Raw genomic sequence first — 72,089 nt, 5'->3', positions numbered from 1 at the left:
AGACTCCGATTAGTTTCCCATATTCATGTATTAGAAGGAACGAAGAATGCATGTGTAGGAATTGGAGATTTAGGATGGAATCATAGGATGATATTGTTGTGCGATTTGTATGCTCGGGCTTGTGGCCTGTAGATTCTTTAGGATTCTTGATTTGGTATTCTTGAGTATCGGTGGATTTTATGCGACTTAGAAGTAGTGGGTGGTACCTATTTTTCTATGTCTCACGATGAGAATTTTTTTAATATATGATTAATTGTGCTATACTATTAATAGTGAATCTAGTTGACAATTGGAAGGATAAAATGTACCAATGGTTGTCATTGAGTTCTAGATTGAGTAGTAACGAATGTCTTGTGAGTAGAAGGTGAATTTACTTGTACTAAGCGAATAGACTAATAAAGGGAGAGTGGTAATAATATATTATGACTTGATTGTTTATTGTGTTGGCTTCATGCCACGTGCTGTTAGTAGTTATCGAAAATCGATTATTCCGTCTTGATTGTGATATTGTTGACGTACCCCTTTGTTGGTACTTGTGATATTGAACATGATTATTGATATTGATACATGCATTGCACGCACTCTCATTTGTCATGATATATTGTTGAGACACTATTGGTACTTGATGAAACACTGTGATGAGCTGGGCTCGATTTTAAAATGAGAGTGACGTGAGAGTCCGATATCCTATGTTAGTTCCGAAATCGTGAATTGAGTGAGTGCATGGACTCCGCGGGCCCCCCATGGTGGTGCCAGCGGGAACCCCGTGGGCAAACATTCGGGGTCTCGTCTGTCTGTTGGGCAAAGATCCGGGACGAGTGGCACTTAGACTTCGCGAGTCACCTTGGGTTGTGCTACCGAGATATCGATATTTCTGTCCGGAGTACATGTGTATACAACATTTGCATGGAATTGCATTGCATTCATACATCATTGCATTGCATTGCATCATGTCTTATATTGAGATGACTTGGTGCTCTACTTGTGATGTCGGTTCCGGATTGGACCTATGGAGACTTGGTACAATTGGATTTAGATGCTCTACTTAGGCAATGACATGTGCTTGGTTCCGAATATGGTTGCATTATACTTGTTGATTTATCTCGTAGGTCCTTCATAGGATCAGTTATATGTTTGGCCTCTAAGGGATGTTGAATAAAAGATATCATAATGATAAGTCTACTTCTAGACTAAAAACGAATGGCATAATGATATATGATCTTTGGATATTATTGTGAAATTGACTTGTGGCTATTAGAGGAAAGTTTAATGATTTAAGGGTTTTGCTGTTATAATGAGCTGTAGATAGATGTATGACTTGATTTAGTTACTTATCATGTTTATCTGTGAATTCTTTTACTGATATGTGTTTCTAACCATTGTCGGCCTATGATACTTACTCAGTACGCGTGGATTGTGCTGATACTCCTCTTGCTACACCCTTTTTGGGGTGTAGAGTGTTTCAGGTTCTTGATTGCTACATGTTCGGAAAAGTGCAGTGCCTATATTGAAGACCTCCTCCTATTTCATTATGGGAAGGAGGTTGAGTCTCAGAGTGTTGTTGTAATCTAGATTTAGTCGCTTTTGTACTAGTCTAGACCAGGTCGTGGGAAGTCAAAATGAGTCTGTGATTATTTAACTATTGTAACTGTTCTCAGTCTTGAGTTTATTAAATGAATTGTATCCGCTGTTAATTATTACATATTTATTGGATTAAACAAATTGTCTATTTTAATTGAGGGGTTATTTAATTTGAGGGTTCGCCTACCGAGGAGGAAAATGTAGGTACCCGAGCGATCCTAAATTAGGTCGTGACACAACTTCTCTACTACACGATTAATTTGGACCCTACCAATACTGGTAACGCTCATAGTTGCATTGAAGATTTGGTGCCCGACATTGGTGGATTCCACGAGCTAATAGCTTGCAATATGGACAAAGCCTCAAATTAGTAGTCGCATAAATAGATGGAAGATGTTCTGATGGCTCCGACTCTTTTCCTATTGCAGCCGCTATAATACTTCGCATATATTGAATTATGTATCGCGATCCGTACAATTCCCTCAGCACCAAACTCTATCATCTTCTCCCTATGTTCGAAATACCCAACATATTTGGAACAGATAGGATCTGATGGATTCGCAAATAAGTTACGAATCCATCCACATAATTGAGTAAATGTATCATCGTTATCATAAGGTGTACTACTCATCATGTCGACAATAAAAGCAAGTATCGCATTTACACTATGAGCACCGCAGATTCCGTGCTTCAACGTGTCTTTCTTGATTATCTCTATTGGAAGAGATGCAAATGGTGGGTTAAAAAAATATGTTTCGAGGCGGATCCCCCTTTTAACCATAGCCCTACCAATATTTAACGCAATTGAGAACCCAATGAATGGTCTGCTAGCCGGATGTCTGTGACCCCGTGATTAATTTCAACAATATTTTGTACAACTTGAAAATCGATACGAAAACAGGAGGTCTAGTTAAGACGGTTCAAAATGACTCGGAGGTCCAAAATCACATCCCTGATAATGCTTTGTCGTTTCACTATTGTACCTCGAAAGGCAATCCCATACTTTGGTGGATTCTGATTGTGAAACGTCGACGTAGTTGAGTAGTTGGGGAATTCGTATTCGTAAATGGCACCGAAGATGGATCCGTTTGTATCATCCGCCAATTTGTGGATTAAATAAAAATGAAAGGATTCCCACCAGGGTGGAGCGAGGGCATCAGGACCTTGGCGATTTTAGTGGCGGTCATATTCAAGAATGTTCGCGCCTTTTATTAAGCTGGCTATAATAGACGTCCTGTGATATGCATTTCTCCTGTGAATTGAAACATGCAAATTAAACTACATGACTCAAATTTGTAAAGAAGTCAATTATCTAAGTACTTTACTAAAGAAATCAAATTAGAACTAATAGATCTTTCTAAATAAAAGGACTTACAATTTCTTCTTTTCCCGCTATCAGTATTTGTCATGGAAATTTTAGAAGTGAACGATAACATTAACACACACACATAATATATATATATATATATATATATATATATATATATATATATATATATATATATATATATATATATATATTACATGGATCAAAAAAGGATAAAGGAGATCAACTTAGAAATTAAATGGGCTTACCAATCGAAAATAGTTGTGAGGTATAGTGGTCGAATAGGTAGAATTCCTCCTTTTCGAAGACCATTTTTCGCCAAAACATAGCTGAAAGCAAAGTAGATCTCCTATCAAAACAAAGCTTCAAGTATGAATGAGCTATATATTGCAATGGGGTTCGTTGATGATCCAAGTCGTGCAGAAACTACAAATTATATATAGAAGTTAACTGAGGAGAAAATAGAGTGAACACGGCCACGCAAAAGTCGAGGTTTGCATGCAATACGCTAACCCATATCTTCCAAAAGACTAAATTTTAAATAAATATTAAACCCTCAACATTATTGATGCAGGAAGTGAGTCAACTGAACCTTTCCCTTGTTTCCCCCAAAATTCATCATCTGTACTTGCTCTTCTTTCTGTACTCTATAGGGCTAATTAACAAAACATAATCCATTTTCGCAATGCTGGTCATCTTAACCTCCCAATATGACTTATTCTTCAACTAATTCAAGGATTTAAAATATTACTTATCACATAAAATGATGCATATGGAGTATTTTTTTCTTTTATAGAACTCCAAACCTTCTTCTATTTTTTTTTCTAATAGAGCGTCATTGAGGGTGTCAAAGCAAATACACACTAGTATTTCTTGTTATTTGAGATTAAATAATAAATATTGATCTCTTTTTTCTTTTTTTAACAGTGTCAGAAGTAATGTCACACAAACTTACATTGTTCTTAATATTATGCTTGACTCATAATTAATGGAACAATTAATCTTCTAGTAATATTTTTATTCTTTCTGCATGCTGTTGGAGTGTCAAATACACATTCAGATATTGTGGATAATACATGAACATATCATTGTTTCCTTGATGTATTTATTTTGTATTCATTCATATATGTATTTGATGTAGCCAAATTTGTAATGGACAGAACATGTATAAGTTGTATTAGTTTAGGCCGAATCTTTGATTTCCGGTTAAGGCTCAATTATATATAAGGAAGGCTAGCCCATGTAGATAAACAATTATACATTTTACTCAGATTCATGAAATGAGAATGCTCTCTTCTCTCATTTTATCTCTCTAAACCTCGATTATCCTTATTCGATTTTGAGTTATTTTTACAATTTTAACATGTATCGGAGCGGAGATTCTGGTTCTTCGTATAATTCTTCGTCTATCAATCTTAGCCTCATCGATTTTAGTGGGAATTTTTTTTTAGGTCAGATTAGTGTTTTCCAGCGAGATTTTCACCAGAATCTTCTGTTCTTTGGTGAATCCTTCATATTGCTTGCCAGAATCAGCACTTCTGTCCATTGTTGGTGTTCATTGCATCATTGTTCGTATTGAGTCTCTTTTCAAGAGGTAGCAAAGATCTTTACTTGTTATCAGCGTTATGTATCAATTGTTGGCATTGAATCTCAATTTTCAAAGCAGTTGCGAAGGCAGCTGGTAATTTCATTCCTTATATCTCATTAGGGTTTCATCAACCATTAGGGTTTTCATCGTCTGTGCAAGTAGCTGATAATTTTTGTTGTTTATAACTAATTAGGGTTTCTATCATCTGTGCAAGTATTTATTTTTTTGCAATTTTGTTGTTGGTGTTACTATTTGTTCTCCTTCCAATTGCACATCTATGTTTGATTGTGAGCCCTAGTCAAACAACTAGCACTAGTACGAATGATGCATGTGGTTCAACTTCGACTACGATTGACTACTCCAACCCTATCTACTTGTCTTCATCTGACGTTCTTGGTATATCTTTGGTTACTGTTCCTTTCTCGGGGAATGGGTTTGGAGGTTGGAAGCGTAATATGATTGTATCCCTGTCTGCTAGGAACAAGATAGGCCTTGTTGATGGCTTTAGCTTAGGCAATGGGACAAATGCAACAATTTGGTTATATCTTAATTAACTAGTTCTCTAACTCCTGATAGAGTAGAAAGTGTTCGATACTCTGACACTACTGAGATCATATGGAATCAACTATGCAATAGGTATGGTACTGCTAGTGGGACTAAAATTTTTTAACTTAAAAAGGAACTTGCATCCACTAGTCAGGGTTCCCTAGCTATTCCTACCCATTTCAACAAACTCAAAAAGCTCTGGGATGGGCTTAGATTCCTCTGTACCAACCATATTAATACATGTACTTGTGCTGTTAAGACTGGACTCCAAAATGAGGATGAAGAGAATAAGGTGTACTAGTTTCTCATGGGTTTGAATGATACGTACATTAGGGTTTAAAGCAATTTTCTCATGTTACAACCACTTCCTTCCTTTGACTCTGCTTGCAACATCATTCTTCAGGATGAGAGGAAGAGACAAGTTAGTTTTCATGCTCAATTTTCAAATGACCTGCTTCTTTTCTTGTCAACCTGAACAAGAGACCAAACCCTTATCCTTGTCACGCCCCGAACCATAGCCTGGGTGTAACACGACACTCGGTGCTTGACTGCATGTGACCGAGCGAATCACATGGCTTGCTGAATCAACGTGAGGCATACATGAGCGGAAATGTAACATGAGTGCATGATGAGCTTTTGTAAAACATAGTGAGTCACAATATAGTACATGGGAATACTTGTTTAAATCGTGCATGCAGATAATGTCATAAAAGAGCCAAACCGGCTAACCAAACCCTGGAAGCCTAACATGACACTTGTCTAGTCTATGAAACCTCTAACATGAGTCTGGACATGAAAAACATAATTGCTGGGACAAGGCCCCCAGCATACCTTTAGATGCAAACTAAATAGAGAAAGACAATGTCTAAATCCTGAAAGAGGTGGGGCTCACCAATTAAAGCTGGTACGAGCAGATCCTAATGAGCAGAGGCGTCGTTTTATAAATCCGTACCTGCATCGTGAAATGCAGGCCCTCAGGCAATAAAAGGGGACGTCAGCACATTGAATATACTGGTATGTAAAGCAACTGAAGAAATAACATGGGACATGGGATAACATGATAAAAACTGAAACTAAAAACCTGGACATGAACATGAGCATGAGCATGGATACATGTATATATAACACGAGTAAAACATGGTAAGTAGGGAGAGCATTTCATAAACCGACAACATGATATCACCACGTGGGTACGTGGAGTCTGGTACCTCACCGGACCAGCAGAACCCCCATACCTTGCCAGGGTATAAGGTGGTAACGTGCCTGATGGATCCATTCAGTGTAAAATTAAGTAATCGTCCTAGCTGGGCGGAGCGATCCTTGTCCTACGGTGGCTATGTAGTTTCAGGCTATCTGAGCCTTCTCGGTAATTCGTGCAGCTCCCAAAAACATGAACATAATATAATTGGCTAAGAAGCCCATGATTTTCGTGAATTAACTTGTACTTGACTTATAATCATGATTTCACGAAATAACTTGTAAGCATGGTTTCATGAAATAGCTTGTATTTAGCATGTATGTATCTTGTATCATGGCATGAAAGTAATTATATAATATAGTTGCAAGAAAACTTGTAGATATATAGGATATTCATGAAATAATCATTTTTAGTTAAAAAAAAAATGCATGCAAGAACCCATGGAATACAAGATATGGGTTTTCATGGATTATGGACTGATTCTCAATAATCATATGGAGTTATTAAGAACACAATGATAGAATAATAGCAATTTATACATAATATAATCATGGACATTGACCTAGGGTCGTCATAAGCATGGTATAGAAAAAAACCTAGTTTTCGTAAGGATTCATACTCTATGGATTAAGAAGCGTGGGAAAGAACAATGATGTTCCCACACGTAGATAGCAACCCTACATACCTGGTAATGCTCCAAACTTGTATTAAAAATCTGAACTTGGAAGAAGAATTCCAAAGTCTAAGTCTTGAGTCCTTTAAATGGGTTTTCTTGAAAATCCTATGTTAAGAACAACGACTTCATTGTTAGATTATGAGAACACATGCTAGAATTCACTTGGAATGGTTGGAATAGACTTACCTTGGTGTTCTTGGTGATGAAGCAGAGAAATAGGTCGCTCTAGGGTTTAGAGACTCGTAAAAATAAGAACTAGAACTGAAATCAGGTATTTATAGTTTCTAGCGCGACGGGTTAAATATGGACCAAAATACGGTCCGTATTATGATTTACGGTCCGTAAACCTAGACCGTATTTAAGCATATTCCAAAACAGAAACATTGTAGTACCTCCTACCCAAATACGATCACCATATACGGGCCGTATTTCAAAATACGGTTCGTATTTAATAATATAATTCTCCAAGCCTCATTCTAGAATGCACAGTGAACTTGATGACAATTTACATGCAAAAATACGGGTCGTATACTGAAATACGGTCCGTGTTCTGGGGCGTAAACCCCCCATCTGACAACTGAAGAGAAAATTCCAATTCCCACATTCTTTATCTGGTTTTCTAAGTCTAGAATCACGATCAAAGCTTAGGTTAAAGGTATGGGGTGTTACAATCCTTTTCCCAACAAACCTTTTAATCAGAACTCAAAAAATCCCTACCCTAACAACAAGACTTTCAATCAGAATTCTAACAAACCTTTCAATCAACCTTCTCCAAATTCTTATCCCAACAAACCTTTCAATCAGAGGTTTGGCTTTGATTAGGACAAATCATTACTTTACTGCAACTATTGTTAGAGAACTGGACATTTGATGGAAAAGTGTTACAAACTCCATAGGTATCCACCTGATTTTAAATTCACTAATCCTAAGGGAAAGAAAGTAGCTGCCAATGCTGAGGTTTCAACTCCTTATACACCACGTACTAAATACTCATCACCTGGTTCTGTTAGTCTTACTAGTTCTGAGGATATTTCTTCTATGCTTACTGGTTTGAGCAAGGAACAATGCCCTCAAGTCATGCTCATGCTTCAGAACTCTTATATCTCAGATTCTTCTTCTAGCCACATGGCATCTGCTAATTTTGCTGGTAAACTCTCACCTCTCAGTTGTGTAGGATATCTGTCTTATGGTGCATGCATGATTACTCAAGTAGATAAGTGCATTTGGATCATAGACTCTGGGGCTACTGACCATATGACTGCCAATGTTGACTTACTTTTTGACATAAAACCTCTAGTTATTCTTTATCTAGTTAGTCTTCTTAATGGTTACAATGTGAAGGTGACCTGCACTGGTTCACTTCTTTTTCTCTTTTTCACTCTTCATCATGTTCTTTACATACCCATCTTTCAATATAACCTCATATCAGTGTCTCAACTGATTTCTCAGTTAGATTGCATTATTCGCTTTACCAAAATTTCATGCATAATGCAGGCCCCTTCAATGAAGAAGCCAGTGGAGATTGGTAAACTGAAGAATGGACTCTACAAGCTCTTGCAAACTTCTCCTGCTGCTGCTACAACTCTTCCTCACTCTAGTCCTTCTAATGTTGTTTTTCCTTGTCAATCAAATTCTGTTGTTCCTTGTGTTTCTAATGCATCCTGTTCTACATGTAAGTCAACCCCTACTGTTTCTAGTTTTTCTGATGCTTCAGGTACTGGTTCCACTTGGCAAACCCTAAATATAGAGAGGCGTGATCGGCACTCGATGCCATACTAAGCCCGAGAGAGGAGTAGTCCTCAACTTAGGCCGATAGGGCCTACCTGCACACACAATATATATATATATATATATATATATATCGTCTAAACTGGGCACACACACCCAAAACATATATACATAACTGAGCAAGCCGACGAACCTACTATGATCGTACAAATCCAACAGTACCCAAACAGACATATACAAGCCGGCAAGGCTATCACGTAGACACACTATATACATGACTCGTCTACAAGCCTTTAAGGAAAGTATAACTATACCATGGTCGGGAATGGGCCCCGGCCTACCCATACAATCTGTAGAATAAAAAAAAGATTCCAAAAGACCTAGAAACTCCAAACAAAAGGGAGCTTACCGTCAGTTGATATTAGATCCTGCCTACTGGAGAGGTCTATCAATCAGACTATTTGTACCTGTAGGCATGAATGCAGCGCCCCCGATGAAAGGGATATCAATACGAAAGATGTACCGAGTATGTAAGGCAATAGATAACTGAAAATGAACTGAAAACAATACAATCTAGAGGCTAAAGTATGCCCTGAGTATCTCTCTGATCTGTCTAATATGAAATGCAATACAATAATATCATATATCTCACTGACCAAGTGGCCAGACAACTGTAAAATCTCACTGACCCGTCGACGAGGCAAATCTGTCTCACTGACCTGTCGGCCAGGCAAAATAAAATGTCTCACCAACCAAGTGGCCAGGCTAAATAAAATGTCTCACTGACCCAGTGGCCAGGATAAAGAAATATATGTATATATATAGCCTGATGTATATCATGTGTAGATTGAAATATATAAAGATGTCAACATGTCTTTCTCTAACTCTTCTACCAACAATGAACTAAGGAGTGGATAGGAATCCCTCGAAAGATAAAATCCCACACCTAGAAATGTTACACCTCTATGACAGCTCTATACAATAGTTCTCTTTCTTTAAGATTCGACAAGCACCTACTGTCTAGGGATCATGCCAAGAAAAAGAAAGGATAACAATTACACACCTTGTTGTTACTTAATCACTCAACGTTTATCCTTCCGAGCTTGAAAATCTACATTCAAGACGATTCATACTAAGGTTAAGTTGTTGAAACGCTTATAAGGTCAAACTAAACTATTAAGTGAGCTAACGAAATTTGGGCAGCATTTTCTCCATATTACATGTAACACCTCGTAGCTTCGGGCGAAGGTTTGACTCATAAGATGATAATATAGTGGAACCAATATGAGGGTTATAGGGAGTGTTTTGAAAACTAATCAAGTCATAAGAATAGTCTTTGGACAAAGCAAAGTCAGAAGCCTTTCTACGGGAGATGTTTTCAAGTGAGTTTGTAGAAGGTCTTACTTCCAACGACCATAACCCCTTTATTATTTGGGAATTTGGGAAAACTTCCTTGATGAAAGTTGTATCCCTTTGAAATAGGTTTCCAACGGTATATTATGAGTCTTGAACAGAGCTATGTACAAGAAGTTATGCCTATTTTATCGAACACTGTGCAGAACCGACGCATGTCGCTTGTGGGGGCGCGTGCGATGGCCCCGCGCCGCGGGCCGATCGCACAAAAACCCCCTCTCTGACTATAGACCTGCAGGGGGTCGTGCGATGCACGTGCATCGCGGACCCAACGCATAAAAGGGTCGGGTTTCGGGTTAAAAGTAGGATTTACGCGTTTTAAGTTATATTTAAGATTTGGGGTTTATTTCCCCAACACCCCATTCACGAAAAATCACCCTAAATTCATAGAGAACAAGTCCCAAACCTCAAGAACCTTCCAAGGTAAATTTTATCATGATTCTAGGTTGAATTCAAGTCTCTAATCCCTCTCTAACTTGAGTAAACCTTTCCAACTCAATTCTAACATATACTCTAATAATCTAAGCAAGAAATCATTGTTCCTAATCTAGGGTTATCAAGAAAACCCATCTCAAGGTTCAAGAATCAAGATTTAGGAAATCTTCTCCAAAATTCAAGTCTTTAATTCAAGTTTTGGAGCAATTAAGGTATGTAGAACTTCCATCCACATGTGGGAATCTCTACGTTCTTCCCCATGCTCCGTTTCTTGATATTCATGAAGTTCAAATCCTAAGGCATTAAACCCAACATATTGGTAGCCCGTATTTATGTATTTATGTACATGAATTTTGTATCTATATTCGTTGTTGAATTCCTAATCTTCCATTACGGTTATTAGGAACCCTAGCTTAATCCATGAATCATGAATTCTTCCTCATGTGTTCTCATTATGTTTATATGAAACTTTATGATTTTATATAGCAAGTTACAAGCATGTTTTCAAGTCAATTATATACATAATTATGAACTATTGTTATTACACATGAATCAAGAACATGTTTGCAAGACTTTGACAACTTATTTCATGAAACCATGTTTACAAGTTATTTCATAAAACCATGTTTACAAGCTATTTCATGGAACCATGTTACAAGTTATTTCGTGAAATCATGATTACAAGTTATTTCACGAAAATCATGGGCTTCTTAGCCAACTATATCATGTTCATGTTTTTGGGAATTGCTTAGTTAACCGAGAAGGCTCAGATAGCCTGAAACTACGTTGCCACCGTAGGATAAGGGTTGTCAGCAAGGAGGCAACACCTTCATTATGCAGTTTGGATCCTTACATGCTTATTATCACGTAAATCGCATATCCCTGGCAAGGTGTGAGTGTTCTGCTGGTAGGACGCAAGTACCAGATCATGTTGTCGGTTATACTATAGCGTTCCCTACGTTACAAGCAGTTTTTACATACATGTATTTTCATTGATTTACTGTTTTCAGACTTTATTCACGTTTCATGCTCATGTTCAAGTTACATTCAGTTTCAGTTCATGCCCTATACCTATGTTGTGCCATGTTCTTCATTTCAGCAGGTTTTACATACTAGTACTATTCACGATGTACTAACGTCCCTTTTGCCCGGGGCCTGCACTTCACGGTGCAGATACCGGTTTTCAGGAGCATACACCTGCGCAGTAGGATCACTTCAGTTATCGGCTTATTGGTGAGCCCCACTTCTCTCGGGGTTCAACATGGAGTCTGCATTAGTATTCAGTTTGTGGTAGTCCAGGGCCATGTCCTGGTAGTTAGTATTCAGACATGTTTTAGAGGTTTCATAGACAGATGTTAGTTCACAGAGTCAATTGTGCATTCATGTTTGCAGACTATTATGTTTTCATAATATTTCATGCTATGAGATAATTTCAAGACTTTATTCCGCAAATTACATTTTCATGACTCGTTTAAATTGCATCATATATATAGTATATTGTTTTGATGCCCATGTTGACAAGCAAGCCATGTGGTTTGCTCGGTCACATGCAATATGGCACCGAGTGCCATGTTTCGCCCAGGCCATGGTTCGGGGCGTGACATTACTTACTTCCACCAATCTTCAAACAACACCCAAACATCACTAACAATATCATAGACAAGAGATTATATGCAAACTAGACTCAACTCCATCCCAATCTTCCTTTCAAATTCCATCCATAGCCATCAACTACAACCCAATACCTTATAACCTTCCTTCCTTAACTATTTCACATTTAAGACTTGCTCAGCCTTCATACCAACCCAAAATAAGAAATAAAGTGAGAATCATACCTTATGACTTGAAGAACTTCACTTCAGACAATTTACTCCAAAGCTTATCCACCACAATTCAACTAGAAGCAAGAACACACCTCTTCCATGAACTAGCTTAGGGTTTCAAGGTTTGAACTTCTCTTGATATGCTCTGGGATGTTTATGGATGATTAGGGATGGTTAAGAGAGTTTTGAGAGGTGTTAGGGATCTGATTTTGGTGAATAATGAGCTCCAAGTCGTGGCCCCTTTTATTTATATCAAAAAGGCCTCAATTCCACGGTCACTTTCACGGACCGTGAAATCAGTCCAGTGGCTCCTCCTCACTGTCACCTTTTCACAATAGAAAATTTTTCATTTTCACGCTCTATGAAAATGTCCCACTTTCTCATATTTGCGTTCTGTCAGTTGCATTGGAAAGAAGACACTTTGAATTTGAATTTATATAGGTTATGCATTCCATAACTCCTCATATTCAAGGAGATATACCTGTTTCAAGTTGGACAAAAAACACTGTCCAAAATTCTGCCAAGTTTTTCCAAAGTTTCAGCAAACTTAATTTCTTTGATTTGCTTGTTCTCCAATCCTTCCATAACTTATTAAACATGAACTTAAACCCTTATAACCATAATATAGGCATGTATAATCTCAGATAACCTTGAAGATACCTCCGGTGTCCACGATTAGGATAGCTAACATCCAACGAATCTCAACGTACAAAACTATGAGGTGTAACACCTCTGATATGAATAAAATGGAAATCCTTTGGCATAATAAATTGGGGCATATTCCCTTTGTAATAATGAAAGATATTCCACATATCCCATGTCAATTTTCTTCCAAGCAACATTTCCTTTGTTCCATTTGTCCCATGGCTAGGCAAACTAGTCTTGTTTTTCCTGATAGATCTATCAAATCCAAACATCTTTTTCAACTCATCCATGTGGACACCTGGGGACCATACAATGGTTTCAAATATTTCTTAACCATAGTTGATGATTATTTTAGGGAAACCTGGACCCACCCTACGGGTTCCAAAAGCAATGCCTTTCCTCTAATTCAAGTTTTTATTGCCATGGTCAAAACTCAGTTTGGTGCTTCCATTCAAGTTGTCAGAAGTGACAATGCCCTTGAATTAGGGTCTGGCACCTCTTCCAGTCAATTTTTCTTAGATCATGGTATAGTACACCAAGCTTCATGTCCTTACACACCACAACAAAATGGTGTTGTTGAGAGGAAACATGGACATTTGTTGGAGACTTCTATGGCCCTGCTCTTTCAATTTAAGTTACCCCTTAAATTCTGGGGAGATTGTGTCCTTACAGCCACATATCTCATAAATAGGTTTGCCTCTAAAATACTTCAGAATAAGACCCCATTTGAATTGCTCCATGGCCATGTTCCATCTTATTCCTATTTCAGAACCTTTGGTTGTCTCTGTTTCTTTACTGTCCCTAAGTGTCATAGGGATAAATTCCAATCTAGGGTTGATCCATGTGTTTTCATAGGATACCCTCACCAAGAAGGGGTACAAACTTTACAATTTGACTATTAAACTCACCTTCATCTCTAGGGATGTAATTTTTCATTAATACACTTTTGCTTTTGCTTCTTCATCCCTTACCCAACCTACTCCACATGTTGTCATTCCTCCTGCTTCACCTGATTGCCTCTTTGACCTCCCACATGGTCCCACCACTATTGCATCTCCTCCTCCTTCTTCCTCTGTACCTTCTAACTCACCACTTCCTCCTCCTATGAAATCTAGTAGATCTCTTTCACTTCCTTCCCATCTTCAATAGTTTGTTTGTGATCTTCCCCCATCTTTGAGTGGCTCCAGTTCTACTTTCATCTGTTTTACTTCTCTTGTTGATAATGTTGCACTAGAACCACATTCTTACCATCAGGCAACATCTATTCCTGCTCGGCAAGTGGCTATAAGAGTTGAGTTTGAAGCCTTACATGCAAACAATACTTGGTCTGTTGTGCCCTTGCCTGCTGGACATTCTTAACCTAGTGTCACCATTAAACATTGAAAGATATAAAGCTAGGTTGGTGTTTAAGACAAATTAGATGTTTTACAATGTTTAATGGTGACACTAGGGTTAAGAATGTCCAGCCGTGTATGTTCATTTCGAGTAAATTTTCATTCTTTAATGGTTGTCAAAATTCAGAAATTAAACATTTTATGCACCCTTTAATATATTTTATGTGGAATAATTGTTTTACTGTTTTCTATGAATGCAGGCGTACAATAGGCAGTAGTTATAATCTAAGGCTTAAATCTCTTATAAGTATAATTTATATCGTGACACAAGTTAGCAATAACTCAGAAACAAAAGTAATACGAATGTGTATATCTGTGAATTCATAAAGATAATTTCAAAATGCATTACTTTAATCAGTAGGAATATCGGGTCAATCTGATTAAATAAATAGAATGAAGGGTAACATGACAACTACTGCCTTTTGACTTTAATCATATTCTGCACAGGAAAATTGCCAGCATGTATTTACCTAGGAAAAGATACCCGCAAGTGGCTGGCTTTTTTAAGTAGGAAGAAAGCCTGCTTTGTCAACACCAAATTAAATTTAATATATCTAAATATAGTTGATAAAGGGTTATTTGAGTATCTTATTCTGAAGTCAAACTTGCACCTAGTGCTTTAATTAGTAGTGGTAATTAACTTTGAAGGAAAACGAAGAGAGATTCTTGAGGAATAAATGAAGCTCCGTTAAGACAGTACTCCATTAAGATCATTGTTAATAAGCACTTTCTTTTTTCACTTGATGTCCAGTACATTTATTGGGGCCATAATTAATTTAGATTTGGGTCGTGTAAGGCAGAAAACACTCTCTAACAATAAATTTTTCATACCCACTGCTAATAAGCTTGTCTACTGTTTTATCCAACAGTTGGGGTAAACTCATTTAGCTAAATCAGTAATGGAATATTTCTATTATGAATAATGAAAATCTTTCTCAAAATACATATGATAAATGTACAAGTAGATTGATCTATGAATTTATTAGCATCATTTTGTTGGTTTGGTCTTTAAATTCTGTGTTTATTAGATGAAAATATAAATTAAAAAGGTTAAGATCGATGCAGAGTAAACAAATTATCACTGATTGGAAAGTTGGATTTTCCGGCAATGGTAACACTCGTGTTAGTATGGCAAAAGTTTTGCGATTTTTCTGCTAGAAAACTTAGTTACGTGACTTTGACACCATTTATGATTTATGAAATTATCCTTTCTGAATGTGAAGTTCTACAATTGAAACATTATGATATTATGTCTTGAAATTTGAAGTTTCAGGACATTTCTAGCACAGACAGATGCGTAACTTTGTTGGAAGAGACATTCCGTACGGGCAAAGCAATCGTGAAACAGAACAGATATATGAATAACAGAATGCCAAATGGAAGACGACACCCAACGAAACCAAAGAAGTGAACCAAGGCAGACAACTATCCTTCGTTCTAACCAGTTATACAACTGAAGTTTCAGGACAGTTCCCGAAAGTGAACAACTGATAGTTGGGGTGTGTTTTACTAACTAGTTGGTGATAGTTTAGGTAGAAAACTCTCACACTTGTAGTTGAGATAAGAAACTGAAAAAAAGTGATACTTATGGTGTGTTTTTGACCCTTAACTCTTCTACAATTGAAAATTCGAAGTTCTATAACTAATACTTCAGAACATTGTCCTGAAGTTTTTTCTACAACCAAAATTAATTCAGAATAGTATTCTATTATAATTAGCGAGAGAAAGAAAAGATTAGTATGGAAAATTTATACGAATTCAAGAGAAAGAAAAATAATTAAAGATCAGTATGGAAATTTTACATGAATTCTTACCAACTGGATTTGTTAAAGATGATCTCTTATCTTGCTATTTTCTTATACTTAGAAGTGTAGGCTTTGTTCAAATAATTCTAATTTTCTTTCATAGGATAAATTGAAAATATTTGTAAACATTTGTTCTTATAAATGTCGGATGAGGAGTATTGATGATATCATATTTGTTGTATTTTTCTAAAAATTTATTTTCATTTCAAATAACTCCAAATTTGATTCCGTTAAATAAACCTAAAAAGTTTCTTCTAAGTGGAAAAATATTTTTGTAGCCAGTTAATTGAAGCTCAAAGTTTCTTCACGCTGAGGAAAAAGGAGGAGGATGAAGACCAAAACGTCGAAAAGTCGATTCGTTCTTATTTTTACTTGTTCAAATTTGAACTTCAACACAGGATTTTGGAATTGTGTCGGTATAAAACATTTTAATTAGGAGCATTTTTGTTCAAATGTTATTTCCACCTTAAAAATAACTTTCTAAATTATATTTCACACATAGTTAAATGTTAACCAGCGATCTAAAAACTTATGAGGGCTAGTTTTCACAATTCAAATACAGATTAATTTGGACCATACCGAAATCCAACCAAAATTGGTAACGCTTATAGTTGCACTGCAGATCAGGTGTCCACCATTGGCTGATTCCATGAGCTATAATCCCTTGGAATATTTAGAAGGTCTCACTTTAGTAACCACACAAGCTGATGGAATTAGATGTTGTGATGGTTCAGATTCTTTTCCTATTGCAGTCGCTATGAGACTTTCGTATATTCGAAATACCCAAAATATTCCGAGCAGATTGGATTTGATGGATTCACAAACAAGTAAGGAATCCAATCACATAATTGAGCAAATGTACCATCATCATCACTTGGCCAATGAGAAGTACTCATCATGTTGACAGTAAAAGTAAGTACCGCAGTATGAGCACGGAGGTTTCCGCTCTTCAACGTGTTGTTTTTTATTTTCTCGATTGGAAGAGATGCAAAGGATGGCTTGAAAATATATGCTTCGAGATGAATTCCCAGTTTAACCGTATCCTTTCCAATTATTAATGCAATTGAAGAACCCAAAGAATGCCCCGCTAGCCACGTGGAATATTTCTCCCTGAACAATGATTTCTGAGCAACACGCTTTCTTCTTTTTTGAGAAACCACAGGGTGAAGAGAATATAATTACATGTCCAGTTGCTCTAAAGCTCTGCTTTCCTTTAATTAGCCATGCCTCTACATTGTTATTTGTGGGATGGTCATTCAAGTTAGAGAACTTCCTATCAAAATTACTTTTATTTTATTTAAGATAATAAAGTCATTTAAATTTAGATAATTTCCTACAAAAATCTCTTTTATTTTATTTAGAACAATAAAGTCACTCAACTATCACTATTTTTCTCAAAAGGTACCTAAACACCTCAAAAGCGTACTTTTTGAGGAAAATAGTAATACTTGAGTGATTTTATTATTTAAACTTGGATGACTATCCATGAAATTACCTAAAAGCCCCGTTCTGTGCTAGTTAGCATGTCATGTCATTACAGTCTCATATTTTTTAATAATTGACATACTTATCTCATCAAACTCATTTAATCAAATTCATATTTTATATTCAATCAAATATAACTCGGTTAAAAAGTGGCAAACGAACAAACTAGCATGTAATCTAAATGAATTAAAATTAAAAGATGAATTTTTAAATCTATAGATTAGTTTTAAAAATTAAAATATAAAAATTTGACTGTGAGTTACTTTAGGGCTTTAGTTTAATATATTGCTAGATATTAACGTGACAAGTTGAAATATCCATATCTTAACATGAAATAAATTAAGAATACATTATATTTCATATAAGACTAACAATGTAATAGTTCAAAATAAAAAATAAGAGTAATAATATAATATTTTAAAATAAGTATTATAGTAATGAAAATTATATACCTTTTGAATGAGAAATAAAACGGCCTAGATTTTAAGGAAATGGAAATACCAAAAATTGCACGTTACATATTTAAGGATAAATAACTAAAAATACAGAGGAAAAATTTACACAAACTTTATTTTTTAATTATACTAGTCAATTAGATTTTTTAAAATTAAATCGATATGAATATAATCTTTGTGTTGTCTGTGTAACTCTATTTTAATGTGGAAATAATATATTTTTTAATGTTGAAAAAAAGAATATGCTATTTAAAAGAACCTGAATAGAAAGATTAAATTACTTGAATTTTAATTTTTTTTTTAAAACATACCCAGTATATTCCCATAAGGTGGGTCTGGGAAGGGTAGAGTGTACGCAGACCTTACCCCTACCTTGGGAGGTAGGAAGGTTGTTTCCGATAGACCCTCGGCTCAAGAGATAGTGCCAAGATAACAATAATAGTAGGCAGTAGTAGCAACATATAATAGGATAAATGACATTAAAGAAACAAGCCAGCTAAATTGAAAGATAATATATTAATCGAGATTAAAATAAATCTTAGATTTGAAAACAAGTGGCTTAATAGAAAAGTATGGTTTGATTCATTTGTAGTTTTTTAACGAGCTCATATTTGATGAGTTAAATATGTCTATTATAAAAAAAGATGGGGCTTTAATGACATAACATCTTTACTAGAGCGAAGGAAGCTTTTGAGGTGTTTTACCTTTTGAGGAAAATATTGATAGTTGAGTGACTTTATTATCCTAAATGGAAAAAAAAATGATTTTTGTAGGAAATTACCTAAATTTGGATGGTCATCCAAGTTATTAACTCTCCTAACGTTCTTCTACATTGTTATTGTCTAGCTAAAATTTTGTTAATCGACGTCATTATTCTATTCAACTTCCTCAAATGTTCTTTCCTTTTTCTTTTCATGCGAGAGGCCGTTTTATTTCTCATTCAAAAGGTATAAAAACCAGGCGCAGCTATTGAAAGGTAAAAAAAGAATGGGCAATGGAGGTGCGGGGAATCGAACCCCGTGCCTCTCGCATGCAAAGCGAGCGCTCTACCATATGAGCTACACCCCCGCTGGTGAAATGTCGGAACTATAATGTATTATATATATTCCCAGCAATAATACTACCATGCTACTATATTAAACCGAGTACTTGAAGTCTTGAACTTAACCTTTTTGCCTAAGCACATGCGATGGTCCTTTTTGCCAGAGTGTTAATTCAGTCTGGCCAATTAATTGTAGTGTACGAGGTTCATCAGCGTGATATCGTTCGAGTTATCAATGCGTTGGTCCATTACATTACAAGCTGGGGATTGAACCCGTGACCTTCAGAATACAAAGATAACCTTTGACCAGTGTTCCACTCAGCCTATTATGCTCATGTATTCACTTAGTTAATATTAGATATATTTTTAAAGTTATACACATAATATATCGAGATTAGTCGAGTGACCATATGTTCACGTGACCCAAAATTTACACACAAATTCACCCTTGCATTACATGCATTATGTCACTGTACTATTACAACATCTCTCCACCTATGGGCTATCCTGCTGTGACCTATGGTGTGTAAATACTACGAACAAGAATGTACATTTTCTAGCATGTGTTTAGGCAAAAAGGTTAGTCGACTTATATTATACTCATGTTACCATTTTTATAGCAAAATACTTGAAGGTAATAATACGTTCATCGCAAAACATTTTCGCCGGAAGTAAGATGTCTTCCCAAAACCATACTAATTATTATTTTCCAATTCCTATCCATATTTTCTTCCCTTCAAACCACCTGGAAACTGCAAAGGATGTGGCTGTAGTGCGGATTTAATCAACCAAGTATTTCTTATACGGCCTATGTTAAAAACAATAAAAGCTCAACAACTATTAGATTTCGGAAAATAAGGGAAAAGTAGAACTGTAGAGTTGAAATAGTATAAAACGAAGATAAAATAGAAAAGGTAATTAGAAGTAGTAAATTGTCACTTCGGTACATCTTCACTGTCATTTTAACAAGGTCTTGTTGACCGTTATGACTTATGAAGACAAGAAAAAGATGTTACCACTAGTTATTGTTGGAGCAATAATGGATTCTTAGAAGCCAGAAGATAGTGTACAAGAACAATAATAACAACAACAAACATAGTATAATCCCACCAGGTGGGAGTCTGGGAAGGGTAGAGTATGCACAGACCCTACCTCTACCTTGTGATGGTAGAAAGTTGTTTCTGATAGACGCTCGGTCCAAGGAAGAGAAGAAAAGGCAGCAATAATAATAGGCAATAACAACAGCAAGATAATAAGATAAACGAAGTGAAAAAAACAATCAGTACTAGAGATCTAAAAATAAGTAAACGTAAAAGAAATACTAATCCTCCTAGTACGGAAAAGAAATCCGCGTGGCAACCTACTAACCCTCTACTCTAATGCTCGGCCGCTACACCCTCCTATCGAAGGTCATGTCCTTGTCCCCTTTATATATATCACTTATTTATAATTTTCTTCAATTTTTTACGCTATTTCACCTATTTAAAAGTATTTATTATAATTATATCATTTTATAAAATATTAAAAATTAAAACCCCATGGGGCTTACGCCCCGTGCCTCGGGGCTTACGCGCCTCACTGAGGCAGACGTAAAACGCCCCGCCTTATGCCCTCGCCTTTTAAAACACTGGTCTGAAGAATTCTTTAGAAGGTATATCTCAATATTGATTACTATATCTGTACTATGGAGTTGGTTGATGGACAGACATTTCAAAGAAGACTGGAGATGGAATTAATTTGTCCTTAAAGGTGTCAGATGACATCTATGAGAAAACAAACCAGTATCGTCAAGACTCAATCTCTGGCAATGCATTATATATAGCGAGAGTATATATGGAGTATCAATCTTAAGAACAACGTGACTATGTTCGATTCAAGAGCAACATCTTGGAAGAGGGCAGACCTAATTAGGAGATGTTTCCTTGCATGCATTTATCAAAGCGTGCATATGGAATTGGAATGGAGATTAATTTGGGTAACCCATTTTTTGCTTGAGCACTATTATGTGATCAGTAACTAGTAAATAAATCATATAGATTACGACAGATGAGCACCCATGTTAATTTAGAAATTCTGGGCTTTAGATAAGGAGCAAGAACTGCTTATGCCTCATAACTCAAAGTGAGCATGTTCTAATTGCGTTAGGAGAAGATTCTTAAGAAACGAATGAAGGCACATATATCCTAAGAATTGCACACAAGAAACTTGATGAAGTTTATAACATCTATATGAACCAAGAATTCTTTTATAAATGTCTTATCTAACACATTATACATTCATACACTTGTCGCGGTTTTGCGCCTATAGGTCATGCGCGCCTCGTATTCATGAGTGCTCAAGAAATTTTGCCATAATTTTATGGGAGCGGCTCTATCCATACTCATACAATGCTAATCATTACGTGTATATTCTACACTACATCATCTATAAAGATATATATATATATGAATTGGGTTAAGATAGAGTTTGTCTCAACCTCACTTTGTCTTACAACATTGCACTATATTCACACATCTAAGAAGGATATAATTCTGTACATTGTGCTTGCCAAACAACAAAAGCTATAACGAAAAATAATTCTTTCAATGGCCAAAATAGGCACATTCATTTTTGAGATATAATGTGATGAAGCAACTGCTTAAAAATAAATTATTTCCATTAGTTATGTGACGTAAAAAATGAATTTGGCCAATTCTCTACCTAGACCTTTGGAAAGAAAACTAATAAATGAAACATTGATTCGAGTTCAACAATATCACATTAATTGGCATTATTGTACTTATCTAAAACATCCAAGGGCGACAAACAGTAATAAGTTGAAACTTCGATGGAAAATAGAAAAAGTAATTAAGACGAGTCTATATGAATTGACAGCACAAGAAGAAAGTTGAGCTAGAGTCATGACCATAGGGACAAATATGTCAACTTCATGTTAATTGGCTGTTTCTCCCTTTAGAAGAATTTACTCCCTCCATTCCAATTTATGATTTTATGTGATGTAGTTTCATTGGTGATATGTGATATGTGTCCTATTTAAGTTTTAAAGGTCCGGATTATATCACACTAACAAGTAAATTAATCATAGTTAAGTGAATAAATTTTAAAAATTATCCTCTAATTTTGATAAGAAAAAGATATTCCCTATAAATTTTGGTAACAACTAATTTCATCATAAATTTTAATATTTTAATTACAAGTTACAACTGTATAACATTAAGCTAAAAGGTTTGGGTTACACTTTTTCAAAACATCACGAAAGCCCTAAAAAATTGTGAGATTCTTGTATGGGTCAAATAAAACATAAATCGACTACTGTGTTCTGAAGCAAAAAGAAAAAGTGAGAAATCTGGTTATCTAAAACATTTTGAAACAGAAAATAAATCTGGTTATTTAGAATATTTTTTAAATTGTTTTTGGGTGTGAAATAAAAGAAAACCATATTCTAATATATTTTTGAAGACTAATGTTTATCAGGCCAAACAACCCGTTGTCAGGTTCATGTTCTACAATTTTAATAATTGAATATAATATAAATTTAATGATATGGCCCAAATTTATGGGGAATATTTTTTCTTACCAAAATAGGAGATAATTTTCAAAATTTATTCACTTAATTAAGGTTAAAATACTTGTTAGTGTGATATAATCTGAACCTTTAAAATTTAAATAAAACACATGTCACTCATCTAAATGTGCACTTGAGAAAATGGAGGGGAGGTGTAATGAAAAGGAGCCGGATCCGGTGACTACCTTGTCGTGCATGCCACAATAATTTTGAACTAATTAATCTTGCTAGTCATGTTGGCGATGGATGGCTATAATCATGTTGCGAGTACTAAGCTTACATTATCTAGAAGTGTGTCAAAGGTCTCCACACGAGCTAACTCTATGGATGGCTATAACCTCTTTCCGGCCTGTTGGCTATGAATATATCTCAATGTGTTATCTTTGCACGTAACAAGCATGTTTGTGTCTATTTAGCACACTCGAGGCACCATCTATGAGCCTTGTGTATTGACTCTATGAGCTTGGCAAAGGGTCGACCTTATAAATAAGTTGCGTCTGTACATCAGCTTCAACATCAAAAATGTGATTTACGCTGCTAATTACTCATTAGCCAATTAGGTTGAAATCTTGAGTATGATTAGTGCATTTATTTTCACTACTAAGAAAATACTATAAAGAAATTGATCTTGGGCTTAACTCAACCCCAAAAGCTAGCTTATGAGGGGAGGATTGTCCTTATAGGATTAACCACCGATGTGAAACTTTTTTTCACTCTTCAACACCCACCTCAAGCTCAGGGCTGGATATTTAGAGCGTGGACAATTTAATTTGGAGGCCCGACATCGGGTGAGATTAGTCCTACTCTAAATCTCTGATACCATGTAAAGAAATGGATCTTAGGCCTAACTCAACCCCACTAGCTCATGAGGAGAGGATTGTCCAAATCCATATAAAGAGACCGTCCATTTCATTAAACACCAATCACTACAAGAAAATGTCAAAATTGTGACGGAATATTTGAGACGGATCAGTTCTATCACAAATTGTGACAAAATTGTGACGGAATTGTGATGGATCAACCTTTCATACATAAAAAAAAAAAATTAAAAACTTTTTTTCCCATAAAAATTTTGAGGGTAACGGATTTGTGATAAATTTTAAATATGATTTTTGTGACGGACATATTTTCGTCACAAAATTAAGGCTGCTAAGAAAAAATGACAATTATTTGTCACAAATCCGTGACAAAAATTGTGACGGATTGAATATTCCGTTACAAATATAATAACAAGACAATTAATAATAAATATATAAATTTGTGATAGATTTGTTTCCCTCACAACAACAAAATTAGGCAACTTTTTAATTTTGGCCCCAAAAATTTTCACTACTTTTTAGTTTCCCACCAAAATTTGACCCCATTACATTTCAGCAAAATAGTTTTGCTTCCCCCAAAATTAGACCCCATTACATTTCAGCAAAGTAGCTTTAATTCCCCAAAATTAGACTCTTCTAAGCTTCGACACAGTTAATTTCTCGGTGATTTCAGTAAAGTAGCAAGCCGTTCACTTCGACTCCGTTGTCATCTTCACTAAGAGGTTTAGTTGAATAACTTTTGGATCTTCTTCATATTGGGTCCTTCAATTCTTGCCCAAATTTGTCTCTGATTTCCTATGTAAGTATTCTAAAGTGAATAATTTTTGGATCTTGTTATTAGATCTTTCAATCTATGTTTAAAAAAACTCCTACTAGCTTTTGCATGCACCGATTTTTGAATTTTTTGTGGTGGGTCTTCATCAAACTAGAATATTGCGTCCTTCACTTGAAGCGGGTAAAATTTTAATTAGTTTCTTTCTGATTTGAACAAATTTTGGGCTAAAGGGAAAAGCTTTGATTTTACTAAAGGAATTTTTTGTTGCTATGTTGATTTTCCTAAAGGAACTTCCGATGTTCATGATCAATTTATGGTTGCAATCGTTACGTCCTAAAAATCACTCTTTGTTATCGAAAGAAAAGGGTTCGCAGTATAAGCTTGGTCCCGAAGTTCATGTTTTACTTCATAGTATTATCATAGATGTGCTTATTTCACTATCTTATGTAGCTCAGATCATTTGAGTGATATTCGCAGTATTATCCTAGTTGTGCCTTTAGTTTTGAAGCATATATGTCTAGATATTACTAGCTCGTATCGTCTTATGGTGTATTGCAACTTATTTTGCAGAAAACTTCAACAACCTCCATTTTCAATCAAGGATCAAGAGGAGAAGGCAAAGAGGGGTTCTTTCTTCAAGGTTTGCATTTTATAGAGCTTCTTACTTCAATCAAGAATCAAGTGAGTTTAGGATAACTAGAATTCTTGAAACTTGACTAAAGAGTTTTTTTAGTTGATTTTGCTTTTCATTTTCTTATATTCAAAGTAAAATTGTTTCATTATTGATACAGGTGGATCTGTTGGAGTACATTAGTTTATTTGAATTTGCTAAGTTTAGAGCATGAAGAGAACAATGCAAACTAAGATAGTTAATTAGTCTAGCTTACCTACCTTAGCAGATGTTTTTGGTAATAGAATGGTAGTTATGCCACCCAATTGTTCGATGAAATGAGTCAAAGAAATTTGGATGTGTTAAAGTCTGAGTAGCCTTAATTCATGAAACTCCCCAGTATGTGAAGGGGTGTGTGTGAGTCCAAATGATTTTCTATTCATGTCAAGGGGTGTTCATTTTTAGTGTTATTAGTTAGAAATACATCTGAATGATGTTTTGAGAATAAGAAATACATCTGAATGATGTTTTGAGAATAAGAAATACATCAATCCCATTTTTAAACTAAAAAAAATGAAAAGAAATTGTTTTACATGGAGATTAATATACAAGTTCAGAATGAAAATTGATCACTTTTCCATATCCTTTTAAGGCTTTCTGTTAAGTGTTTCAGTTAATAGTAATGAGAGCTATGTAGTTCTAATTGTTTCTGGTGAAAGAAAAAAAGGTACTTTATATGTAGTAAAGATTATTTCTTGAGAATACTAGTTAAAAAATTTTAAGTTAAAAGATTGTTATGACTTTATTGACAAGGCTGAGTGGTTGGGTCCCAACTCTTTGGCTTAAAAAATCATACAATCCATGTCTGACTACTAAAATTTTAGAAATTGAGTGCTTTTGTTCTGTTCCTGTTCTTTAATTTTTTTACCAGAGATGTTTTCTTTTTTGCTCTGTTCTGATTCATCTTCCGTTTTGGGATTAGTTACTGGTTTACACGATCTGTTTGCAACCAATATAGCCAAATTGCCAATATTTCCCCTGAATCATCTGCACATGAAAAGAGCAGCCTTTGTGTAGATTTTCCTGTATCTTAGCAGGTTCAGCACACCAGCGATAGAATGAGTTTTTGCCCATATTGTACCTTATAATCCCCTGATGCCTTTAGAACTTTTCAAACCATCTCCTATTTGCTAAAAAAAACCCCAATAACAGATGTAACGAATCCCCTGGAATCTCTTAGTTGAAGCAATCAAGAAAGTGGATTTTGATCTTGTCACAGTGGTCACATATCCTTCTTGAAGTGTCATACCCCACACCAAAACAAAACACCCACTCATCACATGATAACTTTATCATATAATTAATAATCTGTATCTATGATTTTAATTCCTCAAGCACCCATTGTTGTTTTAGCTTTAGTGCAGTTTGCAGCACAGCACCCCTTCCCTTTTAGCCTTAATTCTTTTCTGTAATCTGAGCACTCTAGTCTCTAGGTGCATTTCAAGCAAATTATTCAGTTGTAAATGGATGGCAGATTGTAACAACTAGGGTACACTAAGTACAGGTTACAAGGATCATAACAAACATTGAAGTACATGCTGAGACGTCATTTATTTTGAATTAGTTCATTGAAATGATATTGCTTTAGTATTGAACAACCCCCCCCCCCCCCCCCCCCCCCCCAACACTCTCCCTCTTTCTCTATCTTTATAAGTTAAAAAAAAGTCTCAAGAGCAATCCTCAAATGAGAAGAGTATCAAAATAGACATGCCTCCAGTGGCAGGGAAGTTAAGTTTTTACCAGGTTCAGGTGATGAACATTTGTCAAAACCTTCAATTCAGCTAGAAACTCCCTTGTAGCTTTCATGTCCATTTTCTTGATAGCAGCTTTCTGAAATAGTTAACAGCACAATAAGTATTGGGAACAAAGATACTTGAATAATTCTTTAAGTTAAGTATTGGGGATGAAGATACTTGAATAATTCTTTAAGTTGGTTATGGTTAAAACTTTACAAATAAGAATGATTACAGAAAAATCATGGGATATCCCACCCACTGGAGAAGTGAAATCATGATTCAATATTGGTTAGGATTAACATATATGCAAAGTATGCACGAAATGATGTATGCCAATGCATCACCGGGACATGACCACATGACTAAGCTATTCATTTATTTGTTGAATGTTCTTCTGCATTTGCCTTCCCTGCTCTTTCTTCTGCATTTGCCGTCCCTGCTCTTTGTTATAACTAATTCCTCCTTTCTATGGATTATTGTTTAACCACCTACTTCATTAGATCAGAACTAAAAAAAATCTCTTGATTCATAATATAATAGGTTGTACCGAGAAGTAAAATAGAGAACATATCTCCTTGTTTAAACGCCCACATTACCTGCAAACTAGCACAAACCAACAATGATTTTTGTACCATAGCTGATTCTCATAGTATTCAATTTTTAAAATTTTCATATCTGCTCTTATGCATGTAGGCTCAATGAACCGGTAGCATAAATCTTCCATATGAATAGACTCCATGATGCAAGTCTTCTTCTCCTCCATGTGAAATTGTATTTCAACATATTCCTGGTGTAGTTATTTTTCTTGTAATATGTACTTATTTGTAGAAAGATTGGTGTTTGGTAGCTAATTATTTGGGTATTTTCATGATGAAATGGAGGCGAGGGTGGCTGCTGCTATAAGCTCATCGGATGATTCACAAGAAGTTCAAGAACTCGATGTAAATAGCATATACTTGGATGTTGTGGGTGGAGAGAAAAAACGTGTGTATGGATTGGGCTCTCAAGCTTTGACCATGTATAAAGATTATAATTCTGCCACTTCATGCATCATGCAATATAGTGACTGATCGTGCTGCTGATCAAGAGCGCATCAAATAACTTAAGGAAGAGATGTTGCGAATGAAAGAAAATCAAGAGAGGATTCTTCAAGAGCGTGTAGAGGCGGAAGTACAACAACGCGTAGAGAAGGAGGTCTCGGATCGGTTTAAGTCTATGGAGGATCGATGGTCTCACATGATGAGTGTGATGGGTTTATCTTCTCGCTCATTTGGTAGTCCTACTCTCCCTAACAGGGACTCACCAAATGCTTAAGTGTTTGACATTTTAGACTTTGGTTAGTTGGATATTCTAAGTGTTGTTTCCAACGTTGTCAGACATTTGTTAGTTGGATGCTTTGTAAGTTTAAAATTTTTGTAGACTTTTGCTTATTGAAGTGGTGTATTTGCGTGTTTTAACGGAAAGTTTTTGTATTATAAATTTAATATTATGTTTGTCATATTTTGGTGGTTAGTTATATTTTATGCTTTTAGCTAATTTACTATATATATTGAATAATATTGTCAAATTCAAAAGTATTGTTTAATTATTATTTAGTTTGTCATAATCTATACTAAATATGTCACAATAAAAGCAGCATGGCAAACAATTTGTGACCAAAGATTCTGTCACAATTTATTTGTATTGAAATATTCAGTTACAATTGTTGTCCTAGATATAGAAATTTGTCACCGAAATTATTCCGTCATTGTTTTGTGACGGAGAAAGTCGTCAAAAATCGGGTCTCAATTTTGTGACGGAATTTAAGCCAAATACAAGGCTCTATATTGTAACGGACTGGGTTGTGACAATTTCGTGACAAATATTTGTGACGGAATTTAAATCCGTCACAAAGATTTTATGACCAAGGGTTCTGGGACGTCCGTAATTCCGTCACAAATCCGTCACAATCGATGATTTGTGACGAATTTGTGATGAATTTGTCTGTCACAATTTTGACATTTTCTTATAGTGAATGTGGGACTTTTTCACTCTTCAACAAAAAACGGTTTAGCCGTGGTAGAAACCAACCGAGTTCGATCAATTTTTTATATAATCAACCGACCTTTGTCGGGTTTTTTCTTGACAAACCAACCAACACGACCTCATTATTATTTAGAAAAATAATTCTAGAAATCGACTAAGTAGTTGATTTCTTGGCCGATTCTTTGGTCAACTCATTATAAAAAATCGATCGACGCGGTCGGTAATTTAGTTTTTTTTTTTTAAAGAATACGATCCAGTCCGTAAGATTATTTTTGCGAAAAATGTGGTTGAAGAGTATAAAAAAATAAAAAAAAATAAAGTCTTAGACTAACACGTAAAATTTATGGTCTAGTAGTAGAAGAGCATCTCGTCGACACCTTGATAATGCATTTTTCTAATTGCGTAATTCAAGAACCAACCGGAACGGTCGATATTTTCGTTTCTCTCGCCAATTTACCTACCAACTTTATACCGTTTCGACCCACCATTTTTGATTGATTTTAGTAGGTATATCCTTTGAAAATTTACTGCTTGTGGTCCGTTTTTTCATTCAGTTATGGCCTATTTAAAATAGCATTTGTTTTCATATTTTGGCTTAGCAAAAGAGTATCTATAATGTAGGGGTTTGCACCATTTGGATTAAACCGAAAAATCAAAATGAACCGAATTTGTTTTGGTTATTTGATTTTGTTTTTCAGTTTTTGGTTTGATCTCGGATTAAAGATTAAAGATTTTGGCTTTTTGGTTTGATTATGGTTTTTCAAAAGTAAAAACTGAAAGCCAAAAAACGATGAATTATTATTATTATTATTATATATACGGCTGGCTTTCTTTACTTAAAGAGAAGGCCTACAGTATTTTTATATGAAACATTTGATCTAGGTGCGTATATGGTTGGTAAAGAAATTAACTAGCATCAAATAATACGACATTCTGCTTTAATAACGATATTATACATGAATTTTTATTCTTATTGATTTGTTGTGTTATGCTTTATAAGGAGATTAATTTGACAACCGCATCGAATGTATTACTATCTTATCAGTAGTGTCCATTAATTTATTATTTCAATCATGTGATTACAAAAAAAAAAAAAAAAGTTAAGAGATTTCAGATTACTACTTCTCATTCTTTAAAAGTGTTATTCTTTTTTCGTCATTCAAGTATGTTACTTTTCAATTATATTAGATCCATATCATGTTATATGACATAGTCGAAAAACTAAAAAACCCAACTCGAAAAAGCCCAACCGAAGAGCGAAAAATTGAACCCAACCAAATATATTTTAATTCGAATTGAATGCCGTTTTTTGAAATCGGAATTGAATAATGCAAATCAAATCAAAAAACCGAATGGACACCCCTACTCAAATGTTAGGAGCTAGATTTGCTTCTTTTTCTGGAGATTTATAATTCCAACAGCTACTTGTGAGACACACTCCCTTGCCACCCCTCTTCATTGTCTCTATCAAGGGGTTTGATATGTCTACCTTAGAATACGTAAAAAGAGACACTTCTTTTTCTTTCTTAAGATAGAGTAGTAGTATAACGTTTGCTGTCCTTTACAAATTAATTTCAATGCAATTCTTGGTGGGGGTAGTTCAGCTTAATTATTAGGTTGGCATTCTTTCTGTCTTCTTCTTCTTCCTCTATTTTTCGTCTGGGAAAAGGTAATTGGTTTGTTTTAGAGCTTATTTACTGGCTTAGTGCCCCTGTCATTGACAAGATGCTCTTGAGTCACTTGGAAGGTGATTTGAGCACTTTAATTATAACCAGAATTGGATGTTAATCAATAAAGAGCAAGTGGTTCAATTCAGTTATAAAGTAAGTAGGGAGAAATTAACTTAAATATCCGTCACCCAAAAGATAATGTATAACTAGTGATGAATGATACTATATGAATATTGCTTAGTAGTTGTACTTATGTTTGACCAAGCGGTTAAATATTTAATTTCCCCAAAAGTAATTGTCAGTAGTTAAATTTTGATAATATTAATTGATGACCATGAAATAAATAGTAAGTACATGTCATATCATATTAAATTACACCGATTTAATATATATCCTCAATTTTATAGGTCATGATATAACTTAATTTAGCACAAGAGTCACTGCAACAAGTGTTTTGCCAATTACCAAGTTCTGCTGCTACTAGTTTGATCACTATGTCAGTTGATACTAAGCCAACTTTAGGCTGTATTTAGTAAAACTGATTGTGATGTCCTGAAAAAGTATTGATAATCACTATAAGGATACTGATATACTCCGCCAAGAATTGTTGGGGCTCTTTAGGATAGGCTAATATCAAAATGATGCATTAAGAGTGACATTGCCATTTGTCTTAAATTGAACGGCCACCACTAGCTCCCGTTCGGCCTTAGATTTTGGAAGCAGTTTTTTAAATATCTATTTAGCAATAGAAATTAGGAGATTTTGAAAACCAAATCTTCAAATCCCAAAATCTACTTCAGGCCTGTTTTTGGTCCAAAATATAACCTTTGGCTTTTAATTTTTTTTTAAAACTTACCCCAAACTTTTGTATTTTATAAAAGAAAATTTGCATCTAGTTACTACCATTTTTTTTCTTACACTCATGGATCTTTGCAAATAATTGTAATTTGACGAATTGTAGTAGCTTTTTGTGCTAATAAGCAGTTGTTATTAAAATATCATGTTATGATTTTAGGATAATTTATTTTCTAGCTCATTATAAAAAATTTAATTCTGTGTCAAACTGTAGCATGTAAGTTTTGATAATTGACAAAATAAGCAAACGAAGCAAGAGTACATGTACGAAGACATGTTACATCCCGGGCAGTGAGAAGATTCAGAGAAATAAAGAACTGGTGTTTGGACTAGGTACAAGAACATGTTCCAACTCACAGTCCTACTCGGTGTAGGATTGTGATTTATGGTAAAGACTTGGAGGTCAAGATTCGCAGGATTCTCTGCCATGATTATCAAGATACTCTAGACTTCTACAAGAAAAGTGAAGCCATGTGACACGCAAGAATCCTAAGCTAGCACAAACCCTAACTCTCCATATGGGCTTTATCGTATAGGGTTTGTGTAGGCCGACCTGTTCCGCATCAACATGCTATATATATATATATAGTTGAGAGAAGTTTTGATTACAGTAGTGCGACCCTAATACTACAAAGAAGATTGAAGACACTGTTCTACAAAGTTTATGTTTTACAGTTCTTGAGTCTAGATTTATGTATTAGGTTATTTATCGAGTTGTACCTTTATCCGCTTTCATAGAAGCATAAATCATAGGTATAAACAGTTAGTCAAATTCAACTTCAAGTTGGGATAACTTGAAGGGTGCTTACTAGTCTAGGGAGACTAGTGAGATAGGAATTAGAGGTTAGTTCCTAGGTTACAGAGTTTGTAACTTGAATTGTAGTGGAGTTTTGAAAAAATCCCACAGAGGTGTAGGTCGTGGCCGGACGGTTTCCACGTAAAATTGTTGTGTCTCTTATTTACTGTTCTTTATTATTCTGCAAACGCTAGGTTGGGTCGTGACTGTCACACCCTAACCTTACTAGGGTGTGATGGGCACCCAACCCCATATTCGGAGCCGAGCGAACCCTCTGACTCTTATTACATACATAATCCCTTTGGACTTTTAAATCAGATAAAGATGAAGCACATAGTAAAGCTTCCAAAAACATTGTTTCTCGTTGTTCTCAAATCAAACAGAATCTGTAATCATATAGACTTTATCACATAGCACAGAATGACATATCGGTTGATGAAGCCGCTTACATGACTGACATACTATACCCACGACTCTGTCTGCAAAGTCTCTAACTTCAATCCAGAAATCATAACACACAAACTCCGACTCGGCAACACTCCGGAAGGAAGTGGAGCTCGCCAATCCTGCTGAAGCATCTTCTAGCAATATCCTTTACTCATCCGGGTGTACCTGCGTGGCATGAAACGCAGCCCCCGAAGAAAGGGGGTCAGTACGGAAAATGTACTGAGCATGTAAGGCAGGAATCACAATAAAAGGATCATAACTGATTTACGAAATACATAAACATATACTGTTGTACCCCATTTTAACCGAGGCTAAACAAAGCACAACTTATGGAGCTCTGAAATAATTAATTATGTACAGAGTCGCCACCTAACATTTAAGGTATACTAGGGTACCTATAAATTATTAATATATGCAGCTTAACATGGTCTACGAAAATAAGTGAGATTCTAGGTAAGGGTTCAAATTATTCCGAAGGGAAGGTGTTAGGCATCCTTCAGAATCCACAAATGTGGTTCCCGGCTGAACCAATTTAACTATACGAGGGATGTGTAAAAGGCTTGATTATTATTTACAAAAATTAATAGAATTTAGACTAAGAATAACTAAGATGAATGTTTATGTAGTAAAAGGTGTAAGTATTTACATATGTATAAAAATACGCATTACGTGATAATTTACAAGTAAATAAAGTGCGCAATTACAGTGACTAAAAATTTTAGCTTTAAATGAATATATTATAAAGGTATTTACTTAACAATGAGCGGTTTGCTTTTGAATGAAAAAAAAAACAGATTTAAACATATGTGATATAATAATTATTTAAAAAAAAGTTATGTGCAACTTAGAAGCTTGGGTATGTGAAAAGGGTATAAGGAATGAACATGAAATTTATTTTGCACTCAAGGTGAGTTAACTAATTTAACTAGCGAAGTATGTACGCCTAATCAATTAATTATGAGAGTACATTCTAAAGACTAAATATTGAGGCAAATCACCCTATTTATTTACTTAAGTGTGCTAAGCTATTGAATTAAAACTCTAGCGAAACGTGATAACTATAAGAATATTAGCTACGAAAAATAAGAACTGTCTAATGTTAATTTGTCTAAAACATATAAAATTTAAATCACATAAGCAGATCATAAATAAATACCACCAACCTGCACCCTAAAAAGTAAAGTTTCACTATATTTTATGCTTGCATAATTTAAGAATGTAAAAAAAAATATAAACAAAGAATTTAAGAAGCTATTTGAACTTCTTTTGAGTGTCATCTTTAAAAGTAACTCCGGATGCCTGCATGAGACTTAATAAAATGTTGGTAAGAAAATAAATAATTATCGGATGAATTAAAAAAATAATGAATAAAATTAAAATAAAAACCCGTCTTTGTACATGGAAGGCCTTGGAAATCGACGGAAATTTCTTCATCGGCCATATTCATGGAGGAGGATCTCCTTAGTTGCAGAATGTAGCTCAGAATTGCCAAAAAATGAAAGTGCATTTGAGGCTGTATTTCAACACCTAAAGTATGGCCATTTTGCTAGATTTTTGGTGCATTTGAGGCTGCATTTTCAGCACTCTAATGCAATAGCAGATTGGCCATTTCTTTGTGCATTTTGCTGTATTTTCGGGGGGTTATTTAAGTTGTATTTCAGCACAAAATGCAGCAGCAAATTGGTCACTGTGTAGGCATTTCTTTTGCTGCATTTCAGCACATAATGCAACAACAAATTACTTGCAAACTGGTCCATTTTAGCTGTTTTTTTTCAGCAGCTAATGCAGCTATAGATCAAATCATTTTCAGCACAATTTTAGACCAGTTTCACCGTAATTTTAGACCAGTTTCAGCACCATTTTAGCACAATTTCAGCACCATTTTCAGCACCATTTCAGCACTATTTCAGCACCATTTTAGCACCATTTTCAGCACCATTTCAGCATTATTTCAGCACCATTTCTGCACCATTTTAACACCATTTTCAGCACATTTTCAGCACTATTTCAGCACCATTTTAGCACCATTTCAGCACCATTCTCAGCACTATTTCTGCACCATTTTAGCACCATTTCAGCACCATTTTAGCACCATTTCAGCACCATTTTAGCACCATTTTAGCACCATTTCAGCACCATTTTCGCACCATTCTCAGCACCATTTCATCACTATTTTCAGAGCAAGAAGATCGACGTCAAATCTCAACTTTGAGGATTAAATCTCCACAGAAGCACCATTGACGCTAAATCCCAAATTAGACCCACTTCCAGAAGAAAAAGAGATACTGATTACATGTGTAACTCCATTGATGTTGTGTATCTGCCCAAGACTACCCCAAAATATTTAAACAAAATGCAAGAGAAGAAATGGAGTTTCATAAAATAGATTGTGGTTTCAAAACTGAAAAACATTTCTAGTTATTAGACATTATGACCATGGTATCTTTTAATTTTACAGATCGAGATGAATCTATGAATGGCAGAAAGGGTGGAGAAGAGGGGGAAGGGAATGAGGTTGCGCGTTGGTGGTCGCGCGGCGGCTCCGGTTCACCGGAGATGGAGCTCCTCGCCGGAGCAGCGGGAGGGGGAGGACGAAGCGGGGTGTTGTGGGCTGGTTTCGTGGCTGGTGGTGGAGACGGTGGTGGTCGGCTGTGGGTTCAGTGGAGTGGTGGTGTGCGGGAGATGGCGGCTGGAGAGTGGAGGGAGATGGGAAATGTTTTTATTACGTTTAGCAATCTGAGTGTTTGTGTGTGTGTATTATGTAGAAGATGAATACCCCTCCCTTTTCTTATAATGCAAAATGGCCCCTGTTTTGTCGAAAGAATAGAAGATTGCACCCTTTTGTCTCCTCAATGCTTACCTTAATCCTTTTTTAAAAAAAAATGATGAAACCTTGACTTGATCGGATTTTACTCTGCGTTAAAAAATTAGTTACTCCGATTTTCTCTGCACTGTCAGACTGTACTAAAATATAGTTAATTAATACATGTATAAATAATAACGCAAGTATAAAATATAAACATTAATGTCTATGATATGAAAATGTATTGCTGTAAAATTAAGAAACAATTATTAATTGCACAAAAAAAAATGATAGTATTACGCTGTACATGTGCAAAATAATGATTCTTGAAAAAATGACAATAAATTGAGAAAATTCCTAAAATAAGGATAATCATCAATAAATTGTTGAAAAAAATGTAAAAATGTGTAAAAAATGTATTTCATGCTCTTTAACGAATCAGGGCCCCCAAAAACGTTAATTTTAAGCACATCGAGCCAAAATTAGGTGTCAACAACTTGTCCCTCTTCGACCGGAGATGATGAAAGAGTTTTCGGACGAAGACGTTGACATTTAGCCTATTTTGGCTCGACAAAGAATTGCTAAAAGGATATGTACGGAGAAAGTGGCCAGACGTTGGTAGAGCTTTGACAATACTCTCAGTCCGTCGGCAAGGTTGCGATAAAAAGAAAAATGATAAAAAGGGAAGGATTGTATACTTGCTGGGGAAAGAATGATTCTCGTCCCGATGTGACCGAACTCTGCATAGAGCTTCCTACATATCTCGTCAATCACGAGAATCAGGTCAATGTAGTTCAAAAGGTGATAACTAATGGATGTTGTGGCAAATTTTGATCGTCCAATCAAAATTTTGCCCCAGTGTTATCAGAATGGTCCTAGCAAGTGTAGGATGAAGAACGGTCGTGTTATGTAACGCCCTTTTTTTTTTTTTTTTTTTTTTTAAGCCGGCATGATGCAATGCGTTTGAAGGGTATCTGAAAGTGATAATGCAATGCATGTGCAGTGTTTGCGAGCATTCGCAAAGCAATGATGCAATGTATGTGCAGTGCGTCTGCGAGCATACGCAGGGCATTTAAAACAAACAAATGCAGGTACGGTGCAATGCGTCTGCGAGCATACGCAGGGGCATTTGAAAACAATAAAACAATGCAGGTGCAGTACAATGCGGCTGCGAGCATATGCAGGGGCATTTGAAAACAATAAAGAAATGCAGGTGCGGTGCAATGCGGCTGCGAGCATACGTATGGGGCATTAAGAAAACAATAATAAAATAAGGCAGATGCGGTGCGATGTCTTATGCAGAAATTTTCAAAGGGCGGTGCACGGCCCGTGCAACATATGAAAGGCGGTGCTCAGCCTTATGCAGAAATTACAAAAGGGCGGTGCGCAACCCATGCAAAAATTACAAAAGGGCGGTGCACAGCCCATGCAACATATGAAAGGCGGTGCTCAGCCTTATGCAGAAAATTGAAAGGGCGGTGCGCAGCCCAGGCAGCATATGAAAGGCGGTCTCAGCTTTATACAGAGATTACAAAGGGCGGTGCATGGCCCATGTAATATATGAAAGACGGTGCTCAACCTTATGCAGAAACTTAAAAGGGCGGTGCATAGCCCATGCAACATGAAAGGCGGTGCTCAGCCTTATGCAGAAATCACAAAGGGCGGTGCATGGCCCATGTAATATATGAAAGGCGGTTCAAATTACAAAAGGCGGTGCATGGCCCATGTAACATATGAAAGCGATGCGAAGGGCGGTGCGCAGCCCATGCATCATATGAAAGGCGGTGCAAATTACAAAGGGCGGTGCATGGCCCATGTAACATATGAAAGAGATGCAAAGGGCGGTGCGCAGCCCATGCATCATGTGAAAGGCAGTGTTCAGCCTTATGCAGAAATTACAAAGGGCGGTGCATGGCCCATGTAACATATGAAAGCGATGCGAAGGGCGGTGCGCAGCCCGCACATCATATGAAAGGCGGTGCTCAGCCTTATGCAAAAATTACAAAGGGCGGTGCATGGCCCATGTAACATATGAAAGTGATGCGAAGGGCGGTGCGCAGCCCGCGCATCATATGAAAGGCGGTGCTCAGCCTTATGCAAAAATTACAAAGGGCGGTGCATGGCCCATGTAACATATGAAAGCGATGTGAAGGGCGGTGCGCAGCCCGGGCATCGTATGAAAGGCGGTGCTCAGCCTTATGCAGAAATTACAAAGGGCGGTGCATGGCCCATGTAACATATGAAAGCGATGTGAAGGGCGGTGCGCAGCCCGTGCATCATATGAAAGGTGGTGCTCAGCCTTATGCAGAAATTACAAAGGGCGGTGCATGGCCCATGTAACATATGAAAGCGATGCGAAGGGCGGTGCGCAGCCCGTGCATCGTATGAAAAGCGGTGCTCAGCCTTATGCAGAAATTACAAAGGGCGGTGCATGGCCCATGTAACATATGAAAGCGATGCGAAGGGCGGTGCGCAGCCCGTGCATCATATGAAAGGCGGTGCTCAGCCTTATGCAGAAATTACAAAGGGCGGTGCATGGCCCATGAAACATATGAAGGCAGTGCTCAGCCTTATGCAGATGCAGTGCAATGCGGCCGCGAGCATACGCAGGGGCATTTGAAAAATAAATAATGCAATGCAGGTGCAGTGCAATGCGGCTGCGAGCATACGCAGGGGCATTTGAAAACAATAAAGCAATGCAGGTGTGGAGGGTAACGCCTTTGCTTCGGCGCGAATGAAGTGCAGAAGGTAAGGTCCTTGGGCCATGAAATGGTGCCTTTAGGCGATGAGAATGATGCCTTTAGACTATGACGCCCTTGGTGTCCTATTGTGGGGCTGGACGAGCCAATGCAGTGTCCTACTGTGGGGCAGGTCGAGCCCGTGCCTTTTCTCTCGAAATGCGCCATTGGTGGAATTTTTGAGGGCCCCCTCAAAATTTTTGTCCCAGTTTAGAAAACAAACAAAAATTTGCATACTTCCCGCGAAATGCGATGTGCACTTGCGGGTTTTTTTTTTTTTTTTTTTTTTTTTTAAGCTACTCAAAAATGTTCTCCCAATTTCATGCTTCAGCGGAGAAATACGAGGATCTTTCATGGTAAGACCAGATGTGGATACCTCATAGAGTTAGTAACAACACAACAACATTGAACTATATTTATTGTGCAACAATAAAAAATAAAACATTAAGAAAAAAATAGCAAAATCACGAAAGCAAAATACAACAATTTTTTTTTTTTAAATAATAACAATGATTGATATAACATGCCTCGACTTCAGTTGGTACCAACAATCAGTATTGTGCATAAGAATTCAACATTATTTATCGTCCAACAAACCAAGATCGACTTATTGATAATTCCTACAGCTTCAAGTGGTACCTCAGACATACCTAAGGATCGACAAGATCGGTTCATTTTGTTTCAAACAAAGACTCTGAACTATACCTACCCTCATGTTTCAAGTGCCCTCACCAGAAAGAAAGTCCCTTTTCACACGTATTCAGTATTTTTGAACTTTGGGACGTCTAGAGAAGTACACTCAAACTGAGAAAGATGTTCAATGCTTGCAATTGTGATACAATAAGCTTGGTCGTCATGTAAGTATCCACTAATGAGAGAAACCTTAGCATAGAATCACGTAGGGCTTGTTATGGTGTTGTAATGTAGGCTTGGGAAAAGGGTAGGATATTATTTGGGTAAGGAGTGACTAATTCTTCCCTAACCGTTGCACTATGTCTGTGCTCAGTATTTGTGTGCTCTGACACTTTGTTTTATTGTCCCTTTCTTTTGTACTTGTGCGACCTCTTTTGCAAGTTAAAACCCTTTTTTCGCTTTTTTTTTTTTTTTTTTTTTTGTGTTTAGGGTTGTATGCCCGAAACTCTGTGGGGATTAAGGGAATTGACCTGGGTTGCATGCCCGAGGTCTTGATAGTAATTCCAGGTTGTATGCCTGAGTGTGAAAAAATAAAAAAGAAATAACGGGTTGTATGTCCGAGATTCTGAATGACTGATTTTTTTTTTTTTTTTTTTTTTTTTGTGTGTGTGGGCTCCTTCTTGCTTTGGAGGTCGTTCTTAGCCTTTGTTTTTCTGGGACGGTCGAATCCTTTTTTTTTTTTTTTTTTTTTTAAGCTTCAGCTCAAATCTCTATCCGCAGTTGCACGTTTTTTAGTACGCTCAGGGAGGTTGGGCCAAGAGAGAGATAGTGCATGTATGCACTCAGAAATGATATAGGCTTATGATGTGGTGGTAAAAGAAAAGGCTTTAGTCTCAAAGGGGGAATGCTAGGGATAATGTCATTGGTAGGCTAGAAAGGCTCAAACGGGTCAAAGAAGGCCTACGATCCTTTTCTATGCTGAGTGTTACTCATAATTTCGCCTCAACAGACATTCAGGCCAAGTTCTAGATCACAATGCAATGCAACTGAACGCTATCTAAAGCTCACCACACAATGCACATGAAACGATGAGATCGGTTTTGTTCTTGTCTTACAAGCATGCAAGAGAATTTTCAAGTGTCACTTAAAGTGTGAATGAGAGGTACCAAAAAAATCTATAGTTTACCACGAAGTCAGTCCTCTCCATCATATTGATTGTTACTTGTTTCTTTCCTATGCACATTCTAACTGTGTTGGTACCAACCAAGTCAAAGATATGAATCTAAAAAATATTTTTGTATTTTTTGAATGGGGGTACCGAACTCAAAAAGGGTTGCCTACGTATCTCATCTTTGATGAGAATCAGGTGCGCGTAGTTCGTTGCAAATAGGGTATAAAATGCATGATTAAAGAAAAAACATTTTACAAAATGCAGGGTTCAACGCAAGTCAACTAAAAAATAGTTAGATAAAATGCTAAGGTAGTGCAAAGAAAATAACAACAATATTTATTTTAAAAAAAACATGTAACAAATAAAGAGTATGTGAAAAATGAAAAAAATGTTCGAAATAAAAGATAAAATTCAACCTAGCTAAAAATAACTGCAAAATGGGATGTACAGTAACCTAGGAATTCTAAGAGTTGGTTTTTCTATGACACAAGGCTCCCGAGCGGACTACTCGAGTGAGAAGGCTACGCGGTCCCCGTTACTCGGGCACCCCGCACATACGCCAACTCTCCTAAAATTTGGATTCTACGAAAAAAAAATCGCAGGTGCGCAAAACACACCTCGCGTGTACGTGTGATAGTGTGAGTTTTCCAGAAGTGGAGGAAATATGAACGGCATGCCATTTTATATAAACCGATAACACATATGAATATTAATATAAAATCACCAAAAGATAGCAATCAAAGAGAAACAGTAAAAGCAAGATGCATAATTTACAATAAAGTAAAAAATGAGTATGGTAAATAAAACTTGCTAGTAAAAAAGGCAATAATACAATGTATGAAATTAAAAGCAGATATGTACGTAAACAAATAAGGGAACAAGGGAAAGGATATACATGACGAATAAATACAGGCAAGTAAAATAAAGAAAAATTCAAATAAAGACAACATACCTCGAATAACAAATTGAGTCCATATGGTTAGAACCTAAGTGTCCCCAGCAGAGTCGCCATGTTGTTGTACCCCATTTTAACCGAGGCTAAACAAAGCACAACTTATGGAGCTCTGAAATAATTAATTATGTACAGAGTCGCTACCTAGCATTTAAGGTATACTAGGGTACCTATAAATTATTAATATATGCAGCTTAACATGGTCTACGAAAATAAGTGAGATTCTAGGTAAGGGTTCAAATTATTCCGAAGGGAAGGTGTTAGGCATCCTTCAGAATCCACAAATGTGGTTCCCGACTGGACCAATTTAACTATACGAGGGATGTGTAAAAGGCTTGATTATTATTTACAAAAATTAATAGAATTTAGACTAAGAATAACTAACATGAATGTTTATGTAGTAAAAGGTGTAAGTATTTACATATGTATAAAAATACGCATTACGTGATAATTTACAAGTAAATAAAGTGCGCAATTACAGTGGCTAAAATTTTTAGCTTTAAATGAATATATTATAAAGGTATTTACTTAACAATGAACGGTTTGCTTTTGAATGAAAAAAAAAACAGATTTAAACATATGTGATATAATAATTATTTAAAAAAAAGTTATGTGCAACTTAGAAGCTTGGGTATGTGAAAAGGGTATAAGGAATGGACATGAAATTTATTTTGCACTCAAGGTGAGTTAACTAATTTAACTAGCGAAGTATGTACGCCTAATCAATTAATTATGAGAGTACATTCTAAAGACTAAATATTGAGGCAAATCACCCTATTTATTTACTTAAGTGTGCTAAGCTATTGAATTAAAACTCTAGCGAAACGTGATAACTATAAGAATATTAGCTACGAAAAATAAGAACTGTCTAATGTTAATTTGTCTAAAACATATAAAATTTAAATCACATAAGCAGATCATAAATAAATACCACCAACCTGCACCCTAAAAAGTAAAGTTTCACTATATTTTATGCTTGCATAATTTAAGAATGTAAAAAAAAATATAAACAAAGAATTTAAGAAGCTATTTGAACTTCTTTTGAGTGTCATCTTCAAAAGTAACTCCGGATGCCTGCATGAGACTTAATAAAATGTTAGTAAGAAAATAAATAATTATCGGATGAATTAAAAAAATAATGAATAAAATTAAAATAAAAACCCGTCTTTGTACATGGAAGGCCTTGGAAATCGACGGAAATTTCTTCATCGGCCATATTCATGGAGGAGGATCTCCTTAGTTGCAGAATGTAGCTCAGAATTGCCAAAAAATGAAAGTGCATTTGAGGCTGTATTTCAACACCTAAAGTATGGCCATTTTGCTAGATTTTTGGTGCATTTGAGGCTGCATTTTCAGCACTCTAATGCAACAGCAGATTGGCCATTTCTTTGTGCATTTTGCTGTATTTTCGGGGGGTTATTTAAGTTGTATTTCAGCACAAAATGCAGCAGCAAATTGGTCACTGTGTAGGCATTTCTTTTGCTGCATTTCAGCACATAATGCAACAACAAATTACTTGCAAAACTGGTCCATTTTAGCTGTTTTTTTTCAGCAGCTAATGCAGCTATAGATCAAATCATTTTCAGCACAATTTTAGACCAGTTTCACCGTAATTTTAGACCAGTTTCAGCACCATTTTAGCACAATTTCAGCACCATTTTCAGCACCATTTCAGCACTATTTCAGCACCATTTTAGCACCATTTTCAGCACCATTTCAGCATTATTTCAGCACCATTTCTGCACCATTTTAACACCATTTTCAGCACATTTTCAGCACTATTTCAGCACCATTTTAGCACCATTTCAGCACCATTCTCAGCACTATTTCTGCACCATTTTAGCACCATTTCAGCACCATTTTAGCACCATTTCAGCACCATTTTAGCACCATTTTAGCACCATTTCAGCACCATTTTCGCACCATTCTCAGCACCATTTCATCACTATTTTCAGAGCAAGAAGATCGACGTCAAATCTCAACTTTGAGGATTAAATCTCCACAGAAGCACCATTGACGCTAAATCCCAAATTAGACCCACTTCCAGAAGAAAAAGAGATACTGATTACATGTGTAACTCCATTGATGTTGTGTATCTGCCCAAGACTACCCCAAAATATTTAAACAAAATGCAAGAGAAGAAATGGAGTTTCATAAAATAGATTGTGGTTTCAAAACTGAAAAACATTTCTAGTTATTAGACATTATGACCATGGTATCTTTTAATTTTACAGATCGAGATGAATCTATGAATGGCAGAAAGGGTGGAGAAGAGGGGGAAGGGAATGAGGTTGCGCGTTGGTGGTCGCGCGGCGGCTCCGGTTCACCGGAGATGGAGCTCCTCGCCGGAGCAGCGGGAGGGGGAGGACGAAGCGGGGTGTTGTGGGCTGGTTTCGTGGCTGGTGGTGGAGACGGTGGTGGTCGGCTGTGGGTTCAGTGGAGTGGTGGTGTGCGGGAGATGGCGGCTGGAGAGTGGAGGGAGATGGGAAATGTTTTTATTACGTTTAGCAATCTGAGTGTTTGTGTGTGTGTATTATGTAGAAGATGAATACCCCTCCCTTTTCTTATAATGCAAAATGGCCCCTGTTTTGTCCAAAGATTAGAAGATTGCACCCTTTTGTCTCCTCAATGCTTACCTTAATCCTTTTTAAAAAAAAAAATGATGAAACCTTGACTTGATCGGATTTTACTCTGCGTTAAAAAATTAGTTACTCCGATTTTCTCTGCACTGTCAGACTGTACTAAAATATAGTTAATTAATACATGTATATAATAACGCAAGTATAAAATATAAACATTAATGTCTATGATATGAAAATGTATTGCTGTAAAATTAAGAAACAATTATTAATTGCACAAAAAAAAATGATAGTATTACGCTGTACATGTGCAAAATAATGATTCTTGAAAAAATGACAATAAATTGAGAAAATTCCTAAAATAAGAATAATCATCAATAAATTGTTGAAAAAATGTAAAAATGTGTAAAAAATGTATTTCATGCTCTTTAACGAATCAGGGCCCCCCAAAACGTTAATTTTAAGCACGTCGAGCCAAAATTAGGTGTCAACATATACACTGTCCAGAATGCCAAAGCTCTTGCCTTTAAAACATAAATCATGCATATCATTATCACATACCGTACCCGGCCCGTTATGGGACTCGGTGAATGAAATCATGCGTGCGATCATCATATATCATATACATACCGTACCCGACCCATTAAGGGACTCGGTGGATAAAATCATGTCATCATGCTTTCATATCATCATGCATGCATATACATATACATATACATACCGTACCCGGCCCTTTAGTGAGGGACTCGGTGAATGAAGTCATACCGTACCCGGCCCTCTAGTGAGGGACTCGGTGAATGAAGTCATACCGTACCTGGCCCGTTAAGGGACTCGGTAAATGAAATCTTATGCACATATACCGTACCCGGCCCATCATGGGACTCGGTGCCATAATCATATCATCATATGCATATACCGTACCCGGCCCTCTAATGAGGGACTCGGTGAACAATGCAGTGAAATGTGCACGATAACATATCCTGGCCCGGGACTCAGTGAAAGACACATTGAGGCGTGCACGAGCAGAGTAGTGAGAAACTATATGCATATAAATCAAGACTCGATAGATAGGTGTGCAAATTGACACTTGAGGATCATAACTGAAACAGAGATTTACCAGAATCAAGCATGATCTTTTAAAAACGTCAAAGCACTTGCCTTTTGAAACGGAAGTTATGTATGTCATCATCATAAATCATAAATGAAAGTCACGTGTCAGTGTCATACCGTGGAACGTACGGCCCGATCCCTATATCATAATGTATTAATGTAGTGCCGTGAAACCTAAGGCCCGATCCATATATCACATTACTGCCGAGGAACGTTCGACCCGATCCATATATAACATATTACTACCGAGGAACGTTCGGCCCGATCCATATATAACATATTACTGCCGAGGAACGTTCGGCCCGATTCATATATAACATATTACTACCGAGGAACGCTCGGCCCGATCCATATATAACATAAATCGATTCTAAGACTCGGTGGACAAGTATACTTACCGACACCTGAAGGCTCAGAAATAAGTTTCGAGTCAATCCGATTTAGTATGAGAAAGTTATGAGCGTTTGAAGTACAGAACCTTCTACGAACATTTCAGAAGCCATTTTTGGAAAATCGAAGCAATAATCATATCAAGTACCTTTCGGATATCGTACGGATCAAATCAAATATAGCTTTTGGAATCATATGTGTCACGACCCGACTAGGGGCCGTGACGAGTACCCGATACTTGTACCGAGCACCCCTTATCTATCATTTTACCTTTACCTCTTAGCAAGTCGTATGAATAGTGCTATACATTTTTTTTGTTGCTGAGCATTAATATTAGCCGCGTCATCATAAACGTAGACTAGTAAGCGTTACTATCACATTATACAGAGACACGAACAATTCAAATACAAGACATCTAACTGTACATATCTGTCTACGAGGCTCTAGACATAGCACACATATACATAGAAAGGGCTGAGTACTGTCGTGCCCGGATATACATATACACAAAATAGTACCAAGGAAGTGAGGCTCCGGAACAACTGGAGCATTGTCAAATGCTGCTGGTAGAGCCCCTAAGAATCAAATCCGCCTGTCTGCTGACCTGCGCGGCATGAAACGCAGCGTCCACAAGAAGGGACGTCAGTACGAATAGTGTTGTCACGACCCAACCCCGTGGGCCGCGACCAGTGCCCTAGCTGGGCACCTATACGTACCCGATACCCAAATTAGCATATTATCAGAATAATAATATAATAATATTAGTGGATGCTACAGAATTTATCAGAAAAAGCAGACTTGGCACACATAGGCCGATAAGGCCATCATAGAACAAAGTATCCCAAACATATGTACAGAACCCACACAGATGTATCCACAGACCTCTATAGAACATATCATAATCATAAGACGGGACAGGGCCCCGTCATACCCTGAACAAAGTACATATCCAGATAGCAGTGACAGACTGTACCAAAAGATGGGCTCTGTAGAGGAGAGCGCCCCAAAATAGCAGAAATGGGATCCTAAACGTGCGGATCAGCAAACCTGTCGTCTGTACCTGTAAAACATTTCTTTCAAAAATCGCTTAAAAAGGAAGCTTTAACACATTAGGGGCAAAACCGTAAATAGTGGGCCCGCCTCAGAACAAATAAGGCGGCGGGCGCAAATTGTGCCCTCTAAACATATAATATCATCTACGAAGGTTATACAGACATTCTATGACTTTCTGAGTAATTTAGAGCACAATTGCATAATTTCAGAAAAAGCGTATCAAAATGGTTCAATTCTACTGAAGGAAAAACTGAAATTTTGTCTTGCGGATTCCGAGGGCCAAGAGGTCCTTCGAGGCCCGGATCCGACCCTAATACACTAAGGCAATGCCAAGGGAAGAATTGGGTTTGCTTTACATACCTTTCACGCTCCTTAAGCCTTTCCAAACTCACTTCCCGTTTTGTCGACAAACTGCAATTGGTCAAGTTTACCAATTGTGAGTTATTAATGCCATTATTACAACTTTAAGCATTTTTGGCTACCGAAATTTCGGCAGCACTTCCCCTATACATATGGCACCCCGAGAATTCAACTCGGTTAGAAATCATCAACAACAACCCAAACGACAACATCAATATCAACAATGAACATTAAAAACACAAATATCCTTCAACTAGTCATTTTTCTCACAAGTTGACATAATCTTCAATTCAACCCAAACTTTCACTAATATCAATAATTTCACATTCATCAACAATCAAGATCATCACCATATAGTTCTAGAAACATTTCATATCGTTTTCCTCAAGTTATACACTCGATATACATAATATACAATTTTCCGCCAAAGTCATAACTTATGCAAAACATCAAATCTTTGGCATACAACTTCATAACATGTTTCCAACTTCCAAATTCATCAATGATCATCACAACCAACAACCAAACAACTTCATTTCCTTAATGTCGGAAAATCATACTAAACGACATAAGTTTCTACATTCCAATTCAATACAAACTTATATCATTCTAACTTCATTTACATTACAAACATCACAACAACACTCTAACACATTAAACAAACTTAATCCATTCCATTCCATACCACTCCATACCACACGGCCAAATGCTATTTTCATCAATTCATCCAATTTTATTCAACTTTCATTCTCAATATGAATTCCACCATACTTACAACTAGAATACAACATAATTTCAATTCTTCATTAGCATATAAGGCATGCATATACACGGCCATACATATATACTACATACCCACTTTGTAAACTTCCATTTTTCCATACAATCAACACATTTCTATATACTACAACACAATCAAAACTTCATAACACAATAAAAAGGTAGAAATTCTTACCTTTTCTTCAAGTCTTCTTCACTTGGAGGTATGATTACTTTGGTGATTCTAATGCTACCCACTCCAATCCAACTACACCAAGTTACAAAGGGACCTTGACTTAGTAGGGAATCAACAAGAAATAAATTTTTGGAGCAATATTTTTGGTGGCTATTTTTCCTAGCCAAACCCGAAACCCTCCTTGGTTTTTCTCTTGTTCTTGACTTCTCTCTTGCTTAGTTTTCTTGAATGTTCTAATGCATATAATGAAGACTTTAGGCATCTTATATTAATTGTCACATGACCATGCACATGACTAATTAATTGGGCTTGGATCATGGCCTTAAGTTAATTAATTCACATGGAAATTTAATACACATTTGGGCTTGGGCCATACCATGGCCGGCCACTCCAAGTGCATTGGGCCTTAAATTCTATTCCATCGTTTTTGGCCCAATGACTTATAGTCCACGTTTTGTAATTCCCGAAACTAATTTCCAAAATTCCAAAATTGCCCTTAGCCTTGTCCCACACTTTCATGACTCTATTCTTTCATGCATAACTCCTATGTTCAACAAAATATCAAATTTGACCTTATATCTCAAGGATCCAATATAATTCAAGTCTTTCCAAACGTGTGAAAACACGGGTTATAACATCCTCCCCCCCCTTTTGAACATTCGTCCTCGAATGTAAAATTAGCCTTATAGGGTTGGAAAATACTCTGGGGGAGTTCATGCTTATAAACGACACATATGACATACGATTGATATTGAAATGAAATTAAGCAGGAATTTAAGGTTACCTGTGGGCATAGGGAACAATTGAGGATATTTCTTCTTCATTTCCTCTTCTGCCTCCCATGTCATTTCCTCCCTATTATCGTTCCGCCACAGAACCTTAACAGAGGCTACATCTTTATTCCGGAGCCTCCTTACCTGACGATCCAGAATAGATACGGGCTGCTCCTCGTACGATAGTTGCTCCGACACCTGAATATCATCCGCAGGGAAAATTCTGGAAGGGTCACCAATGCATCTGCGAAGCATAGAGACATGGAATACCGGGTGTACCGCTTCCAAATCAGATGGCAAATCTAACTCATAGGCGACATTTCCAACCTTCCGAACAATCTGATAAGGCCCAATATAACGCGGACTGAGCTTACCCTTTCTGCCGAACCGCATCACGCCTTTCATAGGCGATACCTTCAGAAATACCCAGTCGCCTACCTGAAACTCCAACGGTCGACGCCGTTTATCCGCGTATGACTTCTGTCGACTCTGGGCTGCCAACAGTCGCTCTCGAATAAGTTTTACCTTGTCCACGGCCTGCTGGACCATTTCTGGGCCAATCAACTCTGACTCGCCAATATCAAACCAGCCAATCGGCGATCTGCATTTCCTGCCATATAGAGCCTCGTACGGAGCCATCTGGATGCTGGAATGGTAACTATTATTATATGCAAACTCAATCAATGGCAAGTGATCATCCCAGCTGCCTCTGAAATCAATAACGCAGGCCCGCAACATATCCCCCAGCGTCTGTATAGTGCGCTCGGCCTGCCCGTCGCTCTGAGGATGAAATGCGGTGCTCAGACTCACCTGAGTCCCTCCTGAAAAGATCTCCAAAAATGCGCCGTAAACTGGGCGCCTCTGTCAGAAATAATAGATATAGGAACTCCGTGAAGCTTCACAATCTCCTTAATATAGAGCCTGGCATAATCCTCGGCGGAGTAGGTAGTCCTGACGGGAAGAAAATGGGCTGATTTCGTCAGCCTATCAACGACGACCCAGATGGAATCATACTTCCGTGGAGTGCGAGGCAAACCTGTAATGAAGTCCATATTAATAACCTCCCACTTCCAAGTCGGGATTTCCATCTCCTGCAACAGTCCACCCGACTTCTGATGCTCAATCTTGACCTGCTGACAATTAGGGCACTGGGCGACGAACTTTGCAACATCCCGCTTCATACCGTCCCACCAGTATAAGCATCGGAGATCATGGTACATCTTCGTAGACCCAGGATGGACCGAGTAGCGAGCATAGTGTGCCTCGCTCATAACCTGCTGCCGAAGGCCTGCAATATCAGGTACACACAGCCTGCCTCTGTATAACAAAGTGCCGTCCAGTGAAAACTCGAACGGAGTCTCCTCCTTATCATAGGCTGTCCCTGTACCGAGCTAAGACAGGATCTTCATGTTGACGCCTTTTAATATCGTCCCTAATGGATGACTCAGAAACCCCTCGAACAGAAATCCGTGTATCTCCAGAATCGGCCAGACGAGCCCCGAGACTAGCCAACTGCTGAATATCACGGGCTATCTCTTTCCTGTCTGGCTGTAAGTCGGCCAAACTGCCCATAGACTTCCGACTGAGTGCATCCGCAACAACATTAGCCTTACCCGGATGATACAGAATATCTACATCATAATCTTTCAGAAGCTCCAGCCACCTCCGCTGCCGCAAATTAAGCTCTCTCTGTCTGAAAATATACTGGAGACTCTTATGATCAGTATAGATATCCACATGAACGCCATATAAATAGTGTCTCCATATCTTCAGAGCATGAATCACCGCTGCGAGCTCCAGATCGTGGGTAGGATAATTCTTCTCATGCTTTTTGAGCTGCCGGGAAGCATACGCTATAACTCTGCCGTGCTGCATCAATACACAGCCTAACCCCATGCCAGAAGCGTCACAATAAATAACATACCCGTCCGGTCCCTCTGGAAGAGTCAGAACTGGGGCTGTAGTCAGCTTCTCCTTCAGCAACTAGAAGCTCCGTTCACAAGCGTCAGACCACTGGAACTTAGCTCCCTTCTGAGTCAGCCTTGTCAAAGGCGCTGAAATCGAAGCAAACTTCTCCACAAACCTCCTGTAATAACCTGCTAACCCCAGGAAAATGCGTACCTCTGTGGGCGTCGTAGGTCTGGGCCAATTCTTCACGGCCTCAATCTTCTGTGTGTCCACCCGGACACCATCAGCTGCAATAATATGCCCCAAGAAGGCCACTGAAGACAGCCAGAATTCGCACTTAGAAAATTTCGCATATAACTTCTGATGCCGGAGTACCCCTAATACCGATCTCAGATGATCTGCGTGCTCCGCCTCAGACCGAGAATAAACCAGGATATCATCAATGAATACAATTACAAACATATCCAAGAATGGCCTGAATACCCGGTTCATCAAATCCATGAATACTGCGGGAGCATTTGTCAGCCCAAAAGACATAACCCTGAACTCGTAATGCCCATATCGGGTCCGGAAAGCTGTCTTAGGGATATCAGCCTCTCATACTCGCACCTGGTGGTAACCGGATCAAAGATCTATCTTCGAAAAACACTTAGCGCCCTGCAGCTGATCAAACAAATCATCAATCCTGGGGAGGGGGTATTTATTCTTTATAGTTACCTTATTCAGCTGCCGATAATCAATACACATACGCAGCGACCCGTCTTTCTTACGCACAAATAATACCGGGGCTCCCCAAGGCGAAATACTGGGTCTGATGAAGCCCTTATCCAACAAATCTTTCAGCTGCTCCTTCAACTCCTTTAACTCGGCAGGCGCCATTCTATACGGAGGAATAGAGACAGGCTGAGTGTCTGGGAGTAAGTCAATAGAGAAGTCTATCTCCAGCTTTGGAGGAAGACCTGGAAGCTCGTCGGGAAAAACATCTGGAAACTCATTAATCACGGGGACTGACTGAAGTGTCGGCGTCTCGGCGTCCAAGTCTTGCACCCGAACCAGATGATAGATATAACCCTTTCTGATCATTTTCTTTGCCTTAAGGTATGAAATAAACTTACCTTTCGGCGATGCTGTATTACCAGCCCAATTTATAACTGGCTCCCCGGGAAACTGGAAGCGAACCACCTTATTCTGGCAGTCAACATTAGCATAACAGGAAGCTAGCCAGTCCATACCCATAATAACATCAAATTCAGTCATATCTAACTCTACCAGATCTGCCTTAGTATCACGGCCACATACAATCACAGAACAGTCTTTATAAACCTGTTTCGCTACAATAAAGTCCCATATCGGTGTGGCTACCTCAAATGGCTCTATAGGTTCAGACATAATACCAATTTTACCGGCAACTAGAGGTGAAATATATGATAAAGTCGAACCTGGATCAATTAATGCATACACAGACCGAGAGAAGACCAATAAAGTACCTGTAACGACATTAGGAGATGCCTCCTGATCCTGGCGGCTGGCCAAAGCATAAATGCGGTTCGAAGGACCGCTAATACCAGAAGCTCCACCACGGCCTCTGCCGCGACCCGCTGGTGCCGAAATACCCTGCCCCGTAGGGCGCATAGCCACTGAAGAAGATGAAGACCCAGCGGCTGATCCGGTAGGCTGCGCTGCACCACCCGAACTACCCTTATACGGGCAATCTCTCATAGAATGGCCCTGACGGCCACAAGAAAAGCATGCACCGGTGGCTCTGTAGCACTCTCTCGTATGGTATCTGCCGCAAAAAGAACACTGAACCCTGGGTGGCCTCATCTGACCAGAACCCCTATCTGTCCGCGAACCTGAAGCCCTGGAGCTCTGGCCTGCTCCTGAATACCCTGGGCTATCGAATCTGCGACCTGTAGGCTGGGGAGGCGCGCTCTGCGCCGGCTGAGATGGAAATCTGCTAGGCTGCTGCGGCTGTTGGGGCTGTCTGCCCCGAAAATCTCCAGATGACCTGGCCCTCTCGGGCTGTCTCCGATCCTGGCCCCTGTCAGGCTGGTGTCCTCCTCTGCCCCGATCCTCCATGCCCTGGGCATGGGCCTGGATACGGGCAATGTCCATACCGGGCTGAGCAGCCAATACTAAGCAGCTATCAACAAAATACCGATCCAACCCCATAATATATCTGTGCATCCGGTCCGCCATAGTAGCCTCCACAGTAGGTGCATATCGGGCCAAGGAATCAAACTCCAAACTATAGTCCCGGATACTGCGGCCCTTCTGCCTCAATAATAAGAATCTATCAGATCTGGCTCGTCGCAACTCTGGGGGCAGAAAATATCCAAGAAATGCCTGAGAAAAATCGCCCCAAACTGCTGGAGGAGCGCCGTCCCCCCTGGATAGCCCCCATGACTCGTACCAGTTTGCCGCCACATCATATAACCGGTACGAAGCTAACGCGACTGACTCTGTCTCGGAAGCATTAATCAAATCTAGAGTGCGTCGCATCTTCCTGATAAACTCCTCAGGATCCTCCTCGGGCTTTGTCCCGAAGAACTCTGGAGGGTTACAAGTCAAAAACTCACGGGCTCTCGAACTATCACGCCTGACTGCCCGGTCACCTCCCAGTCCATGCCCCTGAACCTGCCCTGCCACAAGTCTCGTCAGTAACTGGACTGCCTCCCTCATAGACTGATCCTCAGTGCCTGGCCGTGGTAATCCTCTGGACCCGGCTAGTCTCTCCCAAGGCTGCTGACTTGGCCTTTTGGGCCGTTGTTGCCTTTTTTCGAGGCATATCTGCAAACATAGCCACTCATTAGGGAGGGGTCATCCTGATAACACAGCTCTATCGCACGATCTAAGACAGAAAGAAGGGTAGTATCCTAAATGCCCTGTAGCCTCCTGTTTATAGGCGTGGTGCACAACACACCGATAAACAAGACTCTACTAGACACGGTCTGTGGACATTCCGAGGACGAACTGCTCTGATACCACTTTTGTCACGACCCAACCCCGTGGGCCGCGACCAGTGCCCTAGCTGGGCACCTATACGTACCCGATACCCAAATTAGCATATTATCAGAATAATAATATAATAATATTAGTGGATGCTACAGAATTTATCAGAAAAAGCAGACTTGGCACACATAGGCCGATAAGGCCATCATAGAACAAAGTATCCCAAACATATGTACAGAACCCACACAGATGTATCCACAGACCTCTACAGAACATATCATAATCATAAGACGGGACAGGGCCCCGTCATACCCTGAACAAAGTACATATCCAGATAGCAGTGACAGACTGTACCAAAAGATGGGCTCTGTAGAGGAGAGCGCCCCAAAATAGCAGAAATGGGATCCTAAACGTGCGGATCAGCAAACCTGTCGTCTGTACCTGCGCGGCATGAAAACGCAGCCCCCGAAGAAAGGGGGTCAGTACGAAATATGTACTGAATATGTAAAGCGGAATCACAGAAGTCAAATCATAATGATTACAGAAAATGGGTACAAAATCCAGAGTGTCAAATGCATATTTCCAAATCAGACAGAAGGTGTACAGAAACATATGTCATATCATATCCGATCCCTGCCATGGGACTCGGCAGACAGAACGTGGTCACCCTCCCGACACTGGTGCCACAATACAGAGGAATCAGAAAAGGGGGCGTGGCCCCGTATCATAAAATGTCATATCAGAATGGCCATAACAGATCAGATCAGAATAGGCGGACATGGCACATCATACTCCACAGACCCATGTACGCGTATACCTGCCCCCTCACATCGGGGCGCGGCGAACAATGCAGAGGATTACGCTTGACAACATATCCTGGCCCGGGCTCAGTGTGGGAAACATTGGGACATCCACGAATGGAGTAGTGAGAGACTAATGCAATTTAAAAATATAATAAATGTTTTCAAAGACTCGATGAAGCGTATCAAAGACAAACAAATCCAATGGGGTCGGACGGAATCATAATAAATGTATTTCGGATATCATAATAAATTACAGAAGTATAACTTTCCCGAAGTCATTCCGAGTGTCAAAATAATTTATAATATTTAAAATAATATTCGTTAAGCGATTAGTAGGGTAATTAAAACATTTCTTTCAAAAATCGCTTAAAAAGGAAGCTTTAACACATTAGGGGCAAAACCGTAAATAGTGGGCCCGCCTCAGAACAAATAAGGCGGCGGGCGCAAATTGTGCCCTCTAAACATATAATATCATCTACGAAGGTTATACAGACATTCTATGACTTTCTGAGTAATTTAGAGCACAATTGCATAATTTCAGAAAAAGCGTATCAAAATGGTTCAATTCTACTGAAGGAAAAACTGAAATTTTGTCTTGCGGATTCCGAGGGCCAAGAGGTCCATCGAGGCCCGGATTCGACCCTAATACACTAAGGCAATGCCAAGGGAAGAATTGGGTTTGCTTTACATACCTTTCACGCTCCTTAAGCCTTTCCAAACTCACTTCCCGTTTCGTCGACAAACTGCAATTGGTCAAGTTTACCAATTGTGAGTTATTAATGCTATTATTACAACTTTAAGCATTTTTGGCTACCGAAATTTCGGCAGCACTTCCCCTATACATATGGCACCCCGAGAATTCAACTCGGCTAGAAATCATCAACAACAACCCAAACGACAACATCAATATCAACAATGAACATTAAAAACACAAATATCCTTCAACTAGTCATTTTTCTCACAAGTTGACATAATCTTCAATTCAACCCAAACTTTCACTAATATCAATAATTTCACATTCATCAACAATCAAGATCATCACCATATAGTTCTAGAAACATTTCATATCGTTTTCCTCAAGTTATACACTCGATATACATAATATACAATTTTCCGCCAAAGTCATAACTTATGCAAAACATCAAATCTTTGGCATACAACTTCATAACATGTTTCCAACTTCCAAATTCATCAATGATCATCACAACCAACAACCAAACAACTTCATTTCCTTAATGTCGGAAAATCATACTAAACGACATAAGTTTCTACATTCCAATTCAATACAAACTTATATCATTCTAACTTCATTTACATTACAAACATCACAACAACACTCTAACACATTAAACAAACTTAATCCATTCCATTCCATACCACTCCATACCACACGGCCAAATGCTATTTTCATCAATTCATCCAATTTTATTCAACTTTCATTCTCAATATGAATTCCACCATACTTACAACTAGAATACAACATAATTTCAATTCTTCATTAGCATATAAGGCATGCATATACACGGCCATACATATATACTACATACCCACTTTGTAAACTTCCATTTTTCCATACAATCAACACATTTCTATATACTACAACACAATCAAAACTTCATAACACAATAAAAAGGTAGAAATTCTTACCTTTTCTTCAAGTCTTCTTCACTTGGAGGTATGATTACTTTGGTGATTCTAATGCTTCCCACTCCAATCCAACTACACCAAGTTACAAAGGGACCTTGACTTAGTAGGGAATCAACAAGAAATAAATTTTTGGAGCAATATTTTTTGTGGCTATTTTTCCTAGCCAAACCCGAAACCCTCCTTGGTTTTTCTCTTGTTCTTGACTTCTTTCTTGCTTAGTTTTCTTGAATGTTCTAATGCATATAATGAAGACTTTAGGCATCTTATATTAATTGTCACATGACCATGCACATGACTAATTAATTGGGCTTGGATCATGGCCTTAAGTTAATTAATTCACATGGAAATTTAATACACATTTGGGCTTGGGCCATACCATGGCCGGCCACTCCAAGTGCATTGGGCCTTAAATTCTATTCCATCATTTTTGGCCCAATGACTTATAGTCCACGTTTTGTAATTCCCGAAACTAATTTCCAAAATTCCAAAATTGCCCTTAGCCTTGTCCCACACTTTCATGACTCTATTCTTTCATGCATAACTCCTATGTTCAACAAAATATCAAATTTGACCTTATATCTCAAGGATCCAATATAATTCAAGTCTTTCCAAACGTGTGAAAACACGGGTTATAACAAGTGTACCGAGTATGTAAGGCATGGAAGATAATACAAATAGAAACTTAGAGCATGATTAACAATATCATAAGGTCGTAGGACATATGATGAGGCTAGAAAGTAACCTGTGCGTAGGAACGCCCCTGTCAGGCCAGATACCGTGCATGCCTGTCTTTTCCTTTTTAAACGTTTCTTATTCACAGGTATAGAAAATAGGATTTATATCATGTCATGTTTTATCATATTATACCCTGTCATATCATAGCGTGTCGTATCATATCATGTCGTAGCATATCATATCATGGTATATTATGTCATAGCGTATCATGTCATAGCATAGCATGTCATAGCGTATCACGTCATAGCGTATCATGTCATAGCATAGCATGTCATAGCGTATCATGTCATAGCATATCATATCATAGCATAGCTTGTCATAGCATATCTTATCATAGCATGTCTGGTCATGACATGGTAGGTCATATCATAGCATAGCGCCGAATGATGCCGGCTCACCCACATAGCGCCGATATACACCGGCTCACCCATATATCCCGCGTCCGGGCACCCCGCGTCCGGGATGATAAGCCAGCTGATCCGGTGGCAATGAAACATGTTTCCCTTCCCATTCCCCCATATATCCCTTTCCCCCATCCCAGGTTCATATACATATCTTATATGCATGTACATATCTTATATACGTATACATATTTTATATTCGTATACATAGCTTGTATACATATACATGTCTTATATACATTTACATATCTTATATACATATACATATTTTATATACGTATACATATCTTATATACATATACATGGTTTATATATATATATATATATATATATATATCATATAAGCACGCAGGGAGCCAAAAGAAAAATCATGTATCTATCGGAGTGACGTAAGGTCGGTGACCTCCGATTACATTATGGAATACTTGTGATCGCTTTTGTCTCACCTCGAAGGGACGGGTATTTTAAGGTGAGTCTATCGACGAGGAATAGTATTAAAAGTAGACGTAGAATGAAATCGGGGCATCATAGATGTCAGCTCATAGGCTTTGAAATCTTTAGAAAATAATGTCATAGCTAAGGAATATAAATAAGATTCAAGAATTAGTTTATCACTTTCATTTTCACATAGAATACTTAGCTTAGTAACCTTAGTCATAGAATCGTTCCGGTAGTACTCATCGTAGGCATATTCTCTTATCTAACATTGTCATTATCATCATAGAAGTATTCTCGTTAGAGTAGTCATAGTACTTATCATTGGTAACGGAATCGGGATCAAAGGTTCCCTTTGGATTCAGCCTCAAATAAGTTAAACAAGGCTACAAGGAACATCCGAGGGCAACGGGCCCACCTCGGGCCGAATGAGGTAGCGTATACGATTTACATATGTTATATGTCATGGCGTTACTTGTGAGGGTTCTAGGGTAATCGGGTCCCATTTATGCAAGTTCTAGGGGTTTAGGAGGTCTTTCCATCATTTTGCACACTTTCTAGTTCAATTCTATTGAACAAAAAGGAGAAAACTTTAGGTGCGAATTCCGGGGAACAGAGTAGCCCCCGAGGCTCGTACCCAACTTATTATATCTAAGACATGCCATAGAAAGAAGGGTGAAGCCTTACATACCTCTTTCCGCTCCTTTTGCTACTCCGAATTCACGTTGCAATTTCGTCAAAATCTGCAAATTGGTCATATTTACCAAAACTCTTATTAGGATACTTAGAGTTGAGATCTTAAGGTAATACTTGGCTACCGAAATTTCGGCAGCACTTCCTCTGTAAATATACCATCCTCGACATTCAACTTAGTCAAATTCTCATCAATCACAATCCGGGAATTCAAACCCGGCCAAACTATCAATATAAATCCAACAACCACACTAGCGATTCACATATTTGATTCAAGATACATGATATCGAATTACTACTTTCTTCAAAACCTTCGGACTCCAATGAACACAATAACAATCTTATAACATATTCCAACAACACTATTCTAATATCATTACATTTCATACATGCAAGAACATAACATTCAATTCACATAACCTTCCAAAACAAGCTTCCAATTACTAATATTTCACTAAGCTCATTAGGCTTCCATTTGTAATATAAGCTCCACAACACAACGACCAACATGCTAAATAAAACTTACTCCCTATCCGTTCATAATTCACCAATATACACGGTCACATACACCATGCACACACACGGCTTCATCATGCCTTCACAACTACAATCTCTCCAAAATCATTCAACTTCCATTTTTCACATAACATTCACAACAATAACAACCAAACACTAGACAAAATAATTGAAACATGTTTCTTACACATATATACACATGCACGGCCACATACTATATTCCTTTCCTTCATGAATTTCATCCATTTTAGCATACTACAACACATATAAACCATTCATAACACTTAAAACAAGATTAAAACTCACCTTCTTTCTTCAACTTCTCACTTGACTACAACTTGGAAACTTGTATGGTTATGAATTTTTCTTGCTTCAACAACAACTCCACCTTGTTAAGGACCCTCTAATTAGTAGAAAATGGTTTTTGAAGGAATTTTTGTCAACTTTTCTTGTTGGTTCACCCTTGGCCGAAATGGCCTTCAACTTTTCTCCTTCTCTTTCTTGTTCTTCAATTTCTTGAAACTTCTTGAATATTATGTGATAAAGATGACTTTGTCATCTTTTATTCTTGAAAATTAAATTCCCACATAGGCCTAGTCCATGCCATGGCCGGTTGGGCCTCTATTTTTTTTAAAAAAAAATTCAAGCCCAATTATATTTTGGGCTAGTCCTTGTAATTCATGAAAGCAATTTTTTTCCAACTTCCAAATTTTCCCTTCGTCTTCTTCCATATTTTCACGAGTCATATTGCGAATTTCCCTTTATGCCCTTGACCTTCCTCATTACTTCCACTTTTAAATTTTTCATAAGCAACTCATATGTCAAACAAAATAAAATATGGCCTTGCTTGTTTTCTTCCCGCGATTGCCTTGAATTATCCGATTGCACAAAAATGCGGGATATAACATCCTCCCCCCCTTTGGAACATTCGTCCTCGAATGTTAAACTGACCTCATAGCGTAGTATAATGCTTCGGGGAGGTCTCTTTTGTGGATACCTCATGTCGCTGAGCATATCCATCTTAGGAGCTTAGGTTGCCTTAGCTAGTGTGGATTCAATATCGGTCTCACCCTGTGACATCTGTACTTTTCTCCCTCATCCTCAAAACTTTGTGTTGTCATGCCTTCCCCTTTTCTGTTAGTCTAGTCCGTCTTCACTTACCCGACTTCTATAGGGTTTTTAACCACCTCATACGCTCTAATTTACTTTAGAATACCAAATTTCACATTCGTCTCTTGTTTCCGCATTTATGAAATTTTCGGCATATTTCCCAGGGGGTCACCCATCATGAAATTGCTCCCCCCTGAGCACGCTTAACCTTGAAACTTTAATGCATTTTAGTGTCTCAATGTTAGTATTTTTACCTCCGCTTCCCCGCACTGCCTACATCACATAATATAGCCTTGCTTGTTGTCTTCCCGCGATTGCCTTGAATTATCCGATTGCACAAAAATGGATATAACAATATGTACATATCAAAATGTATCAACGACTTAACGGAATAATCAGACGTGCTATCATTTGATAATCAAGACATTAGCCATATCACTTATCTCTCGAATGCCCTTTTCGGAAACATATCAAGTAGATCTTCGGAAATCAAGGGACGCATCAAAATCATATGAAACATCTTATGGAAATCAAGAACGTTAGACATCCTAGTGGCTCTAAGAATAGGAATTTCTTTGGAATCATATACATATCGTCTGTTCATTTCACAAAGACCATGCCAAAAAGAAAGAAGGGGTAAGCCTTACATACCTGTTCCACGTCCTATTAGCTATGCTTATTCATCCAAGCTTGTAAGTCTACATTTAAAAGGATTCATACTGACGTTAGACTCTGTCATCGCACATTTGTACCATATTCCAAATTATACTATTTTATATTCTGCCAAAAATCGGGCAGCATCTCCCCTGTTCATATGCCTAGCCCGAATTCCAATTCAGCAACCAACAACATCAACAACAATACCAATAGTATTAACATAATTTCCAATACCAACGTATGTCATAAAACAGTCCGCACACTGTATCCTAAATTCCTCCACCAACCAATTTGTGGTATAACTATTTAATAATTTTATTTCCGTAAAGAAGCTGAAATTAATACCAATAACATTAATAACAACATCCTCCACATTTTACAAGTTAAATACATTTATTATCATCCAAAATTTTCTTCGAGTTTCATTCCATAATTCACAACACCAACAAACGAATTTATCAGGCTATTTTCTCCGTGCTAATCCGTCGAAACTCTAAATAAACTCGTTAACAATGAAAAGGAAACTTTTTCATACCTTAATCATGCAGCCACCACGTTATCACTCTTCTCCTAGGTTGATTTTTAGCTCAAATTGAAGATAACGCAGCGTACAACACTTTTCCCTTCATGGGCTTTGGGATTCGGGGCTCAGATTTCGATCAAAATTGGTTTTTCTTCTCCAAGACTCTTTTTCTCTCTCTCCCCAGAATTTTCTGGACGTTCCTGGTCTTAAAGTGAGGAGGAAGGCCGAAATTTGCACTTATAAAGACATGGGTAATGGGCCTAACCCGGTTGGGCTCGGATTGGGCCTAGCCCGCTGACCTTTCTGCCTTAAAACGTCCATATCTCCTTATTCCAACGTCACCTGTGGACCCACGACCTATGGTGGGAAAGCTAATTCAATTATCTATAACTTATATTTCTTGGTATTTTTTCAAATTCCAAACTGATAATACCATTTGTTCCCCTCGAATTCAGATCACCCGAAAACGTTACTTAAAAATATTTGTTTGGAGGACTTCCACTTTGATTCGGCTCAAGGGTCCTTCTTGAGTTGTGTTCAACTTCACATATGTGCTTCATATAACTTGTCATGTGTCCCAAAAAAATCTCGACGTGTGGGCCCCACCTCAACTTATGAATAATTCGACGTACAAAAGTACGGAATACAACATTATCAACGTGAGTTTAAATTATCTGGCAACAACATGATTGTCAGTTTTTGAGGAGGCGCGTGTCACGCTCATGCTCTAAAAATGCGGGGTATAACATCCTCCCCCCCTTTAGAACATTCGTCCTCGAATGTTAAACTGTCCTTGTGGGGTCTTATAACACTTCGGGGAGATCTCTTCTATAGCTATCACATACAGTTCATTCACCAATTAACATATCCGTTTTAGAAGTTTAGATTGCCTGTAGGCGTAGGAAATAAGTAGGGGTACCTCTTCTTCATCCGATCCTCGGCTTCCCAGGTCATCTCTTCTCTGTTATTGTTTCGCCACAATACCTTAACAGAAGCCACGTCTTTGGTACGTAATCTTCACTTGACGATTCAGTGTGGCCATAGGCTACTCCTTTATCCTCATGTACATGGTCGGAAACTAACTTGCACCGTGCTCTCGTGTTGTCTACAGTATTGTAGTCTTGCTTACCATGCTATAATTATTCATCGGCCTCTAAATATTCTCTTAAGGTATCTTCCATACTTTCCCCTCATGTCTGCCTCGTGGTACATTTATTGTCAATTCGTTTCTACTTCTTTCAGGTATCCTCCTAATATGCCGATATGTTTTGAACTTTGGCAAACTTCTTACCATAAGTTTTGTTTTCATTTTCTGTCTATATCATCATTTTGTCAACATTTCCATACTTTTCCATCCACTATTAGTCCTTTCGTCCATTTAACTCACTTACTCGTAAGTTTTTTTAACCATGCGCTTGTATTGCAGTTGTGCATCCATGTTGTCTCGAACGTTCTGCTACTTTTGCTCTTTAGCACACAATCCTTACAGTTTACACTCTCTCTATCCTCGCTCATCGAACCTTTAACTATATTTATAATGCTATGACCGAGGGATCTTCCATGCACGTTCCTCACATTTCATTCTACTTCTTCTATGATCAAATCTCTCAGACCTCACATGAATTCTCATTCCATACCATTAATTTCCCAATCAACAGTGTCGACCCATCATCATTGTTCTTTCCTCGATGCGTAATCGGATTCCTACTGCTAACTCGTTAAGGTATCCTCTTTACTCCTATGGTTAAAGATTTCCAATCATTTTGCTCCTAAATGTTCTCTTCTTCCTTTGACTAACCCGTTAGTATACCTTTCCTACTTTTATCCTTGACCCTCCTTGGGTTTCTTCCTCCTCGAGCACTCTTCTCCTCTTGTTATTTGTGGCATCGGCTCTGAAGTTCGTGAAATTTTACTCTAAACGCGTAATCCGTCCTATTCTTAAGTCATCCTTTTGGAAATCTCCTCCATGTCCGAGGCAACCGTGTTAATTTTACCATACACTTATCCCTTTATATACCTCTCACGGGCTGGAAGTCTCTTAACATCGTCGTAAGGCCTAAACATTCTTTCTCTTACCTCACGTTCCTTGTCGTGGTCACTACTCCTTTAGCCCCACTTATTTCTATCGGTTCTCGAACCCCACACATTCCTCTTTTGTTCCATATTACCGCACTTTATCCTTTTCACATACCTACCTTTGAATTTTATCCAAATAGCCTCGTGGCTTGCCCGTCGCTTCTTTTGGAGACTTTGCTCAATCATGTTTCTTACTTTTCACTCTTTCTGACATTTTGATCTCCTTGCCTTCCATTTACTCACTTTTTTTCTTTTCCGAATATCATTGTATTAGGACTTTCCAATCTTAACTAGTAGTGGAAACGGCATCAACTTACCTTGTAACACTTGTACCATATCCTTTGTTGTCACTTGAACTTCGGTACCCTTGCTCGATTGATGCCTTCCATACCGTAACACCGGTTGCTGGGACACACATGCCCACCGATACAATCACATGCGGGATATCATACGCATTCATATATATATATAATTACTACTATCTCGCCTGCAAAATACTTCCAAACGCTATTCAAGCTTATCCTAATTCCAGAGCTGTGATGCACTCTCCGTCTTTCCACCAATCTAGTCTGCCTCGTCCTACGCGACCTCTTATGGTCTCCAACCATTCCATATACTCTAGTTTCCCTTAGGCTACTCTAGCTTCTCATTTGTCTCTTATGTCTAAATCTATAGGATTTCTTGCACACTTCTCAGGGGGTCATCCATCCTAATATTTCTCTTACCTTAGCACGCTTAACCTCGAAACTCTAATGGAATTTGGTGTGTTAACGCTGGTATAATCACATCCACCCCATCGCATGACCTTCATTACATGATCTGGAGCAATTCGAAGTCTTACAGATTCCAAGACATTCTCGTAACACGTCTTTCTCTTTAACAATTACTATTTTGGCCTTTTCAATTCCCAATATTCATCTTTCACCTGTGTGTATGGCTACCTTTCGTCCTAGATTCCTAGATTCCCGATGATAGTGAACACACCTTCGTTGCCGTTACTTATGAATACTCGATTATCCACCTCTTTGGACTTCCGCTCGCCACTCTCATATAATAATCCACGGCAAAACTGATTGGCAACTTTCTCTGATTCCTTCAACAGACCTTGCTCCTACTAAGCCTCGAATGTCATCCATTGCAATCCTTCGGACTGCTAATCATCCTTTTCGCTATTATTCTTCATGTCATACCAAATCCATAACCTTTCTGAAACAACTCATCCCACTCATCGTTTGTTTACGATATTTCCTTTCCACGCTTCCTTCTGTTAGGCGTACTTAACTAAATGACCCGACTTTTGAACAGTTCTGACTGGGTCTCCTTTACCACTCTTACTATTCAAAATCTGTACGCAGCAAATATCGACAATACCTCATAGAACATACGGCTATACGACACATTCCAGCCATTCGGTGCTTCCAGTCTCAGGTAACAGAGCAAATATATCAAGACTTACCTTTATGACTTTCCATATTGTCACTTACCTCCTTCCGTCGTATGTTAGGCCTATATAAGAAATTTTATTTTCCTATGACTTGGATCTATCGCACGATCTTAAGACAGAAATAAGGTCAACAATCCCTAGATTCCCCGTAGCCTCCAGTTTATAAATGTGACCGGCTTCACACCATAAACAAGACTCTACTGGACACGACTTTGCAGACAACCCCGAGGACAAACCGGCTCTGATACCACTTTGTCACACCCTAACCTTACTATGATGGGCACCCGACCCCATATTCGGAGCCGAGCGAACCCTCTGACTCTTATTACATACATAATCCCTTTGGACTTTTAAATCAGATAAAGATGAAGCACATAGTAAAGCTTCCAAAAACATTCTTTCTCATTGTTCTCAAATCAAACAGAATCTGTAATCATATAGACTTTATCACATAGCACAGAATGACATATCAGTTGATGAAGCCGCTTACATGACTGACATACTATACCCACGACTCTGTCTGCAAAGTCTCTAACTTCAATCCAGAAATCATAACACACAAAATCCGACTCGGCAACACTCCGGAAGGAAGTGGAGCTCGCCAATCCTGCTGAAGCATCTTCTAGCAATATCTTTTACTCGTCCGGGTGTACTTGCGTGGCAGGAAACGCAGCCCCCTAAGAAAGGGGGTCAGTACGGAAAATGTACTGAGCATGTAAGGCAGGAATCACAATAAAAGGATCATAACTGATATACGAAATACAGAAACATATACACTGTCCAGAATGTCAAAGCTCTTGCCTTTAAAACATAAATCATGCATATCATTATCACATACCGTACCCGGCCCGTTATGGGACTCGGTGAATGAAATCATGCGTGTGATCATCATATATCATATACATACCGTACCCGGCCCATTAAGGGACTCGGTGTATAAAATCATGTCATCATGTTTTCATATCATCATGCATGCATATACATATACATATACATATACATATACATACCGTACCCGTCCCTCTAGTGAGGGACTCGGTGAATGAAGTCATACCGTACCCGGCCCGTTAAGGGACTCGGCAAATGAAATCATGTGCACATATACCGTACCCGGCCCATCATGGGACTCGGTGCCATAATCATATCATCATATGCATATACCGTACCCGGCCCTCTAATGAGGGACTCGGTGAACAATGCAGTGAAGTGCGCATGATAACATATCCTGGCCCGGGACTCAGTGAAAGACACATTGAGGCGTGCACGAGCAGAGTAGTGAGAAACTATATGCATATAAATCAAGACTCGATAGATAGGTGCGCAAATTGACACTTGAGGATCATAACTGAAACAGAGATTTACCAGAATCAAGCATGATCTTTTAAAAACGTCAAAGCACTTGCCTTTTGAAACGGAAGTCATGTATGTCATCATCATAAATCATAAATGAAAGTCACGTGTCAGTGTAATGTCGTGAAACGTACGGCCCGATCCCTATATCATAATGTATTAATGTAGTGTCGTGGAACGTACGGCCCGATCCATATATCACATTACTGCCGAGGAACGTTCGGCCTGATCCATATATAACATATTACTGCCGAGGAACGTTCGGCCCGATCCATATATAACATATTACTGCCGAGGAACATTCGGCCCGATCCATATATAACATATTACTGCCGAGGAACATTCAGCCCGATCCATATATAACATATTACTGCCGAGGAACGTTCGGCCCGATCCATATATAACATATTACTGCCGAGGAACGTTCGAACCGATCCATATATAACATATTACTGCCGAGGAACGTTCGGCCCGATCCATATATAACATAAATCGATTCTAAGACTCGATGGACAAGTATACTTACCGACACCTGAAGGCTCAGAAACAAGTTTCGAGTCAATCTGATTTAGTATGAGAAAGTTATGAGTGTTTGAAGTACAGAACCTTCTACGAACATTTCAGAAGCCATTTTTGGAAAATCGAAGCAACAATCATATCAAGTACATTTCGGATATCGTACGGATCAAATCAAATATAGCTTTTGGAATCATATGTACATATCAAAATGTATCAACGACTTAACGGAATAATCAGACGTGCTATCATTTGAAAATCAAGACATTAGCCATATCACTTATCTCTCGAATGCCCTTTTCGGAAACATATCAAGTAGACCTTCGGACATCAGGGGACGCATCAAAATCATATGAAACATCTTATGGAAATCAAGAACGTTAGCCATCCTAGTGGCTCTATGAATAGGAATTTCTTTGGAATCATATACATATCGTCTGTTCATTTCACAAAGACCATGCCAAAAAGAAAGAAGGGGTAAGCCTTACATACCTGTTCCACGTCCTATTAGCTATGCTTATTCGTCCAAGCTTGTAAGTCTACATTTAAAAGGATTCATACTGACATTAGACTCTGTCATCGCACATTTGTACCATATTCCAAATTATACTATTTTTTATTCTGCCAAAAATCGGGCAGCATCTCCCCTGTTTATATGCCTAGCCCGAATTCCAATTCAGCAACCAACAACATCAACAACAATACCAATAGTATTAACATCATTTCCAATACCAACGTATGTCATAAAACAGTCCGCACACTGTATCCTAAATTCCTCCACCAACCAATTTGTGGTATAACTATTTAATAATTTTATTTCCGTAAAGAAGCTGAAATTAATACCTATAACATTAATAACAACATCCTCATCATTTTACAAGTTAAATACATTTATTATCATCCAAAATTTTCTTCGAGTTTCATTCCATAATTCACAACACCAACAAACGAATTTATCAAGCTATTCTCTCCGTGCTAATCCGTCGAAACTCTAAATAAACTCGTTTACAATGAAAAGGAATCTTTTTCATACCTTAATCATGCATCCACCACGTTATCACTCTTCTCCTTGGTTGATTTTTAGCTCAAATTGAAGATAACGTAGCGTACAACACTTTTCCCTTCATGGGCTTTGGGATTCAGGGCTCAGATTTCGATCAAAATTGGTTTTTCTTCTCCAAGACTCTTTTTCTCTCTCTCCCCAGAATTTTCTGGACGTTCCTGGTCTTAAAGTGAGGAGGAAGGCCGAAATTTGCACTTATAAAGACATGGGTAATGGGCCTAACCCGGTTGGGCTCGGATTGGGCCTAGCCCACTGACCTTTCTGCCTTAAAACGTCCATATATCCTTATTCCGATGTCACCTGTGGACCCACGACCTATGGTTGGAAAGCTAATTCAATGAGCTAAAACTTCTATTTTGTTGATAGTTTTCCAAATTCCAAACTTATAATACCGTTTTTGCCCCTTGAATTCAGATCACCCGAAAACGTTACTTAAAAATATTTGTTTGGAGGACTTCCACTTTGATTCGGCTCAAGGGTCCTTCTTGAGTTGTGTTCAACTTCACATATGTGCTTCATATAACTTGTCATGTGTCCCAAAAAAATCTCGACGTGTGGGCCCCACCTCAGCTTATGAATAATCCGACGTACAAAAGTATGAAATACAACATTATCAACGTGAGTTTAAATTATGTGGCAACAACATGATTGTCAGTTTTTTAGGAGGCGCGTGTCACGCTCATGCTCTAAAAATGCGGGGTATAACAGTGACACCTAGCTAGACACTTGACATAGAGAAAAAATATTGCTATTAGGAGAGGTTATTAGAATAGTAGTTGTTGCAGCAGTCTTGAAGTTTTGGGAGATGCTCTAATATTACAGATACAAGCTACGTCCCTTGCTATTGCCTCCCAATCTCTACTCGTCTTCTTAAAGATTTGTTGGTTCCTTTCGGTCCACACCGCATGAATAACTTCAGTATATATCAACTTGAAAACATTGCAGATTGTGATTTACCCTATGCATTACTGATGCTCCAACACATGTACTGATTCTAACTTGTGAAACTAATATGTTGTCCCGTTTTTCACCTGGAGATTCTATTCCAAAGTTTTTGTTTTCGTGCATTGAAAGAACTAATGATCTCTATTCTTTGGATGTCTTTGGCATATGATACAAATAGGATCAAGAGACATTCCCCACTGTAAGAGTTTGTTAACAGTAAGTAGCCTATCTTAGAGATGCAACCACATTATGAATTGTGCTTTTGGCCTAGCTACATTTGCAAACATAAGACATTTCCATGGTATTCTAGGTGCATTGCAATAGTTTTAGATAGATCTGCCTGATTAAATTTTTTCCTTCTGTAAGTGGCTTCTGCAACTGAGTCAGCATACTTCTAGCTTCCACTATTTTACGTATCACCCAACATGTATGTTTTGGTATCTCCATTTGATGGTTGTTGCTTTATGTAATAGTTATGGATCCATTTGATCCGTAGCTTGACCTGCTTATTAGTGAGACCCCAGAAAGTTTTGGGCAAAGCAACTTTGTTCCACACTATCATATTGATGAGGTTCCAACCCCTCGAGGACTTAAGCATACACATTATTTCCCATGAGACGAGATTTTTTTTTAGTTGCAACAGAGGAACCAGATCAAATATAGCTCCTACAAAATGCTTCCACATCTTTCATTTCTTTAACAGGAAATAAGAAGAGTCGAGCCCAATAAGATTGGATTCCAAACAAAATAGACTGAACTAGTTATATCCCACCAGTGTAAGAGAGTTTCATGGAGGTCCAAGATGAGATCCTTGCAACAATTGTATCAATTAGAGGCTGACATTGTAGGATGGCTAATCTTTTTGTGGACATGGGAACTTCTAGATACTTGAAAGGAAGTTGCCCAAGAGAAAAACCAAGCTGCTGGAGAATAGTTGTTTGTTCAACTAGACTCACACCACCAAAATATTAAGAACTTTTTCCCAAGTTAGCTTGCAATCCAGAAATCAAGGAGAAATGATTAAAGCAATCATGAATTGAGCTAACTGAGTTAAGGTCACCTCTGAAGAATAGGAGAAGGTCATCTGCAAAACTGAGGTGGGTAATCCCTAATTAACTTGGAGCATATTAGGTGCAATTTAAAGTAATTATTCTTTGATAGACTATTCAGTGTTCTACTAAGATACTCCATGGAAATTGCAATTAGAAAAGGGGATATAGAGTCCCCTTATCTTAAACCTTTAGCAGCATTAAAAGGCTCTGTGGATTCCCCATTAACCAAGATAGTATAATTGACAGTCTGTACACACTCCAATATCCAGGATTTGTATTTTTGGAGAAAAGCCAGCTCTTCAAGGATTTGCTGTAAAAAAAAAAGGTCATTTCACAAGGTCGTAAGCCTTTCTCAAATCAATTTTGAGCATACACCTTAGTGACAAATGCTTCCTCCATTAAGCCCTAATCAGTTCATGAGCTAATATGATGTTATTGGTAATCCTGCTTCCTAGAATGAAGCCTACTTGAGCATCACAAATAACACTTGCTATAACCTATTGCATTCTGAAAGCTAGGATCTTTGTGATCATTTATAAAGCACTGGGCAAAAGGCAATGAGTCGAAAATCCTTAAAAGTCATGGGATTACGGACTTTAGGAACAAGTGTAACTGTAGTGTAGTTCATGCCTCTGTATAGTTTTCCACATGAAAAGAATTCAAGTATTGTTGTAGTCACTTCCCCTTTGATAATAGGTCATGCTTGCTTGTAGAAGTGGGAATTATAACCATCAATTCCAGGGGCCTTGTAGTGCTCAATACTCCACAATGGATCATGTACATCTTCCGTTTCAACCATATATTCTGCATTGGATTTGTATGACAACTTTCTTTCAAAACATCATTCACCGGTAGTTTGAAGGGCAGCCCACACATTAAAGAATCTAAAAGGACTTTTTATGTTCCAGTTTGCATGTTGCAGAGCTAACTTCATAGGCAAATGATCAGAAAATAAAGGTAAACCATATTCCATTATTATGTGGCCCCAATGCATCATCCATGAAGCATTTCCAAAAGCTATATCAAGTCTACTGCATACTCTATCATTCCCTTGATGCTTATTTGTCGAAGTGTATAATCACCTTTCCATGGAATCTCAGTCAAGTGCAGGCCCTGAACACAATATGAGAAGTCCTTCAGTTCAACATGAGTAATGGGATTACCAAATAATCTGTCTTAGGGCTGAACCATAGCATTAAAATCCCCAATAATTAGCGATGGACCCTTGACTGATCCATCCAGAGATTTTATATTGTCCTATAAAGCCTTCCTCAGTTCAATGGAGTTATAGCCATAGATGATAGTTAACCAGCAGGTGAAATCATCTTTTCTACATTTGACAGTGCAGTGAATAAGTTGTGCATCAGTGTCATAGACAACCACTTCATATACTGAATCATCTCATAGTAACCAATTCCTCCCATTGATAGCACGTAGATAATTATTGTTGCACGACCAGCCAGGTGCAATATTTTTCAGGATGTTTTCATGCTTATGATGCTTGACTCTAGTTTCCAAGAGTCCAGCTAGCTTTATGCTATTGATTTTTAAGTAGGTTGTCATTTCCCTTTGTTTATAGATCTTATTCAATCCTCTCGTGTTCCAAGTTAACCAATTCATCTTGATGAAGAAGTACCATGATATATCCAAGGGAAGTGGTTTACCTAAAAAAATCACTAATCCTCAAAGAGCAAAAAGTCTTCATATTGGCTACAGCGAGCACAGGGAACTCAACAAGGTCTAGAAGGAGACTCTGCATAATGTGTTTCCCTCTAGTATATGTTTTTAAAGTTGTAACACAAACCATCTCTAATGCAAAAGGAGTGGTGAGGCCATGTTGTTGCTGAACCGGTACTTCTGATGTCTGACTCTCAAGAGGAAGCTCCACTTTCTCTACATGGTCAGTGTTGAGGATATTGTGTTCAACATCAATAGGTGGTTCCCTTAGTAGCCATTTTTGAACCATCTTAGGTTGTTTCTTCTTCTGGCGAAGCTGCTCCTGGACTTTGTTGGCCTTCTCATGCTTGATACAATCATGTCCCCCTTTAAGGCATTTGGACCAGAACTCAGGAACCCATTCATAAATAACAGGCTGCTGAAATTCTCCTCCATATGGATCCAATACAGTGATTTCAGTGGGGAGAGATTTAGTAACATTTATTTCTATCAAAATCCTAGCATAAGAGATTGAGGACTGTTTTGCAGTACACTCATCTACAAAGATTGGGACTCCCAAAGCACTAGCAATTGGGCTAAGAGAATCACTACTCCAACAACTAACTGGAAGCTTAGGAAACTTGACCCAAAGGGGGACTTCAGTTAAGAGTTCAACATTGAAATCAAAATTCGGAGTCCACAATTTAAGGATCAGAGGTCTATTATTCACGGTATAAGGGCCAGAATATAATATCTCATTCAGGTCATCCATCGATTTTAATTTTACTACATAATAACCATCTTCATGGAAAAACGAAGTAGGGGTTGCTACCGGAGACCAATGCTTAGCTATATATTTTTTTCACAAAATTGTACCTAAGAGAATTCCCAACAATGTAATTCTCTGCTTCCTCCTCTATTTGACTTATGTCAAGTTGAACCACCACTTTACCATCAATCAACTTAGAAGCGACAAAATTCAGATTCATTCCATTTGATGCAACTCTATTACCAGCAAAGAGGCTTGTCCACGAAGATTCAGGTGGTTAGTAGTGATAATTTCAGGTGGTGTGGTGACAACACGACCCTTCGGTACCGATTCATTGATTGGGGCAGAGACATGCTCTTGAATGGGTTCCTTCGTTGCTCAGGGGTTGTTGTAGGTTCAGATAACTTTTTCTCACTTAGCTGGAGTTTCCTTGAAATCCTCGATGTGCTACATCGAGTATTAGATCTACTCTCTTGAACCATCATAATCACTGGCGTCACTGTTACATTGGTCGTTGCGTTTGGGGTTTTATTTCCTTTGTTCAAATTTGTCGTACTTGCAACTATGGTGATAGGTATTTTTCGAGGTCTACCACGCCCTCTTCCTCGCGCTCCGGCCATCGCTATTCACTGTTGGCGTATGTTAGCTTTAACATGCGTCGAGAGCAAAGCGGCAGAGCAGCCAATTTTTCACCTATTCGATCCCTTGCACTCCTTTAATTTAACTACTATTTATTATTGACAAAGTAATTATTTTGGCTAGCCAAACGTTTAAAAAATTGCTTATTGAAAACATATTTTTTGTGAAAACAAATTTTCCAGAA

General features: G+C 38.0%; 1 protein-coding gene, 1 long non-coding RNA gene, 1 other non-coding gene and 1 pseudogene across 3 annotated transcripts; 2 read left to right on the top strand and 2 right to left on the bottom strand.

The window, feature by feature from the left end:
- Positions 1–1,848: 1,848 nt before the first annotated feature.
- LOC132631199 (GDSL esterase/lipase At4g10955-like) lies at positions 1,849–4,454 on the bottom strand (annotated as a pseudogene).
- A 14,640-nt stretch (positions 4,455–19,094) lies between these two features.
- On the bottom strand, positions 19,095–19,167 carry TRNAA-UGC (transfer RNA alanine (anticodon UGC)). Its single transcript has one exon. It is a non-coding gene; the product is annotated as a tRNA-Ala (tRNA).
- A 4,847-nt stretch (positions 19,168–24,014) lies between these two features.
- Positions 24,015–28,203, top strand: LOC132632075 (uncharacterized). The gene is made up of 3 exons (XR_009579240.1): positions 24,015–24,323; positions 24,870–24,939; positions 27,587–28,203. It is a non-coding gene; the product is annotated as an uncharacterized LOC132632075 (long non-coding RNA).
- A 5,962-nt stretch (positions 28,204–34,165) lies between these two features.
- On the top strand, positions 34,166–69,769 carry LOC132631198 (uncharacterized). Its single transcript, XM_060346791.1, has 4 exons — positions 34,166–34,331; positions 34,957–35,244; positions 43,030–43,313; positions 69,764–69,769. Exons 1-4 carry the CDS (start codon positions 34,166–34,168, stop codon positions 69,767–69,769), a joined length of 744 nt encoding a protein of 247 aa, XP_060202774.1.
- Positions 69,770–72,089: the final 2,320 nt, after the last annotated feature.

The sequence above is a fragment of the Lycium barbarum genome, chromosome 3 (assembly GCF_019175385.1).
Source record: "Lycium barbarum isolate Lr01 chromosome 3, ASM1917538v2, whole genome shotgun sequence".
Classification (NCBI taxonomy): domain Eukaryota; kingdom Viridiplantae; phylum Streptophyta; class Magnoliopsida; order Solanales; family Solanaceae; genus Lycium; species Lycium barbarum.
This window is presented reverse-complemented; position numbering and strand designations above follow the sequence as displayed.

What these genes read in the sequence shown, in the direction of transcription:
- LOC132631198 (XM_060346791.1), top strand. Translation starts at nt 34,166, where the DNA reads ATGCAGCAGCAAATTGGTCACTGTGTAGGCATTTCTTTTGCTGCATTT. An exon ending in AATTTTAGACCAGTTTCACC is followed by an intron (nt 34,332 to 34,956) that starts GTAATTTTAGAC and finishes TTAATTTTACAG; the next exon opens with ATCGAGATGAATCTATGAAT. An exon ending in GTTTAGCAATCTGAGTGTTT is followed by an intron (nt 35,245 to 43,029) that starts GTGTGTGTGTAT and finishes TTAATTTTACAG; the next exon opens with ATCGAGATGAATCTATGAAT.